Here is a 72,089-nt window from a genome sequence, read left to right as displayed (position 1 = left end):
CCTATTTCATGCCAAAATAAACTTCATTTGGATAAAAAGGTACATAAAGGGATGGAGAGGTGCTCAGTGGTTAAGAACAACTGCCGTGTTGGGCAGGAGTTCCATTGCCAACACTCATGCCAGGCAGTGTAAGACAACACGCAAGTCCAGCTCCAGGGACCTGCTGACCTCTCTGGACTCCATGGACACCTGCATATAAGTGGCATGTAGTCTCCCCCTCCCCCTCCCCCCTTCTCTCTCTCTCTCTCTCTCTCTCTCTCTCTCTCTCTCTCTCACACACACACACACACACACACACACACACACACACACACACACACACCTGGACATACATAGCATATAGTCACACAGATAAACACACAGGTTTTTTTAAAGATAGGTTAAAATGCAATGAAAAGTCTATAATCACTGTTCTTTTTTCTTTTTAAAACATATTGAAATTAAGAATGTCCTTTTAAGCAAAACTAATTTGCCATAACAAAAGGGGAACTAAAGCAGGTTTTTCCCTCCCAGAACTACTTGGTTTTCATTTATTTATTTTTATCATTTTATTGTAATGAACCAACAAATAAAGACATCATGTTGTTCTTTAAGAAAGCACTCAAATACTTTCCTACTACCAAATTCTGAGCATCTCAGAGAACTTCTACATGGTGAGATCAGCCATTCTAAGCCTGGGAGCTTAGCTTGGGGTTTTAAATTTTATCCATTACGTTTTATGGATGTATCTACCATATTAAAAAAAAGAGAAAAAAAATTATGCCAAAGTTCAACTGAAAAACCAAGGGGAATAAAGTTTGTTATATTTAAAAATAACTGAATGCAGATGAAATCTAAGGACAAATGGTGGGCTCTGGGGAATATTTGGAATCTGTAAGGTGAGCAATGGATACAGAGTAGCTGAGGCTATGTCTGGGATGGATACAGAGTAGCTGAGGCTATGTCTGCGATGGATACAGAGTAGCTGAGGCTATGTCTGCGATGGATACAGAGTAGCTGAGGGTAGGTCTCAGAGGAGTCTTTCCGGGCATGTGATGTATAGAGACAGAGTGATTACAGTTATTATACTTAATGTAAGTATAAATATACAAAGTCTGACCTCCTCAAATGATGAAATGACACAAACAGAAAATATAATAAGCTCTGTCACTGTTTAAAGAGTGTTCTTGGGTCAACAAGATGGCTCAGCAAATCAGAGTGTTTGCTACTAAACCTGATGACCCATGTTTGACCCCTAGAACCTAAATGGTGGAAGGAAAGAATCCACTCCTTCAAGTTGTTCTCTGACCTACATACATAGGGATGCGTGGCATGTACGCGCTCCCGTGCATGCACGCGCATGCACGCACATGCACACACATTCACATAAAAGAGGCTATTTCATCTATTAGCAAATAATAAAATGTGTGATTTTTTTTTTAAAAAACTAAGATTGGTAGAACTATGGGAAAACTGCAGTACTTGTTCACAAGTGCTAGACCCATAAACCTTTCACTCTCTGGCAGTAACAAAGCTTGCTACACTAAAATGCAGTTCTCTCTGATGCATCCTAAAACATCAGCAGCAGCCCCTGAAAGCATGGAATGGAAGGGATCCAGAAGCAACAACATCATGTTCTGTGAGTTCACTTACGAGAGCTCCCTGACCTAACCAAATTGAAAGACCTGAGGTTATCAGGAGCTGTTTTGCTTTCTAGTTGGTTGGTTGGTTGGTTGGTTAGTTAGTTAGTTAGTTAGTTAGTTAGTTAGTTAGTTAGTTTATGCTGGAGATTTAATTCAAGGCCTCCTGAGTGCTGGGCATATTTTATTTTTAACTGTTTATCCACCTACAGTTGAATCCTGATACGTTGGAACAGATGGAGAAATAGTTACTATATTTAATAAGACTTTCATCTCTTACTGAAGATGCATGAATTGTTATAGTGATAAATGACCAAGTGCATATTTTACACACACACACATGGCACATGAAAATTGCTCAGGGTAAACACACTAGTTATCTGTGATAAGACATATTTGTATCTTACAGTATTGGCCAATAATCTTTTGTAACAATCTCAGTTGTGTTCTCTTTCCTAATAATGATTACTGTCAGTACAGACATTAGACATTGTGTGCTTTTCATGATACAAAAACTGCATGTTTCTTTTTAGTCAAATCATTGTTTCCTGGGACTTAAGCATACTGTAATTCAGGGAGTACCTTCCTGGGGCAAACACACTGGGTACTTTACCCTAGAACTCACACTCCTGTGACAGTAACACACAAACCTGGAATCTTAGTTCCTGGCAAGCAGGAAGACCTGCTAGTATGGATGTAGTGGGGACCAGGGTGGTTGGGCAGGGTTTGTGTGTGCCTAGGCCACATATCTTCACAGGCCTGGGTCCTGGCACCAGGGGGAAAGGTAGCTGAGCAGGAAGCTAGAGTCAGGGTGGCACAAGTCCAGCTTGAAAGGGCAGCTAGAATTCTCATCCTGGGCTTTCTTGAGACCTGACAAACATTGGCCACAGTTCCTGTCCCGAAGAAGATGCAGTGAGATCTTCAGACATGCTGGCCTGAATCCTAGGCTCCCTTTGCCTCTGCGATAATTTTAGTGCTGGTCCCAAGGTCGGTGTCAAAAATACAAGTCTGGTTATGGAAAGTGTTTATTTTTTTTAATTCAGTTTCCATAGAGACTGTCAAAAATTGCCAATGCCAACTATATTGCAAGTTGTCATGGCGGGGTATTGGGAAAAGTTTTCAATTAGCAATAATCGCACCTCAGATAAACCTCATTGGCTACAATACTGCCACTGCACAAAGCTGTGTTTATTTTTGTTAATGATTTATTTTTACTTTTTAGAGATTTATTTATTTATTTATTTATTTATTTATTTATTTATTTAATATAAGTACACTGTACCTGTCCTCAGACACACCAGAAAAGGACATCAGATCCTATTACAGATGGTTGTGAGCCACCATGTGGTTGCTGGGATTTGACCTCTAAGGACCTCTGGAAGAGCAGTCAATGCTCTTAACCACTGAGCCATCTCTCCAGCCCCCAAAGTGTTCATTTCTAAACACTACGAACTTTTTTTCTAAACCCCAAGGTAATCTCCCAGGCTTAGAATGGCTGATCTTACCATGTAGAAGTTCTCTGAGATGCACAGAATTTGGTAGTAGGAAAGTATTTGAGTGCTTTCTTAAAGAGCCATGTGATGTCTTTATTTGTTGGTTCATTACAATAAAGTGATAAAAATAGATAAATTAAGACCTAGTAGTTCTGAGAGAGAAAAACCTGCTTCAGTTCCCCTTCTGTTATGGCAAATTAGTTTTGCTTAAAGGACATTCTTAATTTCAATATGTTTTAAAAGAAAAAAGAAGAGTGTTTATAGATTTTTTTACCGCATTTTAACCTATCTTTAAAAAAAATCTCTGTGTGTATCTATGTCTGAGTGACTATACACCATGTGTGCTCAGATGTATGTGTATGTATGTGTGTGTTGTGTGTGCAGGTGTGTGTGTGTGTGTGTGTGTGTGTGTGTGTGTGTGATTATACACCATGTGTATGTGTAGGTGTGTGCTTATTGTCCCTGTTTTTGTTAATGTATATGTGCACATGTGTGCATACAGGTACATAGATGGGAACTGAAGGTCAATATGAAGAGTTTTTCCTAATTGCTCCCCACCTTTCTTTTTGAGACCTGTGTCTGACTCTTCCCCAAAGCCCCCAGACTGTCTAGAATTGGTCTGTGTTTCCCGGTTCTGTTACAGTTTCCTCTGAGGTTGAAGCATTCCATCCTGCAGGAAGCTCCTTAAACAGGAATGTAAACAACTCAAAATAGGTTAGGAAGTCCCTGAAACTGACCAAAGTAGGCAGTAAATGTTGAGAGTCCCTCTCAGAGGAGAGGAAGCCGAGTTGCAAAGATGACTCTCAGAAGAAAAGACAGAAAGAAGACTTGAGACCAGACCATCTGCTGGGAGAGGTTTAGACCAACCCAGGCACCTGGAAAGGACACACTCCAGCCTGTTGGGCTGCCTGCAGGCTGCGGAGTGTGCTATGGTTCCCATGTTTGTGAGCTGTCGCCCATGCTGGGCTGGGCCTTGGTGATGCAGCTGTCTTTGAGCCACAGCTGTCCTGTCTGTCATGGGTTCCTGTCTGGGGTGATCAGATGTGTGTGTTGAGTCTTCACAGTGAAAGTTTGTCACACAACACTCCCAACATTACTAGCTCTACATTTGCAGGGGTTCTAGAATATTTATCACAATCTTAGGCATTTAAAGATACATTTTTAACCCTTTTGTATCCCCATGCTCAGGCACTGCTAACGTCTGGTTATTATTTGTAACTGAAGGCAGTACCCTCTTTAACAGTAGGTTAAAAGGCAAAAGAATACATCCTAAAAAAAAAAAAAAAACCTTAGTGATGTTAGTTATGACAGCGGAGATGAAGAAAATGGTGGGCTTTTCCTCTCTGTTGGTGACACAGATATAGACCAGACTAAAAGTGGATAAAGGTAGGTTTCTTAGCAGGCAGCTCTCGAGTGGGTTTACTGACCTCACAGGGGAAGGTCAGTGACATCACACATCCATGCTAACTCAAGGGGTTTTACGGATCTCAGGTACAGGGTGATGATGCATGAGCTACCAGTTGGGATTGTGCCCACATAAAGTAAAGAATGCTGAGTGCTAGGGTGGGCTCTCATGAGTGAGTTGCAGGACATTTAGAGTCAGGGAAAGATGTCGCGTTAGCCGGGAGTTTGTCTGTGGAGGCGAGATTGGTGGAAGGAGGGCAGACGAGGTTTCCCAGCTTGTGCAGGGGACCAGCAGGGGTTCTGGTCTAACAAAGCAATCCAGATGATGTACACACACAGAAGGGAGGAACATGAGCACCCAAACTCTTTTTTCCCCCCATTTACTTATTTTATGTAAGTACACTGTAGCTGTCTCAAGACATACCAGAAGAGGGCATCGGATCCCATTACAGATGGCTGTGAGCCACCATGTGGTTGCTGGGAATTGAACTCAGGACCTCTGGAAGATCAGTCAGTGCTCTTAACCACTGAGCCATCTCTCCAGCCCCTCCCAAACTCTTCTTAAGTGTCTTTCAGACAGTGCCTTTTCCTAGTTGTCTTATTCTCTACAAGGCTCTATCAGTCAAAACCTCTATTCCCCAAGGGTGGTGGCTGCACCTTCCTAGGAATTATCGGATAGTGTCTAGTGGGATGAAGGAGAAGTTTCAGGGAAGGCACCCAAAGCACTGGCCCTGTTCTTTTCACAAGAGCAACCAGAGAATGTTCCCAGAGCCCTTGTTGGTAGCAGCATGGTATTCATTCAAAACACAGATCAAAGAGCTTCCAAGAGACGAGAGATGATACTCCTAGGCCTAGCCCACTTCCCCACTTTAGACCCAGAGGATCTGCTTCCATGAACTTAGAAAACCATATACTCACCTAGACACACACTGTTCTTGGGCGGGGTGGGGCAGCTCCCAGGCAGAGTTGCATAGCCACACCCTATAAAGCCTGTCCTTTCTTTCCCAGGCTCTTCCCTAACAGGAAGTACAGCAGTGGTTGCCATTAATCCTTAATACCAATAGGAACCATTCTTCAGTGTCTCAATCCAACCTAAGTCCCATGACTTTCCTCTAAAAGCACATTGAGACCCTAAGCCTCTAACTGTGGCTGTGCTCATGGTTGGCAGAAGAGCTAGAAAGAGCTGGGATTGGTTTTACATGTATCTGGCGTTGTCATCTAAGTTGGCAGAGGGTAAATGTCTCCATCCTGGTTTGTCTGCCAAGGGGAGTATGTTTGAAGCCACCACATCCCAATATTCTGTGCTTCTGGAGTCAATATGGGGTAAACAGGTTACCCCTAGGACCAACAGCCAACAGCCAAGCTTAGTGCTGAAACAATTTCACGTAGAGTATTCACATATAATACCATGTATTATATTAAAACTGAAATTCACAAACTTTAGAAATCACTTGAGCTGGGCATGGTGGCTCATGCCTGTAATCCCAGCATTCTGGAGGCTGTAGTAGGCAGATGTCTAGTCAGAGGCCTGCCTGAGCTACCTGACAAAACTAACTGTCTCAAAAGAGCAAAAGCAAGATGGGTTTTTAAAACAGGCTTTTAGTCCCAGCACTCAGGAGGCAGGGAAATCTCTGATTTTGAGGCCAGCCTGCTCTACAGTGAGTGAGCTCCAGGACAGTCAAGGGTATGTAGAGAGACTGTCTCAAACAATGACAACAACAACCAAAACACAAAAACACAACCCAGGACCACCTCCAGTAATAGCAGAGAGCCTGAGGCTTAGTAGTTCCCAAAATGGAATCCCCAGGGTCAGTGCACACACCAGCAGCACCCTTCAGTGATGGAGGATGAAGGAGTAGATGCAGAGGGTGGCAGGTGGCATTGTCTCGGTCAGCTCTGACGTCTTGATGATGTCAGGGTGGTACTGAGAGGACCTCGGGTCATGAAAGTGGCACGGGTGGAGACATTTCCAGAGAGAGTGGTTCTCTCACCGCTTGGCACACAGTGTCCATTGCAGAACACTGCGGAAAGTCTTACTAAACCAAAGTGTGGCTGAGAGAACACTTGGGTGGACTCCCAATGCCAGGGTAATGTAAACACCTGAAATTGGACCTCCTGGGACCTAGGATTCAGCATCCCCTTCCTCCATCACCATCACCCCCAAACGAAGGACCTCTGAGTCTCTGTCTCACCAGGATGAAACAAATTTCAATCCTTTCTAAGACATGAGAAAGTTTTAAGAGTCAGGAAAATTCTGGGAACTTGCTGTCCACCACATTTTCTAAGCTCATGTGGCCGCTAGAAGCACTAAGGCTTTCGTGTGGAATGGACTCTGACGTCAGTAGCCCACGGCTCACTCCGGTGACACTTCGTCTCACCGGTCACTCAGGGGACATTTCTTTTGGAGATGAGGAGATTGCCTCCAGACACGGCCGATGATGCCTGACATGACTTCTGTCATCTCCACACTCGTGACCAACGAATAAACTATAACAACAATGAAACCCAGAAAGCCACTCCACAGCTCTGCTGAGAAGAACCAAAATGAAGCCACATGTACAAAAATAGCCCGATATGTCTTGTCAAAACTAAAACTAATACCATGTATTTTAGGGTATCTACATGCTGAATATGTTAGAAATAATATTTCAGATGTAACTGGTGCAAAAAAATTCTTAGCAAGATACTTTGCACTTTTTGCATAGTAATCTTTGGTATTCAGTATTTATCTCCATTTAAAAATGTTTATGTGTATGAGGGCTTTGCCTTCGTGCATGGTGTGCTGTACACTCATGAAGTCCCCACGGAGCCAGAAGAAGACGTCAGGATTCCTAGAACTGGAGCGACAGACTGCTATGAGCTGCTGCATGGGTATTGGGAACTGAACTCCAGCCCTCTGCAGGAACGGAAAATACCCCTAACCACTGAGCCATCTCTCCAGGTCCTCCATGTAGATCTTTTACTTGTAACACATCCCAGTTCAGACTAGGAGAATGTCAAGTGCTCAGGAACCACACTTAGTAGGGCGGCAGCACCAATGTGTGCCAGGGAAATCGAATAAACAGGAGAAGCTGTGGGGTCAGGTCTGACGGCAGCGGGGTTCTGTATACAGGATGTGTAGGATGCAGTAATGTGTTCTGAAGACGAAACAGCACATATAACCATACGCATGTGCACTGCTTACACGGGAGCAGGCACTTTACCAAGGTAGCTAATAAGTCACCTCACTGAAGTGTGTGTATGTGGGCTGTGGTGCACTCCCTTAATCCCAGCACTTGGGAGGCAGAGGCAGGCGGATTCTCTGTGAGTTAAAGGCCAGCCTGGTCTACAGAGTGAGTTCCAGGACAACCAGGGCTGCACAGAGAGACCTTACCATGAAAAACAAAACGAAGTTACCTCGCTGAAGCAGGAATTGAGGGCTGCAGTGCTGTAGCCTTGTTTTACAGGGGAAGCACTCATTCCTAGTCCTCCCGCATCTTCCTTAAGTTCGCAGAGCTTTCAAGCTATGGCAGCGGGGTTCCTTGAGGCAGTGCTGCTGTGTACCATCGCGTCCTCAGCTACAGAATGGAACTATACTCATATACTGAGTTCTCACCGAAGTGTAGACAATACGAAGTTGGCATGTGGTGAAGGGAAGGACACACAGGAAGGGCTCACATGTCTACGAAGGGAGTAAGGGTTGCTTGTGCTCACAGAGGTACCCTGAAGTCCCCAGGAGCTGGTAGCGTGTGACAGTGAGAGAGAGAGAGAGCAGAGTCAAGAGCACGAGAGCAGTGAGCAGGACTCCAGTCCTGGCTCCTCATGGACACGCAGCTGTGCGTCCTACAAACAAAGCATGTCTCTCTCGAATCTGTTGGAGGGCATTTCATACTAGCAGTTTGCCTGGACTTGATATATTAGCAGGACAAAATCCATTACACTGTCATCCCTCGGCCCTGACCAGAACAGTTATATTAATGCCACACACAGGAAAGGCTTGTGGTGAGTTCTGTGGTTATAAATCAGCCGGTTTGTATTCCTTGGCAAATCACTTAACTTCTCTGGGTTGCCCCGGGTATAAAATAAAATGTCTGAATTGAATAATCTCTTAGATTTCTTCTGGTGAGAGAACTATACCTGTGCTTAATGCTTTGTTTAGAGACAAAAGTAGAAAAATGAGCTGCTCTTACGACATCTTTACATGGATTCAGGTCTGGTCCGCCACTGACACCTTCCCGCAGCCCTTCTGGATGGAGAGCATCTTCAGACAGTGCAATGCAGAGGCGCTCACAGCCGCAGGCCTGCTTCCGGACACCGTGGTTCCAGGGAGCACTTCTTCATTCTGCCATGGTGAACTTCCGTCAAAACTGACCAGTGTTTTTATATGGACATTGCTGACTTGAGCACCATTGTTGTAGTGAAAATGAAAATAAATAGACATTTCTACAGATTCTGAGGAGCTCAGATTGTCTCTAAGAAAGACATTTCTACGGTTCTCTCCAAGCTCAACTCTAACTCTGCTTTCTTTTCTAGACAAAATTCTTATAATTTCTACTATTAAAAACCAGGATCATCTCTTGCTCTCTTGCTCTTACCTTCTTCCCTCTTCGTCCCCTCTCTCCCCATTCCCTTCCCCCTTTCTCTCCACATGCTCATGGCCAGTCTCTACTCTACCCCTCTACTTCTTTCTCCTCTCTCTCTCTCTCTCTCTCTCTCTCTCTCTCTCTCTCTCTCTCTCTCTGCCCTACTACCCTCTTAATTCCCCTCCCATGCCCTGAATACACTCTATTCCATACTAAAAAACAGAAAGAAACAAAAACCAAACACACATAATCATTTAGGGCTGGACTGTTTCCCTAATCCTCTTCTTCGCTCTCCCCACTAAATGATGCAGACAATGTTTTTACTAACATGGGGGTCTTTGTTTTTCCCCCTCCCTCCCTCTCTCACTCTCTTCCTTTTCATTTGGTATGCTGAGGCCCTACCTCAGACCTGCTGAGTCCTAGACAACCACTCTTCCGCTAAGCAACACCCTAGCCCACACTCACACTTCAACGGTTACTAGCTGCAAAGCAGCATGTACATACAGAGCTGGTATACAGCACTATCTACAGGCTTCCTCTAGAAGGGGACATTTCGCTTGAGGCAAGGTCAGGAACTCTGGCCAGGTATGATGACACACACACTTACTCTCTGAGCAGCGCTCTCTCTCTCTCTCTCTCTCTCTCTCTCTCTCTCACACACACACACACACACACACACACACACACACACACACAGAGAGAGAGAGAGAGAGAGAGAGAGAGAGAGAGAGAGAGAGAGAGAGAGAGAGAGAGAGCTATGAAGTTAGGCAGCAAATGCTAGCCATGTGACTTTGTCAGGTTCATACTAGACAGCCCCATTTCCCCATCTGTGAAATAGGCAAGAATTAGTTTCCCATGAGGGTGTTGTAAGGGCTGGGCACTCTAGCAGTGATTAGAAGCTGTTGTCAGAAGAAAAATTAAAACCCAGGTTGCCAGGATCTGAGATGCCTAGGATAACTTAATTAGAAGCAAAAGAAGTTGCTTCTAATCTTGGAGTCTGGATAAACAGGTGGGATGGACAGACCGGCAGGAGGGAACAGGAAAGAGGTTACCATGGTGGGAGGGTTGGCTGTTTGATGCATGCATTCGGAGATGACGTGGTATTCCCCATGCCCCTCAAATGAGTTGCTGATAGAGGAAATGGAAGTAGAAAATAAGAATCCAAACTTTGGAAACTTTTTTAAGGAGGCGAAGGAGGGGGTCAAACATGGCCAGCATTTAGAAAGCTCAAAAGAACGATGCATTCAGCGTAATGTCTGAAACGGGGACGGTGGTCGCAGTCAATGTTATAGATGGCGGAAATGTGGTCTGAGCATTCATTCTCCAGCCAAACTGTACTGCATGCCACCAAGTGCAGGCCACGTGCTGGGGCTATAAAGATGAATAGTGGGCACTTTCCGTCTCGCTAGGGCTGGCAACTGAGACGAGTGTACTGGCAGAAAATTACTAACAATGAGATAAACGACCAGCAGAGATGTGACCGCATGCTGGGACAGCAGCTTTCAAAGAGAAGATCCCGGAGTGCAGAGAGACTCTCCTGTTCCCTTTGAAAGCCCACTCAGTCACTGATGAGGAACTCCAGCGAGCCTCTCCATCTGTGGTAGTTATATATCGTCACCGTGTGCACTTGATCCTCGTGTAAGCACCTAAACTGTGGTGGATCGGCCTTACGTCTGCCATCTTTTCTCTAGACCTATCTCTAAGTCCCTGGTGAGTAGACATCATCTTACAACTGCTTAGCTCCAAGGCTTTAGCCCCATGGTGCAGTGCCAGGCTTGCTGGGAACCACACGTTAAATAATTTAGTGGAGGCCCGGGAAGATGGCTCAATGGGTAAGAGCTCTAGGAATCCAAGAACGAGGACTCCAGGTTGGATCCCCAACACCCATGGGAAGGCCAGGCACTGCAGCATGTGTCTGTGACCCCTGGGCTGTAGAGGATGGAGGGTCACTGGGAAGAAGGTGGGGAGTGACAGAAAGGAGACACTTGGCATCCTTCTTTGGATTCCATGCAGGCATGGAACAACAACAACAACAACAACAACAACAACAACAACAACAACTTAACTGGAGGTACAAGCTAACCAAGATACACGCATCTCTCTGTTCAGAAGACCATGCTCTTCATAGACTCACAACCGGAAATTCACTAAAATCGTCACCACTACCCTCACCACTGCCCTCATGACTGCCCTCACCACTGCCCTCATGACTGCCCTCACCACTGCCCTCACCACTGCCCTCATGACTGCCCTCACCACTGCCCTCATGACTGCCCTCACCACTACCCTCACCACTGCCCTCACCATTAACCTCACCACTGCCCTCACCACTGCCCTCATGACTGCCCTCACCACTGCCCTCACCACTGCCCTCACCACTGCCCTCACCACTGCCCTCACCATTAACCTCACCACTGCCCTCACCATTAACCTCACCACTGCCCTCACCACTGCCCTCACCATTAACCTCACCACTGCCCTCACCACTGCCCTCACCACTGCCCTCACCACTAACCTCACCATTAACCTCACCACTGCCCTCACCACTGCCCTCACCATTAACCTCACCACTGCCCTCACCATTAACCTCACCACTGCCCTCACCACTGCCCTCACCACTGCCCTCACCATTAACCTCACCACTGCCCTCACCACTGCCCTCACCACTGCCCTCTAAAATGTCCTGGTTAGGAAACTAAGGAAGAAAAGTTTAACTAACTTGCCTGAAGTCAGGACTAATCAGTTGAGGTCCAGGTTCCTGCAGAGCAATTCCAGGCCATCCCCCTGCCTCTGTGTGGTTCAAATGGTTACTGTGTGATCAAGGAAATAGGTTCTTCAGGGTTTATTAAAGACAGCAGCTCAGTTTCCTGCTTCTCTAACTGTGGCAAAGGTCTGGATAAAACCTGGAACCTTCTTTCACTGGGGACCTGTTATCATCCAGTGAACCAATGGTGAAACATTCCTTCCTAATGAACACATAACTTACACATAACATACAACAGTCACACATGCCTCCCTTTCCCAATCTTCCTTAGGTCATCGGACACTGCATGTGTTTTCCTTTCCTTCCCCCAAGGCTAATTTTCTCAGAGAACAATTTTAAGTGATGAGAATATTTTTCCTTGTCTCTTTGTTGAAGATCAATGCAGCATTTTTATTCATGTATCTAAATGGCATCCACTACTTTCATTCCTTTTATCCTGCAGTTTATTCCCTGAAGCAACAGTAGTCACTGTACATAGACAGTGGACTAGGACTGGGGATGTGACCAGGGGATAGAGTGGGCACTTGGCACACATGAAGCTCTGCATCCAATCTCCAGCAAAGGAAGAAAAAAGAAAAGGAAACAATAGAAAAGAAGACAGACAGTGAGGCTTCCTAACTATCTGGAGTGGGAAAAAAATACATGAGTCCATTCTCTATCTTGCTTAATGGCAGGAAATACCAAACTCTCAAATGTCAAAGTTGGTGTCAGGCTTGTATGTTTGCTTCCTTTAAAATATTTTCAATGCAGGACACATCTGCCTGAAAACCAGGTAGATTGTTTGAAGGCCTTCTCCTCTCTGTTCCCCCAGACCCAATCCCCCAGTCTCCTCCCTTGCACTATGACAGAACACCAGCTGTACCTTCCTTTACCCCTGCCACATCTCTTAAGGATCCTATAAACTGTCTCCTCCTCACATCCCTCCCTCATTGTTCCTTTGTTCCAGACTCCAACACCAACAGGCACCCCTGCTAACCAGAAGGGCTGCTCCTCCAAAGGTGACAAGTGGCTGAAGGCAAACTCACACATCTCCTACTGTTCCTGAGATCCAGTCCCCCCCACCCCGGTCTTATTCCCATTTCTGTAGCTGTAAACCTGCTGTGACACCATCCCCCAGCGGATCACAAAGATCTCTTCCAAGCTTCCTTCTTCCAAGCTTCCTTCCCCAAACTCATCCTAATTATCCAGCTCCCAATACCAGCAGGTATTCTCTGTGAACACAGCAGCTCAGCAGGCAACACACAGCCATCACATTCTGAGAAAAGCCAGAGAGGAAAGGAAACTAAGGAACAAAACACTCACCTAGCAAAGACAAAACCAGAAATGAGCACACAGATCTTATCAATTCCAAACCCAGATGCCAAGGCACCAGCTTAAAAACACAATCAACAATAGCCAGGGTAAGATGTCACCACTAGAAACTAGTATATACCATAATATAGCTGAAGCTCAAACCAATACGATTGTTCAAGACCGGAAAACAGATTACAGATTAGAAGCAGTAAAGGAAACAGGGAGGGCATTGTAGAAATGAAAAATGTAGGTGTTCAGACAGGAACTGCAAGGCAGGCTTCACCAACAGAATATAAGAGATGGGAGAAAGAATCTTGGCATCGAAGATATGATTTTTAAAAATGACATAAGTCAAAGAAAATGTTAAATCCAAAATTTCCTGACACAAAATGTCCAGAAAATCTGGGACTCTGTGAAAAGACCATACTTAAGAATAATAGGTAAAGAAGAATAAAGAAGAATATTTTCTGAGCTAAAATGTTCAGAAAATATTATCAACAAAATCATAGAAGAAAAATTTCCTAACCTAAAGAAGGAGATGCTTATAAATGTACAAGAAGCTTACAAAAATACCAAACAGATTAGACTAAAAAAGAAAGTCTTATTATTGATATTATTATCACATAATAAAGAAAGAAAAAGAAAAAGAAAGAATGTTAAAAAGCTGCAAGGAGAAAAGACCAAATAACATGTAAAGGCAAACTATTACAATTATGTAACTTCTCAATGGAGATTCTAAAAAGGCCTTGACAGATATGCTGCAGACACTAAGAGACCACAGATACCTGCCCAGATTACTATACCCAGCAAAACTTTCAAAACTCTCTCTTCACCAATGGATAGGTCATTCAGACAATTCTAAACAGAAATACTGGAGCTAACAAACTTTATAAACCAAATGAACCTAACAGATATTTATAGAACATTTCACCTGTATTTCATGGAACTTTTTCTAAAATTGACCGCATACCAGAACACAAAACAAGTCTCAAAAGACGCAAGAAAATTGAAGTAACTCCCTGCATCCTATCAGACCACCACAGATTAAAGCTAGATATCAACAACAAGAGAGACAACAGAAAGTTTATAAACTCACAGAAACTGAACAGATCTCTAGTGAATGACAAATGGGTCAAGAAATAAAGAAAGAAATTAAAGACTTTCTAGAAGTCAATGAAAACAAGTACACAGCATACTCAAATGTTCGGAACACAATAAAAGTGGCACTAAGAGAAAAGTTTATGTAGGTATGAAGTGTCTACATTTAAAAAATGGATTTTATACTAGCAATTTTAACAGCACACCAGAAAGCAAGAACAAAAAGAAGTAATCACACCCAAGAGGAGTAGACAGCAAGAAATAGTCAAGCTGAAGAATGAAATCAATAAAATAGAAACAAAGAGAATAAAAAGAATCAATGAAACAGCCTTGGTTCTTTGAGAAAATCAACAAGATAAACAAACCCTTATGCAAACTGCCTGAAAGGCGGAGAGAGCATACCCAAATTAACAGGACCAGAAATGAAAGGGGGATAGTACAACGGACACCAAGGAAAATCCAGAGAATCATAAGGACATACCCTAAAATCTCGTACTCCACTAAAATGGAAAAGTATTTTTTAAATGAATAATTGTCTTAATAGATACCACTTACCAAAGTTAAATCAAGATCAGATAAGCAATTTAAATACACCTATAGTCCCAAGTGAAACAGAAGCAGTCATTGCAAGTCTCCCAGCCAAAAGAAGTCCAGGACCAGACAGTTTTAGCAAGGAATTCTACCAAACCTTCAAAGAAGAGTCAACGCCAACATTCCTTAAATTATTCTACAAAATAGAAGCAGCAGGAACACTACCAAATTCATTTTATGAGGTCACAATTATCCTGATACCCAAACCACATAAAGACTCAGCAAAGGAAGAGAATTATAGACCAATATCCCTTATGAACATAGGTGCAAAAACACTCAATAAAATAATTGCAAGCTGCTTAAAAGAACACATCAAAAAGATCATCAACCATGATCAAGTAGGCTTCATTCCAGAGATACAGGAATGGTTCAACATATAAGAAAAAAATCTCTCAATGTAATCAACCGTATAAACAAACTGGAAAAAATACGATCATCTCATTAGATGCTGAAAAAGCCTTTGACAAAGTCCAGCACTTCTTCACAATAAAATTCTTGAAGTGATCAGGGATACAAGGACCATACCTAAACATAATAGATGCAATTTACAGCAATCTGATAGCCAACATCAAATTAAATGGAGAAAAACTTAAAGCAATTCTACTAAAATCAGGGACAAGACAAAGGTGGGTACTCTCTCCCTATCTCTTCAATATAGTACTTGAAGTTCTAGACAGATCAATAGGATAACTAAAGAATATCAAGGGGATATAGATTGGCAAGAAGTCAAAGTATTGATATTTGCAGCTGATATGATAGTATATGTAAGTGACCCCCATAATTCTACCAGAGAACTCTTACAGCTGTTAAATACTTTGAGCACAGTAGGTGGATAAAGATTAACTTAAAAAAAATCAGTGGCCCTCCTCCTATTATACACAATGACAAATGAACTGAGAAAGAGACCAGGAAACAACACTCTTCACAATAACCTTAAATAATATAAAAATATCTTTGGGAGTAATTCTAACCAAGTAAGTGAAAGACCCATATGATAGAAACTTCAAGTCTTTAAAGAAAGAAATTGAAGAAGCTATCAGAAGATCAAAATATCTTCCACACTCATGGATCAATAGGATTAACATAATAAAAAATGACTATCCTACCAAAAGCAATGCACAGAGTCAATACAATCCCCATCAAAATTCCAACACAATTCTTTACAGATCTTAAAAGGACACTTCTCAACTTCATAAGGAAAGAAAAAACCAGGATAGCTAAAACAATCCTGAACAATAAAACAACTATTAGAGGTCTCACAATTTCTGATTTAAAGTTGTACTACAGAGCAATAGTAATACAAGCTATAAGGTATTGGCATAAAAACAGGAACATGCTGATCAATGGAATCAAGTTGAAGAGCCAGATGTAAAACCACACACCTATGAACATCTGCTTTTGATAAAGAAGTCAAAATTATACATTGGAAAGAAAGCATCTTCAACAAATGGTGCTGGTCAAACTGGGTGTTGGCATGGAAGAGGGCAAATAGATCCATATTTATCACCCTGCACAAAACTCAAGACCAAGTAGATCAAAGACCTCATCATAAGACGAGCTATACAGAACTTAACAAAGAGAAAGTGGGGTTTAGCCTTGAACTCACCGCTAGAGGAGACGACTTTCTGAACAGAGCACTGATAGCACGGGCATTAAGATAAATAATAAATGGGACTTCATTAAAGTGAAAAGCTTCTGTAAGACCAGCGATACTGCCTATAGGACAAAATGGTAGCCCACAGAATAAGAAGAGATGTTTACTTCCACTTCAATTCCACTTCAATTAAAGGACTGATATCCAAAGTATATTAAGAAAAAAACAAGAAAGTAGATAGCAAATCAAAACAAAACAGAACAGACAATTCAATCAAATAATGAGGGAACAGATCTAAACTGAGAATTCTCAACAGAGGCATTTCAAATGGATGAGAAACACTTGCAGAAATGTTCAACATCCTTAGCCATCAGGAAAACACAAATGAAAACTACTTTGGCAGTCCATCTGACACCTGTCAAATGGGTAAGATCACTAACACGAGTAACATCTCATGCTGGTGAGGATGTGGAGAAAGGGGAACACTCCTCCACTGTTGGTGGGAGTGCAAACTTGTACACCCACTATGGAAATTAATACGGCAGTTCCTTAGAAAGATGGGAATCCGTCTACCTCAAGACTCAGCTATACCATTCTTGGGTGTTTCCAAAGGACAGTCCAGCCTATCACAAGGACACCTGCTCAGCTATGTTCATCGTGACATATTGACAATAACCAGAAACTAGAGAGACAACTCAGAGTTCACTCAATATTAGAATGGATAAGGAAAATGTGGTATATTTGCACAATGGAGTATTACTCAGCTGCTAAAAAGTGACATCATGAAATTGGCAGGTAAATAGATGGGACCAGAAAAAAAAATTATCCTGAGTGAAATATCCAAGACCCAGAAAGATAAATATGTATTCACTTATAAGAGGTTATTAACTGTTAAGTAAATGATAACCAAGCTGTAATCTGTAGACCCTGGGAAGTTAGGTAAAGAGGAGGGCCCTGGGGTGTATGTACATGTCTCTCCCTGAGAGATAAAGTATATTTTATGGGTAGACTAGGAGTGGGTGGGGATGTGAGAAGTTGGCAGGGATCAGATGTAGGGAGATGGGTGGAGGGAGAAAGTACAGGGAAAGATAGATGCCTGGAATGGTGTGGAAACCTGGTGCAGTGGAAACTCCCTGGAATCTATGAAGGTGACCCTAGTGAGGACTCCTGGTAATGGGGTACAGAGTCCCAACTGTCTACTGTCATCTCTGTAGCCAGGCAAGGCTCCCAGAGGTGAGAGCAGGGCACACTCAGTTGAGTTGTTGGCCAAGGGGATCCCATGGAAATCCTGAATTGACCCAGGCAATTGATTGCCAAGACAAAGGCCGCTCTCAGCACACTGGGTCCCACTGCAGAAGACGACACCACACAACTCATTGAGCGTGGAGACATCAGGCTGGTGCTTAAGTGGAGCTCTCGTCCCTATGTTTCAGTCTCTCTTTGCAGGATGGTGCTCTGCAGACCACTGAAAGAGAAACACGGACACCAACCCAGCCACAAAACCTTCGACCTACAATCTGTCCTGCCTACAAGATGTGCTGGGGCATTGGTGGCGCAGAATGTGTTTCAGGAGTGGCCAACAAATGTCTGATTTGATCTATGGCCCACTCCACAAGAAGGAACCCATGACTGACACTGCTTGGGCCACCAAGAATGAGAGAGTAGGTATCACAGAAACTCGGGGTAAAACCAAACTCTACTGGTCTAAAAAACAAGAAAGAAAAATCAATAAAATACACTCCAAATGATATCCTGCGCGGAACTCATAAATCAGTGCCTTCTCCAGTCATCGTCAGAAAGCCTTGCTCGGGAATCAGATGAGGGCAGATGCAGAAACACACAACCAGATATTATACAGAGAAAAGGAAAACAAGGAACCATGTTTGTTAGGCAACTCTGAGTAGCAAGTTCCAAACGATTCTCTGGTTCCCTTCCACAGGCTGTTTCCTCGGGACAAATTCCTCCTTTTGTTTTGTTTTGTGACCTAAACTCCGGGCCATAGTGGTCCCAAACCAGCCTCAGGCCTGGTTATTTCACAGCCCTCCACCACACAGACGTTAAAACTGGCAAGCCTCCTTGCTGACGTCCTGTGTCGGGCAGGTGGATTGACCCTCCTGGCAGAGCCTCAGCACCCTGAAATGCACCACCTCACCTCACTGTCAGCGACTCAGATAAGCTCTCGGACAGTGGCTGTGACAGTGAATCCCGTGGGTCCTATGAGCACAACCCTAGCTCATTAGTATGGGCCATCCTCATGAGCTTGCTAAACTTAAAAAGAAAAAAGTAATCATTTGCTCTGAGCCATGACAGCAATCAGGAAACTGGAAGGATAAACTGACTTTTTCAGGCTACCTCCTGAAGTAGGAATTTCTGGTTTCTTTGGAAAACTTAGTTGTGTCAAGTCATATTTCTCTGGAAGCTTTCTTGTGAGAGGACATATTGCTAAAGCAGACAAGTGAGAGGTCACATGATGTTTAGAAAGAACATGATATGACCCCACAAACAGTGAGAGGACTCTTTTGTGCTGCTACACCTTGCAACACTTTGCTGGGCTTTGAGGGGCTTCCCAGGGCTTCAACTTTGTAGAGAGAAATGCACCCGTAGGCTTCTATTTTCAAAGCCTACTTTAATACGTGTGCTTAAATGCTTTAACCTCCCTTCCAGCCCATCACCCACCAGAGGTAGTGGGAAGGAAGGATTTAGAGGACAAAGGAGGATGTGGACCTGTCTAGAAATGGTTCTTTGGGGGGAATCCAGTCTGCATTGTTGGCAGTTAACACGAATTAGTGACAGTAGCTCAAGACACTTGCAAACACCATTCACGAACCAGAAATGGCTGTCCAATCCAGAAGAAACCGTGAGGTTCTGTCAATCAGCCTGAGTCTGCAGAAGCCTCAAAAAGCCACTAGAATACCACCGTAAGTTCTTTGGTGAGTTTCTCTCTATGAAGTGATGACAAACGGTAATCAGCAAAAACCAAGGAAGACCAGCAAGGTGAACCAATATGCCAGCGTAGTCCACTGTCTGTTGGGTTATATTTACACCCTTTCCAAACATCTTGTGTTCTCTCAACCATCTTCTCTAGCAAAACAACACATGCCCCTTTTCCAGGTTGTTTTCAGAAAACACCATGTGTCTGTTACAGCAAAACATCTTCTCATAAGACAGTTTCCAGAAAAACATCACAGGACACAACTGAGTCTCCAAAGAAACCAAAAATTTCCACTTCATGCACTAGAGAACTTCTCGTGGTATTCCGGTTGATTCTTGCTGCTTCCACTGACTCGTGCCAATTTACAGTTTCTGTTGGATCAAACTATGGATTTGTGTTTGGTGTTTGCTATCGGACTAGACTGCTGATATCCTGACATCGAAGATTGGAATCACTCCAAAGAACTACTTCAAAACAGGACCATAACTCCCTTTTCCTGTTAACTTCCTTTCTGTCTAAGCTTCACCCCCACAGTTACCTGTTAACATCCAGGTATGCCTGATGCTATAAAAGGGCTGCTTGGCCCCCTCCTCACTCTCTTGCTCTTGCCCTCTTCCCCCTTTGTCCCTTCTCTTCTGTTCCCCTCCTCCCTTCTCTCCACATGCTCATGGCCAGCCTCCTCCTCCTCCTCCTCCTCCTCCTCCTCCTCCTCCTCCTCCTCCTCTCTCTCTCTCTCTCTCTCTCTCTCTCTCTCTCTCTCTCTCTCTCTCTCTCTCTCTTATCCCTGTCCCTCTCTCTTGTCTCGTCCTTTCATTAGACCTCTCCACATGGAATTGTGTTGGCCTGGTGTGGTTTGTCCGGATGCGAGCCAAGATTTCTACCCTAACACCTTTCTTTCTGGAAGGAAGGTTGAAGTGTTTAAGAACCGTAGTTAAGGTAGGCTTTGAAAAAGATCTAAGACTGCAGCCTCTCTGTTCACATGACAGGGCAACCTTGAGGGCTTAACTAAGTTTTCACAGACCAAGTCAGGAATACAACCTTACTGGTGCCTTTGCACCAAGCCTCCTGATGGTTTGCTCCCTTCCCTCAAGAGGCCAGGGAGCAGCAATATTCCTCAAGGGTGGGGTTCCTCCCATCAGAGCACCTGTATTTCCTTCCAAAGCTTGATTCATGTGTGCACTGAAGGATTTGTAATTAGGCAGAAAAATATTACCCCAAATCCCAATAGGGCTGTGCTAGCATGCTCTGCTTTTCTGTGAGGCATGAAGAAATTAGACTACTTGAAATGAAGAAGGCAGAGAGAGGTCCCAAGTTAAGACTTTGTATACTCAAATTAATTAAAGGTATGCATAGTATAAAAATTATTTTTTCAAATTTCTTGATTTTGTCTTTGATCTATTTATCATTGTTTTTTGAGAGAGGGTCTCACTCACTATGTAGCCCAGGCTGGCCTATATACTATGACCCTCTTGTCTCAGCCTCCCAAATGCTAGGATTATAGACACAGTCCTAAGTTTTTGTTGTTGTTTGCTTAAAGCTTTTTTGAATTTTGTGAATTTACTGTGTCAACCTCACAAACCTTAGGATGGCAGGAGACTGATTAAACATTATTTCTGGGTGTGTCTGAGACAGTGTTATGAGAGAACTGACTTTGAACTGGTGGTTCTAGCAAGCACTTGGCCCACCCTGGTGTAAGTAAGCATCACCCAACCCAGGGTACTGAGGATCTAAGGAGGTAAAGAAGACAGCTGAGTTCTTTGGCTGCTGGGGCACTACTCCACTGTGGGGGATGTCTGTGGGGTGCTACTCCACCGTGGGGTGGGGGAATGATGCACACGCACATGGAGACCAGAGGGGAGGGGTGTGTGTGTGTACATGGAGGCCAGACACGGCATTAAGTGTTCTCTTCTCTCAGTCTCCGCCTTTCCTTTGAGGCGGTGTCTCTCCTTAACTTCAGGCCTTGCATTTTCTCAGCCAGGCTGGAAGCCAGCAAGCCTCAGCAATCCCTCTGGATCTGCCTTCCTTCAAACCAGAATTACAAGCCGTGCTGGATGCCTGGCTCATTGTTATGTGCGTGTTGAGATCTAAACTGTGGTCCTCATAATTAAACATCTGTGATGCTGAGCCATCCCTTGTTTTTATTATATGTAAGACATAATTATATAAATATTCCTACTATATATGTATATATGGGAGCGATCCCTTATTTTATTATATATAATACATAATTATATAAATAATATATGTGCATGTGCGCGCGCGCGCGCACACACACACACACACACACACACACACACACACACACACACACACACACACACACACACACACGGTTGAGATCCATGAAAAATGGAGGATTGGCCCAGGGTCCGAGCTTTCTGGCAGCATAGCAAACTTCACTGGCAGCCTACTTGTCAGTACCTTTAGGGGTCTACAAGGAACAATGGACTAAAAGGATGTCAGGGTAACTGGATAAACTGTGAGCTGACTGGGAGGCCTCTCCAGCAGGATGGTGGCTGTCAGCTTCATCTCATGGCTTGCATGGGGTTCTCTGAAGTCCCTCAGTGAGTAAAGAAGATGTGGCAGGGATGCAGCCTTGGCCTAGCCAGACACTAGGCCGACTAGACGTGTAACTGAGTGACAGATTAATGATAAAAAATGGTCTTGACATACCTGAGCAATGAGCTGAATCTAACAAGATGAAATTAAACAAGGACAAATGTTAAATGCTTTTCTTAGGTCGGGAGGTGGGGGAGAAACTCAAAATGGAGGAGATGGCTTCACCATCAAAGAAGGAAAGAGAAGTGGGGGGGGGAGAGGGAGGGAAGGAGAGGGTGAGTGTGGGAGAAGGAGAGAGACTTTGGTTTTAAGCTGAGAACAGGCTATAAAACAACAAAAACAAACAAAAGTTTTTAAGTGTATTCTTGTCTTCTGAGTAAGAGTCTGTCGTTCCTTTGTGTTCTATCTAGGTCAAGGGTTCGCCCTGGACCTAGATTCTGGACACCATACTTTATTCCCATGTCAGGTGGAGAACTTCACCACTAAAAACCAAAGAGTTTATCAATAAACTCTTCTGCCTAGCACAGCTTCCTTCATTGCTTGCAAGTGATTTCTTATACAGCCCCCTGGAAACGGAGCAGAGTGAGCATGCGCAATCTGCAGGGCATGCGCAAACATGGACCACGTGGTTTACAAACTCCACACTGAGCATTTTGGAAGCGAGTTTGAGGAGTGTCTTCCTGAAGGAAGAATGTTTGTGGCAGTGTCCTCCAAGAACTGAATGCCTGACAGGGAAAAAAAAATTAGGCTTGCCCACAGTAAACGTGGAGATCATAAAGTATAGCATTTGCAAAATCTTCAGAGCTTTTTAAAATTGGTTATTTTATTTATTTACATTTCAAATGTTGTCCCCCTTCTTGGTTTCCCCTTCGCAAACCCCCTATCCTTTCCCACTCCCACCCCCTGCTTCTATGAGGCTGTTCCTCCTCTACCTACCAACCCACTCCCGCCTCACTGCCCTAGCACATGCCTTCTCAAAAAAAAAAAAAAGTGCCTTCTCTCTTTAAAAAATTAAATTATTAAATTACTGGGTTTAGAGTGTATTTGGGGGAGCAAAACATTTGCTTACTTTCTGAAAGGTCCCGGATTCAATCCCTAGTACCACAAAATAAGTAATATTTTATATTTATAATTTTAAATTATGTCGTCTGTGTGTGTGGATCCTGTATGTGTGAGTACATGTGGGTCCTATAGAGGCCAGACATGTCAGATTCACTTGGGGGTGGAATCACAATGGTTGTGAGTCACCTGATGCATATGCTGGGAACCAAACTGAGGTCTTCTCAAACCCAGGCAATCTCTAAGAGTCATCTGTGCTCTTAACCAGCTGCATAAGTAAATAAATGTGAGAAAATAAAATTGGTCTTACAATAATAATATTTGTAAAACATCACTGTCTTATTAATAATATTTCCACTTTTAGAAACAGCCTTTAGATAAAAGACACCCAGTGGGTACTAGAGAGATGGCCCAGCAGTTAAAACACTAGCTATTCTTAAAGAGGTCTGGGATTTGGTTCCTAGCACCCACATGGCAGCATACCCACAGCCTCCTTCCTCAACAGGAGCATGTCTGCTCATGTACACACTCAGATGCTCACGCACGCACACACACACACACACACACACACACACACACACACACACACACACGCAAACTCTTCCAGCTCCAGAGGATCTGATATCCTCTCTGGCCTCCATGGGTACCAGGTATACACATGGCACACATACATATATAGCAGACCAATATTCATACACACAGAATAAAAAATATATTTTAAAAAGTACACAAGTTGACTTGAGCAATGATAATACACCCAGCATGTGTCAGGGCTGAGGCATGACCAATATGTTCAAGCTAGGATCGGATAGATGGAAGTTTAACATTAAAAACATTAAGTTTCCTGGAAGATGGACTGAACAAAGACAAAACAGACACCCCAGGCTTCCTTCCCACAGGGTCTGTTAAGTAAGCAATGGAAAAGCGCAGTGGCTTTCATGTTTTTCAACCACCACAAGAAAACACCAAAAGTTACTCCATTTGACACGGGGCTTTTTTTCTATCGAATCTTTTTAGTACAGACTTTTGCCTACTAGGATGATTGAACTTCCCACACTGTACTACAGGACGACGTACACCAGACTAGGAAACAACCATCCACGCCAAGAGCTCCATCCAGCAGCATAGGAAACAGTTGTGGTTCTCCGAGCAGTATAATGTAGCTTCTTGGAAAACAACCTCCAGACTCGGAATCACAACATTTTGGCTTCAGATTACTGCTTTTGTTCTTATGCTGCCTTCTCTTTTTAGAAGGTTTGTTGATTTTTAATTATGAGTATCTGTGTGGGGATGTGAATGTGAACGGTGGTCCTGCAGAGGTCCGGGAAGGACGTCATGGGTTCCCTGGGGCTGGAGTTACAGGCAGCTGTGAGCTGTCCGGAGACAACAGCGATGCTACACATTAGGCTACCCTCCCACTTAAATGCTCTAGACACTTACCAGGACAAACATTCTGTGGTTTGTCTAAACCTGTCTAAACCCTTTGTGTTAGTCAGTCATGGTGGCACACACCTTTGATCCCAAGCCTTCCCCCCAACCCTCACTTCAGAGCCCATTTCAAGATTTTAACCTCATTTGTGACTGGTCTATTGTTCCCTCATGTCCCCCTCCTCCCCACCCATTCACAGGCTTCTGTGTCACCTGTAGGTTGTTTTATGTGCTAAGCCATCTGTGCCACCAGACCTGAGTTAACCTGGAGAAGTCTGCAGTGAGGCACATTGTTCTTCACCCAGGAATGTTTGGAAGAAAATCAAACACAAGCCCAGCCTTTCCAGTGTCTGTGAGCATCTAGCTAATTTCAGTCACAAAGGCACCTACCTGTCTCCGTTGTCCAGGTTCTGAAAAGCCTCAGCTCACGTTGTACCCACCGGCCTTCTTGGCCCTGAGAGCAGACGGTGTGAATGACCTGCCTTGGTCCTCCCCCGCTGACATGGTATGTAACAAGTTGCTTTCTCCTAGTGTGCATCTTCTCACTCGTAGGACCATAAGAGGCCTATTAGGCTCTTATGCGAAGTAACCAAATTGAACATGTGTACTTCAAAAAATTAAGCAACCAAAAAAATCCCTCCAAGAGTTTTCTCTCTAAAGGCTGTATACAGACAGGATGAGACCTCACAGAACTACTCTTGAGCCTTTTGACACCTGTTTCCATAAGGGCTGTGGTACACACGTGCATGGCTACTTTACATTTATTTTAGCTCTGGTCAGCACACCAAGATGGCAGTTAACTTCCTCTCCCCAATTCCTGTCACTTGCCCACGTACTGTGATGTTACACCCAAGAGAAGGAAGGGTTCCAGTGTGAGAGCCTAGGAAACGTCTTTACCTTCACGGTCTTAGCTTTGTAGCACCACCACTCAGGAAGCAGAGACTGGATATTACCATTCTCCAGGGACCTTCCTACAACCTCTTCAAAGCTAGGGGCCAAGTACTGACATAGACAAGCCCCTCGGGACACTTCTTGCACTGAACTCATTGATGAGATGGCACCCCCCTATCTGCACCCCCAGCCCAGTAGCAGCCATCCTTGGTGTTTCTTCTATTATCTTAGCAGTGCGTCCTCAGCCCTAGATGTAAACTCTGGCATATACACACCTAACAGGAGAGAACACTTCCAGTCACTCTTTAAAGCAGCACCCCCCTTCCCCTGTACCACTCAGTAGCGCTCTGGTGTGGGAACATGTCCTTACCCTCATAGGAAGCTTGAAGAACAGCTAGCCCAATAACACAATACAAGGCTTGGGGGTTTAGCTTGGCAGTAGTGTTTGTACAGCATATGCAAGTCCCTGGGTCCAATCCCTAGTGTTTAAGTAACAGCTAGAAATGACATTCACAACAGAGGCAACCTGGAGAAGGATACGCGATACAGGAAGGGGTGGGGAGAGGTATGGGGACTATGGATTTGGTGTAGGAGCTGGTTATCTGGGCTCGCCCACGAAACAGAGTGGGAAGAGGGAGGACATGGGTTTCCCTAAAGAATAGCTGGCAGTTGCAGGACTCCTATTGATGACTGCACTGGTTTTTAATAAGGGCAGAGCTTGCATCTGACGTCATTATTTCAGCTGGTTTCCTACTGGCTTAAACTAATTCCACTTCTCTGAAGAGACAGATGATGTTTGCTCAGAAAAGCATAGCTCAATTGGGGAGGAGAGTCTCCCGATTTCTTACCTGGTGTGTGTGTTGTTCCTGGGGTCAAACCCATGCTGTTAGCACCCAGCCAACTGAGCTACACCTCCCGCCCTGAACTGTTTCTTCAACTACATGTTTCACTCTTTCTCTTTACATGGAAATTAGTAGGTCACTGGGTCAGGGCTGTTTACACCTTGACATCACAGGATCTTCCTCAGTTTACAAAATGATCAGATTCAATGAACATTTTTTCTTTTCTTTTTTTTTAATTTGTAAAATGGAAGGATTTTATTGTGATATCGTATACGAAACCATATTTATATCTGCTAACCACCTAGAAAACATGAGTCAGGACTGATTCACATACTCATTTTGAATTGAAGGAAGATGGTTTTGACTACATTTTCCAATATAATTTGCAATGATTAGAATTAGCATGTTCTCTTAAATCTCTGTACTGAACCACAAATAAATAGGTATAGTTTGTTCACTGGAACTAGATCTGAAAAAGCTTACAAACTTTCCATTCATCTCCCCTCTTTGCTGTTACTCTGCCTCCCTCCAACACTTTTTCTATTTCAAATGTTTCTTAAATGTGTTGAAAAAATATGAGATCAAATGAGAAACTGTAACTAAAACACAAAATAAGATGTACTGGCAAAACACACAGCATGGCCTGGTTGGAAGTAAATGCACAACTGGAAGCGTGGACACGGGATAAGAGCACACCCCAGCACAGGCATTATGGCAGAGTGGGGGCGGTGGGTAGGGAGGAGGTCACGTGACAGGAGTCAGCTCTTTCTCACATTGACAAAACACTTGAGAAGAATCAACTTAGTAAGATGCCCCATTTTTCTTCTCAGTTTTTCCAGTCCATGATCAGGTGGTTCTATTGCTTTGGGCTTCTGGTGAGGCAAAACATCATAGAAAGCAAAGCCAAGAAGCAAAGAAACACAAGGGAAGGGAAGGAATTTTAACCCACTCTTCAAAACCATGTCCTAATGACTTAAAACCTAATAAGCCCCACCTCCTAAAAAGTCCCAGTACCTCCCAATAGTAAGCTGGTGACCAAGCCTTTCTCACGCGGCCTTTGGTGGCCACTTCGGATTTAGATGAGGCATCTTACCTCTAGTTGCCCTTACACATCTGAACAAAAGTGTCTGTTTTACAGAACAAATGGAGCTAGCGTTGGGCTTGGGGGAAGGAGGCAGGACCCGGCCTGTCTCCGCTCTGCAGTGTACTGCCTCAAGTTGCTCACCCTCTGCTGAGAGAACTGGTGAACAGTAACTGGAACTGGAAGATTCTAGAAAGGAAAAACACTTTAAAAGATGGACATTTCAAAAGCCAACAGTCTGCAAGTAGTGCCTGTAGCCACAAGCTGGGGGGCAGGTTTCTCCTTTGGCCTGGGGTCAAAAGGCTTACTGCTGTTCCTCTGTGAACACCGCAGGAACAGACTGCTGCATCATCTCTCAACGTGAAGGACAGCAGCTTACGTGTACATCTTGGCATTTTTTTCTGCTCCATGAATAGGAGGAAAGAAAATTGATTTATTGATAGAAACGAAGGAACCCAGCATTCAAGTGTGGTTTTTCTGACTGTAGTAACTCCCCAGATTATCCTGACAATTTTTCCTCAAGTTTCTTCATCTGACAAAAGTTCTTAGTGACCATGAAGGGAGGACACAGGATTAGTTCTGCTGGCATCAGAGTGTATGCATGTGTAGAAGTGTTGATCCCCACGCTGCTCCTCTACTGCTCTCTGCTGAGATGCTGGAAAAAACACCTTGCAAGCACCCACGCCCATGCTAGCGATCTGGAGTGAACGGGTGTCACTCTTTGTGGGGTTGTTCTTTCATTCACTCTTCTCCACCCTTTCAAAGCCCTAACTATAGACAGGAGAGAACAAAGAACGGAAAGGAAAGGGGAACATTATCGTTAGAATACTCCTCCTAGCTGGGGAGTTCCTTGGGGCACGTCTGATCTTCACTGTCAGGATATCTAATTTCTTCTTTGGGCACAACCAGTTAACAAACCTCAAGGAACAACCAAGGGCGACCAGCCAACAACAAACCACACCTCTTGATGCCTTAGCATTTATTTGCCCTCGGAAAAATGCCCAGAATTCCACATGTCATACACTTGCAGAAACTATCTGCTGCTGGCAAAATCACACCCCTGCCAGGCACAAGGAAAACTAGTCAGCTGCTACAGACGATCTGAAGCAGCCCCATATCCTACACCTGGGATTAAACCCCAAACATATTCTTATATTTCTGTGTTTCTAAAGGAATCAAAATCCCCTTTACAAGTGGGTCTGAAGCGAGACACCACCAAAGATCTCATAGCCAGAAGGAAACAAGCAAACTGTGAGTCCAGTCCTAATGACTGCACCATTCTGAATGAGCCTGCATATTCATTCTCCGGGTAAAGACACACGCAAGGGGTTTTGGATGCCTAAAAACCAAGCCATAGAAACCCAACGCATAGACTGTTCCGATGTTACACAATCCACACCTTTGAAACACGTTTAACAGTAAGGCAGACTGAAAGTTCCATTACCACCCACCTACACTGTGGGTAGAAGATATATTGGCTTTACCCAATATATTGATGTATTGAAATCTAGAAATGCATTAGCCTGGAATTCTGCAAGCCAACCTGGCATAACCAATCCACCCAGACAGACCCCGCTTCTGAGGCCTTGAAAGAGCCGCCACTATCTGTCGTTGTTCTGATTAAGTAAGACATCAGGGACACGGGTCTCACGAACTCAGTCTTAAAAGATTCCCTTTTCAATGCAATAAAAATCTCACCGACTCTGCTTCTATACGTTTCATAGAGGGCTGCTAAGGACACTGATAAGGCAAAGGATACAGTTAACACATGGCTGATTTTGTGATAAATGGGCTGTGTGGTCAAACACTACCCTGTCTGAGTATTTTCTAAATGAGATTAACACTTTAGTAAAAAGACTGAACTAACAGCCTACATATCTTTCTTTACCTTGCCACTGGGCTTCATCCAACCAGCTGAAGGTTTTAATAATAAGACTGACCTTAGACAAACAGGAGTATCTAACAGAATAACTGCAGGCTCAAACTGCAACCCTGACAGTGCCGGAATGTTACTTCCTTCACACAGCTCTCTGCATATCACCCCGTTTCCACGGAGAAGTATGATTGATACACACACACAGTTTAACCAATCTCTGCTGGGATTTTGGTTTTCTGTGTACATGAAAGGATCCTATTTTTCTGGAAAAACTTAAATCATGACCATGCAACTTGCTTGGCTAATAGGATACAGAAGCAAGTGACATCAAGTCTAAGCAAAATCACAAGAGCTAGGGACTGACTCAACACTCTCGCCGTGTCCACAAGGAGAGCTTTACCTATGGGCTCCTCTGACTTGTTTCAGACTTTTAGGATTTGGAAACTGTCTATGACACCAGTCGGGAGGGGAAGCTGTCCTGTCCTGTTCTGTCCTGCCATCATTTACTCAGCAGTTCACAACACCCTTAGCTTTTCCTCTTCGTTGCAATTTTGATAGGGCTTCGGACAGAAGCACAGAGTAGTGTTTGGACTAACACATGAAGTTTGTGGTAATAAACCCATTTCTCTGAAATTATTTTATGTAGGCTTTCACAAAGTCCTCCTTTAACCCAGGTGTGTGTGTGTGTGTGTGTGTGTGTGTGTGTGTGTGTGTGTGTGTGTGTGTATGTTTTCCAAACACACCAGAATCATTTCCATTAGAAGGCTTGGATTAACTGGAGTCCACATGGACTTGACCAGTTCTGTAAAGCAAGCATTGAAAACTGATCTATCTTAATTGTTCAAATGTTGAATGATTTTTTTAAAGTTCTAAAATGCTTACATTTCTGTATGCTGTACAGACATCAAACTACTACACCAAGAAAATAAAATCCTTCAATGCTGCAGATGATGGCATTCAGACTGGAGAGTAAAAGGGTGGGGTGCAGAGAGCATGGCAATTTAGTTAAATCAGAAAATCTGGCTTTTGCTGGATAGATAAAAATGTGTAAAAACAGGAAGCCAACAGATCCATCAACAAATAGATGGAAATAGTCAGATCTCAAGGTTTTCCAGTTCCAAGTTCATCTGAAATTTTAAGGTATGAACACAGCTGAGACACCAAATGCATTAATAAACTATTTTCAAAATCCTGTCCCATCTAAAGACAGTGTGGCATACTTTCTCCCATAAATAGCCAGACTTGCAAGTGAACCCCATCGTGCATAGTGGGTAGTGTCTCATTTACTAATTAGGGTATCACATAGATCCTGCCCACAGCTGCCATTCAACGGGGGCTGATGTTTCTTCAAATCCCCTCCCTAGTTACCGCCACTAACTTTTCAAGAAAGAAAATGTGGTGGTTTGAATATGTTTGGCCCAGGGAGTGGCACTATTTGTAGGTGTGGCCAGGCTGTGTGTCACTGAGGTTGTGGGCTCTAAGACCCTTGTCCTAGTTGCCAGAAGGTCAGCCTTCAGATGAAGAGGTAGAACTCTCGGCTCTGCCTGCACCATGCCTATCTGGATGCTGCCATGCTCCCACCTTGATAATAGACTGAACCTCTGAAGCTGTAAGCCAGCCCCAAGAAAATGCTGTCCTTTTAAGAGGTGCCTTGGTCATGGTGTCTGTGCACAGCAGTAAAACCCAACTAAGACACTAAGCAAGCGGAGGACAAAGTAAGCATCATTTGGGGCTGTCTCTTGCCCTGTACACAGGGATGCATACGTCCATCCTGACCTTTAGGCAAGACTTCAGTGGAGTCATGGCTGGCTGGTCAACGGACGCCCTCATGGCTGCCTTGCCACATCCAGTAGAAAAGGCAGCAGCTACAGGGATTAAAGCCACTGCTAGATATTCAGATCAGACCACACCTAGCCTTGTAATCTTAGAAGTGGGCTCACTGGTGTCAGAAGCCACCTTATTAGACTAGGGTGGGTTGAAGGTCAGGTGAGGGGAAAGCCAAAGTTTGTCTTCTTTTCACCAATAGTTGTTTTGGGGCAGGAAAAACAAACAAAACTTAGCAACTGTAGACTGGCTGTGAGAATGCCAAGACTACAGCATGGTTGAGATCTTCCCACAACAGCAGCAAGCCAATACTCTGGACCAGCATCTTCTCTCAAAGCAGAAGGCACTTTAAAGGTGGGCATGTCTCCAGTCTCAGTGAGGGGACAGACTGGCTCCTGGAATGCGTCACACGGGAGCCACTGTGAACACCACAGTCTTCCCTGAGCTCGTGTCTAATGAAGTTGGCTGGAGCCTCCAGGGCGATGCTGCTGGTTCGACCTTGAGGAAACCCCTGAAGCACTTGCTATCCGTCGCATCTCGGAATCCTAGCGTGCATTACATATGGCCTCAGACAAGACGCTGAGATGTGAATCCTCCCTGCAGGCTGAAGGAGAACACGGTTCCAACCGCATGGCCGCCATCTGTATTTGTGCTCCTCTACGGCTCTGTTTGGGATAAACACTTTGAAGTAAGAATTGATTCAGCCTGCAAGACTAGCCAAGGAAAAGCTCACAGACCAAAACAAAATGTGAAGGCAGATCGTCTAGAAACCAAGCACAAGTTCTGTTTCCTGTCAGACATTCTGTTTTGTCATAGTCCAGGAGAAAGATGGTGGCAACTATGGTTTGGGAGCATAGGAACAAGGAAAATGTATTTACTCAAGTGAAAAAATTTTCACCCTAGAACAATTGTCTTTGCTACAATCCAACCAAAAACCATTCACAGACCATGAGGAGACTACAGTTAAGGAAAAGTAATTTTAGCATTTACAATTTGTTTCAGAATTCTATCACAAGAAGGTATGCACAGGGGACAACATGTGCTGGTCCAGATGCATATGGTTCTTTATTACCATAAAAACGGTAGCAGTTCCCAAAGTCGGTCTTGATTAAAAGCGGTTCTATGGATGAAAACAACATTCTGCAGTCGAGCTATTAAGCCAGAAATGGCAAGAGGGAAATAAAGGCCCACATGCTGGAGGAGAGGTCAGGGAAGAAATGAGCGAAGACGGGATGCTACAGACTGGTGGGGGATGCTACAACTGCTTTCAGGGGCGGCTGAGTGAGTGAATGAAGGGACACAGTAACCTGGCAGCCTCACACACTCTAAAAACAAATGAGAACATGTGTGCTCCACTCTGAGAGACATCCATTTTCTCCTTTAAAGAAGCCATTTATAAAAGAGCAAATTGGTGATTTGTACTTACACACTGGTCCCTTTTCAAGCCCCTGTCAGGAAGTGATGAATTACTGAAGCTTAGGATAAAGTGTTTTATTTTCAGTGTGCACACCATCAAACCTTACAAAACATTTTTTGTCTTTCCTGAGTTATTAACTGTTTCTGATTACTAGTTAAACGAGACAAATGGCATATATGCACCTCTCCAGAAAGTATGCCCTCCCTCCCTCCCTAGCTTCCCATCTCTCTTACTTCCCTCAGCCAGGCAATTGTTCCAAAACTGTCCCACCTCCTGAGCCAGGGATTCTGTTTAGATTGAAGGAGGGATAAGAAAAGCCCCAGTGTCCATGCAACTGAAGCACCCAAACACAATCTCTACAGACAGCACAACGCACTTAGCAGGAGTCACATGACCTGGAGGCTCTGCCTGTGCCAAGCGACCCTGTTCCGGAATACCACTCTCCAGGACCACCTGCTAAAACAGAAAGCAGCTCAGCACCTGGAAACCGAGGTCGGGGACTCTGCGCTTATACCACCTCAAGCACGGCCAGAGTGACGGAGGGACAGCTGAGCTCCCCTCGATTGGAGTAACCTACCATTGCTGCCAACACTCTTGTCAGGGAGCAAGTTAACATAAAGAGTTGAACTGCACAGGAGGATCGGCAGGACGGCTTGAGGATTCCAAACAACCTTCTCACCTGCTGTGGCCAACCTGTACAAGCCCACAGGGTCTACAGAGCTGCACTCCTTGTGGGGATACCAGCACCAGCGACTAAACCAACAGCTCAACTTCTGACCTCTTGTCTCTCTATAGCACAAGGCTGAAACCACACGACTTCCTAGAAGGTTTTCATCTACCTGCTTTAAATGTTATGGATGGCGAGTGAGCAGGGAAAGAGACAAGGGAAGCCTCCAGACGGCTTGATCACGGAATGTACCGCTTAGTCAGTTGGATGCGTACTCAACCAACAAATGACACTGCTTGCAACCTGAGGTAAAACAATCCTTGAGAAACAAACTGTTTTAATTTTAGCATCTGTACAGGCAGAAATAATAAGCAATGAAACAAATGTGAAAAGCTTAAGATTCAATCTGTAATGTAATACCTCTATCTTATTCTGATGTCAATTAAAAAAACAAAAGAAAACAAAACCCCCACCAGCCACCACAAAAACAGGCCACCAAGATCATAAGAGTGATCATATATCCATCGCTGAAGAGCAGTGCCTCTCTCCTGGCGTCTTCACATCCGCCTCTTCTGTGTACTTATGTACAGCACTGGAAAGACAAGAGAATGAGCTGTCACTCAAGTGGCACAGCCTCAGTTTTAAAGGCTTGTGGGTCCTGGCCTGCACCTCGCACACCTTAAAGGACTTTTATACCATGCAATGAAGGTCACGATAAAATGAGTTTTGAGTTGACACAGAGCTTTGATATCTTACAAAATTGTAACTAGTCGTATCTATGCATGTTGGTGACTTTACAAATTATGACCAAGAATCAGAAAATCAAAAATACCTAAAATTTAAGAATATTTTGTTACTATCACAATTAAGCTTTGAGAAAAGCAAATCAGCTAAATCTTTTAGGCTAGGTCTCGGATTCAGACTGTCTGGGGAGCCGGCTCATCATTTTTTCCCCCTCCATCTTTATTAAATTGGGTATTTCTTATTTACATTTCAATTGTTATTCCCTTTCCCGGTTTCCGGGCCAACATCCCCCTAGCCCCTCCCCCTCCCTTTCTATATGGGTGTCCCCTCCCCATCCTAGACGGCTCATCATTTAAGAGCACTTACAGATGTTACAGAGCAACAATGCTGGGTCCCTAGTACCTACAAAGCAGTTCACAACCAACTGTAACTCTAGTTCCAGGGGGTCCAGTGACCTTGTGTGGCCTTAAGTACCAGGCACACGCGTGATACACTTACATGCATGCAGACAAACATACACATGAAGAAAAAAGTAAAAGAAAGAAATAGTATTATTTTCATTCATCTTCCCAGTGTATAGTTGCTGTTTCCATAGGAGAAAAAAATGAGAAGACACTTTTAAGATAGCAAAGTCCTTACTCTGTGATCAGTATAAACCTTTGGTGTCATCCAACATGTAATTTCGCCAGTCATACTGAGCAGCGACTGTGTGCTGCACGGAGATAGGACAAAAGGGGCCACCTGGCCACTGGTCAGGCTGTTACCTAGGGTGTGCCCTCCTCCCATCCCACACATCTTCAGATACTGACAAGCCTGTCTAAAGTGAACAGTAGATGTCTCCTCAAAGAGCCCAGCACAGACTTCAACCAAGTGAACCAGGATCCTCTTTAAGAGCCACGTATAGGTTGTGGGAATAATGACAACTGTTACTAAGTACAACGTGTATAGTGTAGGGATCATCAGAATGAGAAAAGCCACTGCCAGGGACACTAGACATGCTGGGTGGATGTCACTGTAGGAGTATTCCCTGCTATGGGGTACTATCAGCTGCTTTGAGGGCAGACAAGATCATAATATTTCCAAGCAAAAGGAGGGGGGCAAGTAAGAAGGATATGAAGTAGAAGGAACTACTGAAACATAAACGAGGTAGATACAGGAAGCCAGTATATTTAGTCCCTAACAAGACCCAACCTTTAAGGCTGTTAGAAGATTCTCAATCCTCAGAAATGAAGAAATCAATTCCAGAAGAAAAGAGCTCCTCATGGAAGGAAATGGGACCCACAAGTGGGCTGAGGGTTAATTCCTAGTGATGTCCATGCTTTCCTTAGCCTCCAAGTATTCAAATATGACTCTACTGACAATTTGTACTTTGAAATGAGGTGACTTAAAATGGCCATAGTAAGCAGGGCAGTGGCCAACAGTCACAGAACTTCAAAGCCAGGCTTTCTGACCCACTTCTGACACGGAGAAAGGTACAAAGCCCCACAGAAGGCACCTGAATCTTGACTGGAAAAAGGACAAAGGGCTAAGTGCCAGGGGTGTGCAGGGGCACAGCAGTGGCTTCCATCTCACATATGACCAGGAGAACACAGTACATGGTTATTTAAGGGAACGGACAGACGGTTCTGCTCAGTACACCAACGTCCTCAGCTCTTCATCAACTGACAAAGAGGAGAATTTCTAGTTCCAAAATTCCACGGAGAATTCTCTTTCCACTCACAAACTGATCTGGTGTATACTCAAGACCTAAAATACAAACACAGGAACACTAACATTCTTTAGAAACTCCCCAGTGCTCTCTCCTCTACACAGGAACGGCCTACTCTGAACACAAACTTCGGGGAAGCTATTACCATTGTTTCCGCGGATGAATGCGTCTCCATACTTATTCTTCAGCTGTCCGTTTACATACTCCTCTGTCTGTTCCAATGCTATATTCATGTAGCCATCCAGGCAGGCCAGGACCCCTGGAGCAGAGTAAGACAGAATTTACAATTACAGGGTATGTCTTAGAGCCGACAGTCGCTTTATTCATTGGCTTTCAGACACATCATATAAAAATCCACACTGTAAACAAAACTCAACAGACTTAAACACAAAAGCACCTGTACTCGGTGCCAATGTGAATGAAGGGTGGATGGGCATAGCATGAGAGGAGTCGTGGATCCACTGCTCCAAGACAGGCAGCCAACTGTCACTCCCGCCTGGGATGTGTCACCACAGCAACTTTGAAAGCCTTCACAAAAGTATAAGCATTAGAATATTCCGACCAAATGCCCTTCCTTGGGAGGCAGGGACAGACACGGCAACTATGCAGGGACAAATGAGCCTCCATCGGGGTGACATTTGTTACTTTAGCCGCTCAGTGAAATACAGATCTGGCAGATTTATCTCGGTCTTTCACAACATCTACTGCAGCAGATGAATGGACTCGGGGTGTAGAGGAAGTCTCCACAATCTGTTAAGATAACAGACAGCAGGTGCTCCTGAAAGGACTACTAAAGCTGTGACTGTCAGCAAGCAGCAGCCTGAGAACAGGGAGTACACACTGCATCACAGCACTCTGCGCGCTGTTATGTCGCAGATGGACTATTTTTAAAATCAAAACTAATAGAGAAAAACGGCTACAAACATTCAGGGAGCTTTCAAGGAAAACAGTTCGGGTGAATCACTATTTGTGTTAAGATGGCTTAAATTTCTAAAATCTGACCAGAAGACTTTTTTCAAAAGATGAAACTAGTAGACTTCTAATTCTCAGTGTCTGGGCAAAAATGATATTTTTAAGAAAGAATAAAAACATAATACAGATTCAATTCAACTAACTAAGTCAATGGTCCCATTTAAAATCTTAACTTCATTAACATGCTCCTCGCTCTCTGCTTCTGCCCCCATTATCCTCCAGACAGAGGTTTCTTCTCAAGTCTGTGTGTGTAATCTGAGCACAAGACATTAACCAAACAGAGATGTTAAACTTCCAAAGAATCAGACCGGACTGTCAACTATCAAGAACAATAACTTTCTAGCTAAAGAAAACTTAAGACAGTTTCACAGTTTGCTTCTTCATTTAAAGCATAGACTATTAAGAAACTTCCACGGTATGATATGGAATTAGACAAGAGGATAACTCAAAACACAACATCACTATTATTCACGTTAGTGAGTTGGGACTGGGAGGGAACAAGGCAGAAAGAGAAAGGGCTTGAAAACAGCCGGTGTCATAGGAAGACCCTGACTCAAAAGCAAGCAACCAAACACACATAAAACACTGGCAACAGGCTATTCATGTCAAACAAAACAAAACAAAAACCCAAGATTAAAACAAAATGATTTCCCCTCTATGTTTTTTAAAGATTTCATTTTACTCTTAACGATGTGCGTGTGTGGGTACACACACTCTTAACGATGTGCCTGTGTGGGTACACACACTCTTAGCGATGTGCGTGTGTAGGTGCACACGAGTGTGGGTCCTCAGAGGCAGAGGTGCTGGAGCTGGAATCACAGGAGCTGCCTAACGTGAGCACTGGGAACTGAACTCAGGTCCTCTCCCAGAGCATTATGTCCTCCTGACTGCACAGCTATTTCTCTAGCCCCTTTCCTTCATTTCAGCAGTACTGGGGATGGAACCCTCCTACCTGTGCTGAAACTTAGGGGTTACTGAATACTTATTTTAGTTTTATATGTGTGAGTGCTTCGCCTGCACACACACTGTCTCGGGCCTTCAGAGGCCAAAGAGGCGTCGGATCCCTTGGAACTGGAACTAAAGATGGTTGTGAGATGCCTCCTGGGTGCTGGGAACTGAACCTGGGTCCTCGACAAAGAGCAGCCAGTGCTCTTACCTGCTGAGTCAGTGCTCTAGTCCCTCCAGCAATTTAACAATGTTTTCCAGTCAAGCTTCAGTAAGTCCTAGCTTCTCACTTCCTAGTGAGAATAATCACAAAATCTCAAGAGTTTATGAGAACAAAGTGACAAATGTATTTAAGTACTTAGCACACATGTAAACGTGTGGGGAAAGGAGAAAACCTTAAAGAAATCTAGAAAGGAGACCCAGAAACAGCCACACAACTGCTGAGTCAGTCATCTATGTGATAGAGCCTAAACAGGTTAGCAAATCTCAATTTGAGAGAAGTAGGGCTTTCCTTATTTTAACACGGAATCTGTTATCATTGGCAGAACTGTGTTTGAGTTACTGAGACTCCATCCCCAGGCTCTGAGCTGCCGCTCCAACCCTACCACATACTCGTCCCCCTTCAGTGCCTCTGTCTCGTCTTCAGTATTCTTCATTTCCTTTTTCTCTTTTCTTCATTTTTTCGGTTGTTTTTGTTTTGAGACAGGGTCTTATGTAGCCCAGGACTGCCTCAAAATCAGATGTAGCTGAACCTATCATCAAACTCTGGATCTTCCTGTCTCTTTCCCAGTGCTGGGGTCACAAGACAGCACCCAGAGCTCCTTAGAAAGAATTCTCTACAGGAACAGAGCACTGTTGGATCCTTCACTACACGACCCCTGAAGGTCATGCTGTAAAGTGATTCGGGCTAAATAAGAATGTGCCAGGGGCTGGAGAGATGGCTCAGAGGTTAAGAGCACTGATGCTCTTCCTAGAGATCCTGAGTTCAGTTTCCAGCAACCACATGGTGGCTCACAACCATCTATAATAGGATCTTATGCCTTCACATACATAAATTAATCTTAAAAAAAAAAAGATTAAAAAAAAAGTGTGCCAATCATGAACTCTTCTGCAAATACAAATGCTGCTGGCCCTAGGACCTAGGTGCTCTCTGGTCTGAGCTCTCCCCAGCAGAGTTGACGGGGGTTCCCTTGCTATTACCAGGGAACGTAGGCAGCTGTGATCTCAGAACACACAGCACCGGCAGGCATTTCACTGTAAGAGGAACCACCTCAGAAGATAAAAACAACCTGTGAGTGAGCAACGCTTCTGGTCTACTGAGGACGTTTAAGAGGTTAGTCACATTTTCTTCTTTTACTTATACCAGTTATGATAAAACATGAGAATATTACCTCGGTAATCCACGCCAGAGTTTAATTTCACCACAACTGGGCGCCCGATGATCTGCTTTAAGAAGTCACTAGGGGTTTGCTTCCGCAGACTCATTTTTAACAATCCTGATCAGAAACAGGAAAGAGCAATACATACAGACTAAAGTTAATTATTCACCAAAAAGCAAAACAAAACTCTTGGGCCTTTAACATATCTATAGGGAATCAAGCAGCAAAGCTGTGCAATGTTCTGCTAGACACCACAGCTGACCTGTGCTCACACCCATCACCTCACACAGCCCTAGCCCAGGGCACAGCCTCAGAGCTGTTTACAGAGCAATTATTCCTATCCACTTGTTCTAATGTGTCACACACATGACACCCTTATAGCCACCATCACCTCAGCCCAGTTAATAAATACTTTTCTATGCTGACAACTCTATTAACATCTATAAATGCCACATGTAATCACCAGTATAACTCTGGGAGAAGGTATAACATTCCCATTTTACTGATGAAAACAGAATAGAAACATTAGGGGTTGGGGATTTGGCTCAGTGGTAGAGCGCTTGCCTAGCAAGCACAAGGTCCTGGGTTCGGTCCCCAGCTCCGGAAAAAAAAAAAAAAAAAAAAAAAAGACAGAATAGAAACATTAAATAACTTGAAGCAAATTGCAGTTAGACAGAAATGACAGAATATTTAAGTTTAACTTCAAACCAACACTATACAAAGTAGGCCTCCTCATCAACAACTGACAGCTAAACACTTCCCTGCAAGTCCTGACGGACACCTAACAAGTGAACACAGACATGCAGCAGCTTTCTAAGCACTTTACACGCACTGACTCCCTTAAGCTTCACTCCGAGGCAGTTGCTGGCGTGTGCAACAGTGCCACTTGCATACCTGAGTGTGCAGCCAGAGGCTGATGTTGGGCCTTCCTCAGACTCTAGCTAGCCAACTTTTTTGAGACAGGGTTTTTCACTGAACCTAAAGCTTACCGGTTTGGCGAGACTGGCTGGCCAAGGAGCCACTCCAGCCCCCTCATCTGTCTGTCTCTGTTCTTCTGCGCTAGAATTCTAGGGGCTCTATGATTGTTTGAACAGGTATGGCTCCATAAACGCATGTGTTTGAGTGCTTGGCACTATTAGGACTGTGGCCTTGTTAGAGGAAGTATGCCACTGTGGAGGCAGATTTCGAGGTCTTAAATGCTTAAGCTATGCCCAGTGTGAGACACGTCCAGTGTCTGGCTACCTGCAGCTCACGATGAAGAACTCTGCTGCTCCTGCACTGTATCTGCCTCAGTGCTGCCATGCTTCCTGCCATAAGGGACCAAACCGCCAGCACTGTGAGCCAGCCCCCATTAAATGTTTTCTTTCCTAAGAGTCACCCTGGTCATGGTGTCTCTTCACAGCAGTGAAACCCCAAGACAGGCATGCTGTCACACCAGGCTTTTTACAAGGGTGCAAGGGATCTGAGATCCTTATGCTAGCTCAGCAACCCTTTTCTGACAGCCACCTCCCAAGCCCTAGCAGGTACTGTTTTTATCCTTACTTTATCCAAGACTTGTTGTGCAAGAGCTATCTCTCCAAATATTTCAGTAAATGAAGGAAAATACTAGTCACTTAAGCAGAAGTCAGAGACTAGAAACTGGTTTTTGTTTCAGTGCAGTTCAGCAACAACTCTGTGTACCTGCCATGGATCATGAGACTTAAAAGGTATTTTATGTTATTTTAAAGACTCACTCCTCCCCAATTTTATTTATATATATGTATATATAAATAAAAATATATGTATATATATGTATTAATAAAAACTACATGTTCTTCTATAAATGGCATTGCTGATTTCACTCCAAGTATATCCATCCAATCCACTCAATGCTGTCAGGATGCTCTCTAGGTCTCTGCATGCCAGGGTTAGCTACTTGGTAAACCTGGAAGGCCATGTGGCAGATTTTTCATCAGTTCAACAAAAGTGTAAACATATACTTTGTACAAGGCAATTTAAAAACATATGCCAGAGTTTTACCTTAGGAATTTAGAATCCAGAAGTTAAACACTGTGTGTTAAGAGGCACGAACAAATCAAGGAAAACAATTCTCTTTACCCAAGAAGCCAAGTGCTCAGGTTATATTGGACCATCCACAGTTGCTACCCGCAAAGCTCCAAAGATTATTTAAAAAATTCATCAACTGATTATTTTGCTCAGCAAATTTCAATGTTTCCACTGAGCTGCCAGTTCATTTCTTAGCTCCACGATATTAACTCAGAGCTAAAATTACAACTGCTGTTAACCGAGACTCTGGCCACACAACAATTTTATTTGTGTTGTTTTGAGTCTAAAGAGAAAATGGTAAATATGATAACAGATTCAGTACTTTTTCATGAGTTTAGTAAAAATGAATCTTTCCATCCATCTACAAGCCACACACTTGTATTGTGCATATATACTGTTCTGTAGTTAAACAATGCTAGAGAACCTATTAACTTTGAAGGCCCAGACTCCTCTCTTGAATCTTGGTGACCATCACTTGCAACCAGAGGCCAAATCCCACAGCTCCAGCTCCTTCATGTACAATCTGAAATACGAAAAGCATCTTCTTTGCATTAAAAATCAAAACCCAAAACCTAGTACAAGTGGAAAGCTGGCTCGGTGGGTAAAGGGCTTCAAGCATGAGAACCTGAGTTTGGGTCCACAGTACTATTGGAAGGTAGGTGCGCTGAGACACATCTGTACCTCTGGCGCTAGGGGCAGACAGGAAGCTCCCAGAGGCTTGCTAACCAGCCTTGCCTAGCCAAACCAGTGAGCTCCAGGTTCACTGAGATCATGTGAGGAGCTTTGTGAAGCCCGTTAAAGTCAACCCCTGGCCTACGAATGGAATGTGTACATACACCCCTCACCCCCACACAGACACACACTCTCATAGTCTAACTAAAATCCATCTTCTTGAAAACCAAGTTCATGGTAAATGCGGGAATTTTTATTAGGAAAAAAGGAAACCACTTTTTAAAGGTTAAGTCCCTATAGTATCCTATTCCATAGGGAAAATCAATGTATGAAGATGCAGATTTTACTTATAGTGTTGCTCACATACTTACATAAGGTTAAAAGATGAATGTAAACACACTGGCATTTTAAACTGTATGTCATATCATATGTACACATACTGACTACATGTGGATTAACTGTACATTTCTCTACATTAAAAAGTCTGCAACTGAATCAAGGAGATTGCTCAGTGGTTAATAATATGAACTTCTCTTGCAGAGGACCCAGGTTTGATTCCCAGAAATTACATTAGGTGACATACAACTGCTTGTAACTTCAGTTCCAGGGACTGTAACATCCTTTGAGCTCCATATGTGGGGATTATTAATTTCACCCCTACCAATACCATTTATACTTTAGGACAAAAAAGTTAGTGAAAAAATATAAACCTAGGCTTAACAGTATTCATTACTTTAAAACTGTTAACTTTCTGTACCTTTTTGGAAAGCAGAAATATTCTTCTAAGCTTGCCCAAAACTCTGTTAAGTCTAGTTTTTCAGTTAGCATCAACCTCTTCCTGGGGCAATTCACACTTCATGGAGTACTCACTAAGCCTCAGGTGCAGGCTGGGATGTAGCAGGGAAGATGAGGCCTTGGGTCCTTGGAGTTTACTCTCCAGAGGGATAAACACACGCAGTAGTGGCATATTTCACAAAGGCTGCATGCGTTTGGGTGAATTATATACAGAGGTCTACCACGAGAAGACTGAGCCCACACATGACAGCAGAGGAGGTTTTCTGAACCTGTGAGCCAAGTCTGACATAGTCAGACAGTGGTAGAGAGAAGCCTTGGCAAAGGCACTGGGTCTCTGGGTGTGACAGAACAATCTACCCTGCAGGAGACAGACAGCTGCAGGAGTGCAGTGCCGCCTTCGCTCTTGGGTGAGAGAAGCATGATTTCTGGGATAGCTTCCCTAGGGTCAATCATCCGAACATTAAGAGTTCCAGTCAGCAGGTCTGGGCTGGGACCAGACAATCTGTGTGCATGATCCTAGATCTTTATGAGCTGGCTAGCTGGATACCATGGAAGGAGGGCACAGGAAAATCCCTAGCAGCAACTGCTTGGTTCTGCTTCCTATTTAGCTGGCAGAGTATGCAGCAATAGTCCTGGACTCCTGTTTCCCCGTGGGCCCACTATCTACACTTTATAAAACAATAGGCCCTTTCCTCAGAAGACTTCAAGCCACATGAAAGGATGAGCTAAGAGCAGTCCCTCGTTTGTTCTCTAGAGTACTTTCTGATAGATGGTTTGAAAAGGATGCTTTTGAAGTTATATGGAACAAATATGGTTGCCTCAAACTCAATCTCTCCATCCCCCAGGAAGCCAGACCCTTTGCATTAGTCCTCATTAGGCTTCCTTGGCACACCTTGTTACTTAATGACTTGCCCATAAATCCATTTTGTGCAAGTAAATTGGTCTTGACACCACAATTTTTTCCATCACTTGGCTCAAGTAATTTTAAGTTTTCATCTTTTAAATTGGATAAGGCAGAAGGAATAGTTCTGACAATTTCTGAAGCAAGAGATAAGACTCTTGAACCATAAACACAAGAAAAAGACTTCCTTCTGCCAGGGTCACCTTGGTAAAAGTTCCTCCTTCAAAATTAGATACACTCCCATTACAAGTGCAGTGTCACCCCTTCCTGCTTCCTATGCAGGCTTGTTTAAGTGACCTAATTTCATAATTGGATGGTCATGGCACTCTATTTCCCGTAAGAAGCCACCAAAAGGTCTAGTATGAGAATATCTGCTCTATGGCAATGTTTTCACAGTTAAATAATGGGGTGAAGAGGGGTAGGTGCAGTGTGCGTGCCAAATTGTATTCACCCAGTGATATACAAGCTGTGCTAGACCCAGTCTCATACAGTTTTTAAATTTCAAGGGGACAGGAAACATCTTCTCTAGTAGTCCTGGCACACAAACAGACTAGGTGTGGAAAAAGCACTTAAAGGCAGGGTCACACAAAAGTTCAATCTCTCCCTCACCATCCTCCAACCACAGACACAGCTACTAAAGCATCGTGTATGTACCGCCTCAGCTATGAATGTGCAATTTCGTTATTAACAAGCATTAACTAATACAAGAGAGGAACAGACAGCACGTGGTGCTTAGACGCCCGAGCCTAGGAAGGCGTCTGCTCAGAGGCAGATTCGGAAACGTACCCAGACAGTGATGTCTCCCTGGATTTTTCTCATTTGTTTTCTGTAGCGGGGCAGGGGCAGTAAGCAACTGCTACAACATGCACTGATGTCAGAGGTCACCTTTGGGAGTTGGTGAGTCCAGGAATTAAACTCAGTTTCCAGGTTTGGCCGTAAGCCCTGATAATCAGGTTATTTAGGTTAACTCCTAAAAGCAAGCTGTTCTCAAACAGAGGTGATTTTTGTGCCCCACCCTGGGGACATTTAAAAATGTCTACAGACACTCTATATTGTCACGACAGGAGAATGGTCATAACTAGGACCTAGTGAACAGAGCCCAGGGATGTCCCTCAATAACTTTTCTAATGCGAGACACTTTAATACAGTTCCTCGAGGTGTGGTGGCCCCCAACCACCGTAACTGTAACCTTGCCACTGTTATGAGTCATAATGTAAATATCTGATACGCATATGTGATTCCTGAGGGTTGCTAGACACCCCAGAAGGGGCTGTGACCTTGGGCTGGGAACTGCTGGCGTAGCGGACAGTACTCTACACCAAAGGTGTGGTTCAACACGTCAATGACAGAAACACTGCCGAGGAGACCTAATTACCACCTTGTTCCCTCTTTCTCAAACACTGTTTTCTGTGTATACAACACAGGACTGTGTATACAATACCAAGACTTGAATGAGAACCAGATGATGAGTATACAAACCAATCATCTTTCCGTATCTGTGGGTTTGTTATTTATGAATTCCGCCAACCTTGGCTCACCTGCTAAAATGAAGTTGTAATTACATGTCCAACAGATCTCTCCACTACAGAGACACAGATCTTCCCTTGCCGTCACTCCCTAAGCAATACTCTACTGCAACCACTTCCATTAAATGGCACGTTGTGAGTAATCTAGCCATGGTGTGAAGAACACAGGAAGACCGCACAGGTTATATGCAAACACAGATGAAGCTTGAACATCATGCACTTTTTGGTATTGGGAGGGATAACGGTTGTACCTATCAGAAGTATTTTATCCCAGCAATGAGGAAACTAGAAGCAATCATCAAAATGTTGAAGGGGTTGACATCTAAAAAAATTTTTTTTTCTAGCGCTGGACACAAAAACATGACTTTTCTATTTTCCAGTCCCTCAATCCAAAAGGAGAAAACAAGCCAGGGAGTTAAAAAAAACAAAACAAACAAAACAAAAATCGTTTTTTTTTTTTTTTTTTTGGTTCTTTTTTTTTTTTTTTCGGAGCTGGGGACCGAACCCAGGGCCTTGCGCTTCCTAGGCAAGCGCTCTACCACTGAGCTAAATCCCCAACCCCCAAAAATCGTTTTAAAAAGAAATTCTATTATCTAGTAAGCCACCCTTCAGTGAGAGAAGAGCTGATGTAGTAGTTAAGGGTACTCACTTGGGAGGCAGGAAACCTGAGTTCTAATCTCCTCTGTTACTTAATTAGCATCTCAGGTAACTCATCACCATTTCACTTGTCATGGCCCCAGGCTCATCTGCAAAATAAGGGAGTTAGGCTAGATGGTTACTACTGGCTGTCTCTTCCTGTTCCAGCATTTGACTAATGTGTGCTGTAACATTCGCGTGCACACACACACTGAGCTACATCCGGCAACCTCAAACTCCCAGTAGTTATCAATTCCAAAGAGAGGCTGTGCGTTGCTACTTTAGAAACACAACAGGCACTTTCACGATTTTGAAGAACCAGCGTCATACATACGTGAACCAGATAAATTACCAACACTTAAAAAAAAAAATCAATCTCGCAAAGTGCAAAAACCGTCTATGCTGATGATTGAGGAAAATTCGAGAAATAAAAGTTAAGGCATCACAGTATCGCACGGGATGCGAAAATGAATCAAAAACTCACACCCAAAGGTGTCAGTCAGGGAAACAGCTGAATTATTTGTGAGATCCACGCAATAAAGCAGAGGGCCCAAACAAGACCAAAGAACTTTACAATCACAACTTGTCTCATTTTAATCTAAGTATAGAACTAAGTACTGGTAACTGGTTTAAAAAAGAAATGGTGGTTTTAGCTCAAACAGAAACCGGCCCACACAAGAGAAAGGGAGTTGGTGAGCTGAAGCGTTCAGTAGGGACCATTTCCTCCGCTCGTCCGCGTTTACGACGTTCCGTCGCGCACGGATTCGCGAGTGGAGGAGGCGCCGAAGTCTCGCGCCACGGTAACCTCGGGCGCTCAGTCCAACCGGCGCGAAGCGCGCGCACGACGAGAGCGCGCCCGGCAACGCGAGGCCGCGTGGCCCGGACGAGCGAGCGCCTACTGGGGCGCAGGCCCGGCCACGGCTCGAGCTGCTCCCCGCCAGCCCGGGCCATCCGCGGCCTAGGCTGGCCGCTCCCACCCGGAGCGCTCACCCGCGCCCACCTACCCCTCCCGGGCCGCAAGCTCACCTTACAGCGGGATCCGGAGCCCTCACAGGCCGGGCCTCCGCGGACGCGCGCGCCGAAAACCGAAACCGCCCCCGGCAGCGCATTTTCCCGCCTCACCCAATCAGCGTCCTCCTTGGCTACGGCAACCCGCCGGGATCAAAAAGACTCTATCGCGCTAGCCAGCTTGCGTCTGAGAACCGGCTAGTTTACTGGCATATTTGGCACCTAGAGCTTGAAGTAAACGTCCGATATTCTGATGTTTTCTCTTTTGCCAGAAAATCAAATACTAAAGCAAAACTACCAACCAAAAGCTAGAAGTGATCTTTTGAGGTTTTTTCAAACAGTAAAGAACCTTAAAATCATAGTTGAGTACCCAGAAATAGTCTTAAATAATTTTAAGCAAACAAAAGTTAAAAGCCTCAAACCCTCAAGCTGACTTCTGCATATAAATTAAATGTATGAATAGATTGTTTCCATGGGAATGTTGAAACAAAAATAAATAATAAATAATTCAAAGCGTCTGAATTATAATGGCATCAGTTATAAGAAGACATTACAAATTAGTTTAACTGGAAATTGCATGCAGATACTATTTTAGTGTTGTATGGGAACTTGGTTTGGAATACTGAATGAATTCTTAGTGGATACTTTCTATTTATGGAAGGAAAAGATCACAGGAAGACTTGATTTCTTTTCTTCTACAACCATGATCTCCTTATATTTTAATTTATATCTTAAATTTTAATTCCATTCCCGATGTGTAACCGTCAACAAAGTTAGAATAACTTCAAACAACAGTTACGCATTCCACTAAGTGTTACAGGATCTAGGATGCAGGGCTGTTTTCTGAGACATAAAACGGGTTCCCCCTCTCTAAGTGCCTTTGATTGATATCCCGGAGAGAGAACAACAGCGTGAGACTTGGTAAAGAACAGGAGCATCCTCCCATCTGTCTGTAAAATTCTAGTTGATGTCAAGATGAAACAATTACAGACCTCGATGAAACAGCACTTTAGGCTCTTGAAATATAAAATTAGGAACATAAGTAAAGTTACATTTAAAGAAGGAGTATGCTATGCCCTGTGCCTAAAATAAACTGCTTTATAAGTCAAATTAGGGGCTAAGGATTTAGCTCAGTTGATGCATGTTTAGTGTGCACGGACGTCTCTGGTGCCACAGTGGTAGGCATCCCGGTGCACACCAGTAACCCTAGCACCTAGGCATGAGTGCAGGAAGCTCAGTAATTCAAGGTCATCCTCACTACAAAATGAGTTTGAGATCAGCCTGGACTACTTGAGATCAAATTGTATTACATACTGCATTTCTCAGTGATCGGAATTATGATATGTGTAGTATACAGTAGACTGAGCTAGGTGGGTAGAGACTGATACAAGCATAGCTGCTGTCACCTTGCTGTCACCTTACCACAGAGCTGTGGTGCAGACAGTCTTGCCGGTGACCAGGCAGCGAGAAGAGTTTTGGGGGCCTGGTTCATCTGCAGAATACTTGCTACTGTCTTTTAGGAGACAGGTCTATAAAGTCCCAAGGCAGCAAATGGTTGGCCAACAAGTGAATAAATCTGTGGTTAGTCTAAGAAACTTCCCAGCAGCTTAGAGCTGGTCTTTACCAAAACACCAGACAGCTTTCCACATTCCGCATGTGCACTTGCCAGCAACTTTTACTGTGTTTACAAGAAAAACTTGTGCAAGATGTCTCCCAGATTCCTGTTCAAAAGCCAGTCTTTAAAATCCTGTGCATAACGTTAATTTATTAGGGAGAGTTTTTAACATTGTAAAAATAATTCAGAAAAGCTTACTTCAGTTTACTTAGCTCAATGCTATGATTAATACGCCTGTGTTACCATACAGAGGTTATGTTTGACATTAGGATGTACCCCCGATATACACTGTATGAATTTTGACACATGCATAATATATGTGCCCACATTTACAACATTATAGAGATACTTATTTATGTTGTTGGGAACACTCTCAGGGCTCAGTCATTTTGTCTCTGCCTTCCTCTCAGCCATGTCATGCATTACTTTCCTTTCACAGTGACTTCGTCCTTCATAGAGTGTCACAGACTGTTAACACTGTACACGGCCCTTTCAGATTGGCTTAGATCCCTCCACGCCTTCATAACTCATGCCTTGTAAGTGTTGAGTAGTAACGTTCCACATGGGTCCAGCACAGTCGTTTCCATTCACTCACTGAGGGACAGCCTGGCTGTGTCTGAGCTATGGCCTTTACCAATTAAGGTGTTATAAATATCCCGATTGTAGGTGTTTGTGCAGAATTAAGTTTTGAATGCTTAAACTTTTTTATTTTTAATTTTTAAAAGATTTTATTTACTTTACGTGAATAACTGCTTTCCCTACATAGATGCATATGCGCTAGCTGTGTGCCTGGTGCCTGTGGATGCCAGAAGAGGGTGTCAGATCTCCTGCAACTGTAATTCCTGATGCTTGTGAACAAACATGTGGGTGCTAGGAGCTGAGGTCAGTCCTCTACACGAGCAACAAGAGCTCTTGACTGCTGAACCACTTCTTCAGCTCTGAATTTATTTTATTTTGTAAAGTTATGTGTCTAGAAAGGTACACACATGTGTGCACCTGCATGTGGGCGCCTGTGTTGGGAGAAAGTGATGTACCCCGTCAAGCTGGAGTTGGGGGTGCTAGGGACAGATCTTTGGTCACTCTGAATCACTGAGTTTATCTCCCCAGCTCTGTAATTAAGTTTTAAGTCATTTGGACAAACATCAAGGAACTAGTGATGGGTAGACAGTGTTTCGTTCTGCAAGGACTGCTGTGTCGGCTTAGGCGTGTCTCTCCTTTTCACATGGAGCTGTGGCTTCTGCTGCTCCCCATCCTTGCTAGCACTTCATATCTCCAGCAGTTTAGATTTGGGCCACTCTGAGAAGCACACGATAGACTCTTATTGTTGCCTTAATTTACAGTTTCTTATTGACATGTGTGGTTTCCATTTGTGTGCCCTCTCTAGTTACACATTGCTCCGGTCTTTGGTCTGTTTTTGAATTGTTGTCAAGTTATAGATGTTCTTTTTAGATGTGCACATGTACCAGAGGACAGTGATGAGTGTCATTTCTTGCCCCCCCACACACTTTAAGATTTATTTATTCTGTGTATGTGAGTCCATCTCTTGAGACACAGCAGAAGAGGGCATCAGATCCCCTTACAGAGAGTTGTAAGCCATGAACCTGGGTTGCTGAGAACTGAACCCAGGACGTCTGGAAGAGCAGTCGGTGCTCTTAACTGCTGAGCCATCTCTCTATTTTGAGACAGGGTCTGTCACTGTGATCTAGGGCTTGCTCACTCAGTTAGATGGCTTACCAACAACCCTCTGTCTCGACCTGCCTCTGCCTCCCCGGAACTGGAGTTATAAGCATACCCTATCATGCCTAGCTTTTTATGTGGGTCCTGAGGATAAAACTCAGGCCCTGTGTTTGCCTAGCAAGCACTTTACCGACTGAACCATCTCCTCAGTCTCAGGGCTATTCTTTGTAGTCTTTGAACAGCTATGTTCTTCAGTGTCGTGTTTTTAAAAAAGAAGGTCTAGTGCCCGGCTTATCTCATGGAGCGTTCAACAGCCCCGTGCGTGTATGACTGACTGGATGATAGAAACAGACATTCCATTGGATTGGCCAACATTTTCCAAAGCATAGTTGAATATCGAACATCGGCACTAGATCTTGCTTGAACCCGGCATTAGCTAGTGTGACACACTGGCAGGGACCCAGACTTTTCCTTGACCTTCAGCCTGGATAAGAGAAACATCTAAGTCATGCTACTCTAGGTCCACTCTTTTGCCATTTTCAAGGGATGTAAAAACTTTGTTAAAAACAAATGAGAAGACATTTTTGATTTGACTCCAGAGTTGAATATCTTCTGAGATATTCATATACTAATTAATTGATAGGCATTAGTATCTTGTTACTGTTGTAATAAAACATGACCAGCAGCAGCTACAGAAGAAAGAGTTTACATAGTTCCAGAGAGGGACTCCATAGTGGTTTGGAAGGCAGGGTAGTGGGTGGGCAGAGCAGAAAGCTGAGTGATCACATCTTCACCCATATGCATGAAGCTGGGAGGGGTTATGGGGGAGGGGAAAGAGGTGGGGAAGAAAGGCAGGGCAGAAGAGAGAGAGAGACCAAGACCCCCAGACTCACAGACACCCAAGTACACAGACACACAGACAAACAGTCACAGACACAGAGAGACAGACAGAAGTACCAGAAAGCTGGGGCCAGGCTATAGAACTTCTGACCTCCCCCACCTCAACTCCCACGGACACAGCTGCTGCCACAGTAAGGCACCTTTTCCAGCAAGGCTGCACCTTCCCAAAAGCTCCTTATTCTCCCCAAACAATGCCCCCAACTGGAGGCCAAGTACTTAAATCTTTAAGCTGCCTGTGAGAAATACTTTTCATTTAAACCATCACAAAAGCCAATATATCTTTTGTTTTTACCTAAAAAGAGTTTCCATTCTGCATTGTGAGTGTTGGTTTCAGATATTTGACAAGTTCATACAAGCGTTTGGACTTCATTGACATCATTTTGGTGTAACGTGGATTGCAGTGGATGGACTCTGGGTCTGAACCCCTTAAGCAAGGTTCCCCGAATGCTGTGGTGCTTTACTCTGTGAACTCCAGAAAGCCTCTCCTAGCCGCAGAATGCAGTGAAATCGCCGTAAAGCTGCCCTTGTATTTTAATCAAGATGAACTTGAAAGGTGAACAGTATAAGTGGGGGAAATTATTTATAATTTGGTAATAAAAGTTTATGTCTAACACTCCGAATTTCATACATCTGCTATGTGCTGGCTCTGGGATATGAGACAATCGAAGTTGCCTTTACACTCGGCCTCATATGAAAGGTCATAAATTAGAGCGGTAGCACTCGTCCTCTTCCTGAGCTCAGAAAATTTCCATATTAACATCTTCACCTCAAACATAAATGGTTACCCAGCTCCAAGGAAAAGAAGTGCATCGGCCTTCATGAATTATAGTTTATGTTGGGAGCCTGTGCTACCCACGCCAGCACTCTGGTTTCCAACCTCACTGCATGGACAACGTAAATACGTAAAGAACAGCATAGAAGACGGGAATATTTTAGCCATCAGCAAAAGGTTGCCAGGGTGTGCACTTAGTTTAATGCTTAAAATGCATTCTTATGTCTTCAAGGGTTCTCCCTTCTGCCTGACCCCTTATACCTCTACCAAGCTGCTTAAAATTAAGCTAGCTTTCAGTTTTCAATTGTTCATTTCTAATGTGGTTTTTAACTGACAATGTGACAATTTTGGTTTTTTGTTCCCTACAGAAAAAAAAAAACCCCACAACTCGTTCTATTATAACTTATGACTAAATTTATTCCAAGATATTGATGAATTGGACCCATGCATTATGTTTAGACTTTCAAAAATTGTTTATAGCAAAAAAAAAAAAAAACCAAAATAAAACAAAAACAAAAAAACCCCAACAGACGTCCTTAATTTTCCAGTGTGGAATATCAAATCCATATGCTCTGCTGGTGTGGGCCGCCTCCACCATCGTCCTGTTGGTTGTAAGGTAGAGTGAACTGTAAACAACCAGGATCAAACTCTAGAACAACCACAAGACCCCAGACCTCCACCCACAGAGAACACAGAATTTTAAGACAAATATCAGTTCTCAGGAACCGTTAATATTAGAAGCTGCCTTTCTCATAGAAGACATATAGCTGAAAGTTGTTAATGTGTTCTCGTGGCTTAGCCCACGAGACTGGCTATAGAGCAATCGTAGGCTACCGGGTAGACTAGGAATTACAAATTACAAACAACAAACATGCATTACTCACAGTTTTTAAAGCCAGGAAGCCCAAGATAAAGGTACCAGCAGCTTTGGCATCTGGTAAGAGCTTCTCCTTGTCTTTGATGGAACCTTCTGTATTTGTTTTCATGAGGAGGAAGGCAGCTAGGAAACTCACTGTTAGCATCTTACATAAAGGCACAAATCAAGTCATGAGGGAGAGCCCGTACAACTCCATCGCTTTTCAAAGGCCCAACCTCTTTTTTTCTGTTTTAAAATGTGTCCTTGTGGTTGTTATTGTTGTTGTTATTGTTGTTAACCCCGTGGGTGCTTGCTCTCCTTGGCAGTGGGGGAAGTACACTCCACAACATACAAAAGTCAGAGGGAAACCATGGTTAGCTCTGACCTACCTGGCCTTCAAGCTTGCGGGGTGGTGCTTTTACTTACCGAGCTGTCTAGCTTGACCATTTTTTTTTTTTTTAGGTTTTTGAGACAAGTCCTTACTGCACAGCTCAGCTGGTTGGTTTTTGTCAACTTGACACAAGCTGGAGTCTTCTGGAAAGAGGAAAGCATCATTCAGAAAATGCTTTCATCAGTCTGACCTGTAGGGAGCGAGCGCTCAGCCCACTGTAGGTAGAGCCATGTAGAAAGAGCCTCTTGTGTACTGTATCGGTGCATCACCTGTCAATGAAAATGCTGTTGGCCTATTAGCTTAGGCGGGAACTAGGAATGGGTGTTCCAGCAGAGAGTAAGGAGTTCTAGGATAGGTTTGTCTGAACTCTGAGGAAAATGGTCGACATAAACCTGAGGAGAGGTAACTAAAAGACAGGTTAGTTGAGTTACAAGCTAGAGGGAACAAGCCCAAGCTTCTGGGCTACACATTTATTTATATAGAGTTAAGTCGCAGAGTCATCATTTTGGCGGAAACTTGGGCGTGGGTGGAAAAGCCCTCCGTTACAAATGGCTTCCACTGTTGGGCATAGAATCCAAGCTTAGAAAAGTCCTGGGTAAAAATTGCAAATAAACACTTCTTAGAACAGTTTCCTAGCCGATCAGGAAGCTAAATATCTTTAAGAGAGAGTGAGGAGAGGCCCATGAGTAACCCAGTTGGCTGGAGCTCTCGAGCAGGAGCCTGAGGTCGCAGTACCTGTGGCTTCTCCCAAGCTTGGCACAGTCCATGAAAGACCGAAAAGTGTGCTGGAGAGAGCTGGATGGCCCAGTTCGTGACCCAAGAGTAAAACTGTCCAGAGAAAGGACTGACCAGAGAAAGAAATGAGACGGAACGAGAAGCCAGCGGCCCTGCTACACTGAGTCAAGGGGACAGAGTTAAACGCTGTAAAGACATGCTGGCCTGGGGAGCCCACAGATTTTCCTGGCACTGTGGTGGCTGGACTGAAAAGCCAAACTTATCAACTGGTACAGTATTAAATTTACAAACATTAAAAGAGAAAAGAAACTGGGTATAAATAATCATAAAATAGTTTAAAATGGGTAAAATGAAGGCCTTAAAGAGAGAATTAAATAAATTTAAAGAAATAAGGAAATAAAGACGAGGGACAATGACAGAACTTTCATACTCAATACAATGCAACTCTAAATGTTTTACAGATAGAAACAAACGAGAAAGAGATAAATGACCTAATCACCAATTATGATTACTGACATTGGAACCTCTCATTTCAATCCTGACAGCCCAGATTATGCCATCACAAGAGAAACAGCGTTAGAGAGACAAGAAAAAAGGCGTAATGAAAAATGGAAACTGGCCCTAGAAGATAAATTAAAAAAATATGAATAAAATTGAGGAAGATACTAAGATAGCACAGCTGAGAGAGAGAGAGAGAGAGAGAGAGAGAGAGAGAGAGAGAGAGAGAGAAGAAAGAAGGGAGGAAGGAAGGAAGGAAAGAAGGAAGGAAGAAAGGAAAGAAGGAAGGAAGGAAGATGAAGATAGGCTTTACTTTAAAAGAAAAATTAGACAAAATTATAAATACAATTGTGGAGGATACTAAGACAGAGACAGAGGATATAAGTTCAGAGCATACAGCACCACCATTTAATGAAAATCAGAAAGGTGCCAAAGGTTGTTAGAAATCCAACCTGAGCTTATCTGGTTAGTCTATGACAAGTGACAACAGACAGTGGCTGCCCTCAGGAAGAATTATGATAGCATCCCATAAAATGATAGCTTTAAAAAGTTTAAAGATGCAACGTTAATAGAAAAAAAAAACCCTAAAGGTTTTAAGAAAAGCCAAACTGTCAAATGTTTTATTTGTGACAAGCAAAGTCATTTAAAAGGGGATTATAGGCAAGGTGTCCCTAGAAACAATGTTTTTTCTAGAGGTGACCCAAGAAGGGCCTGGCCTGCAGAATATGCACAAGATGTGGCCGAGGCTGGCACTGGACTAACAAATGTAGATCAACAGGGGACAAACAAGGTAGCTCCCTGTCGGAAATGCCCTACGAGGCCCTCCTATCAAATTCAAGTCAGACATTTTGGGCCAACAGCAGAAAAACTCATCAGCAGAACAGTTAAACAACACTGCTATGGATATAGATCTTAATAACCCAGATATCAAAACTAGAGAGGCTTCAATAGGTAAAACAGAAAACAGCAAACAAACAAACAAACAAACAACAACAACAACAACAAACTCAAATATTTTGGCAAACTGCTATAAATGACCAAAGTTAAAATTACAGTCAGATGGAATTGAAATTGAAGGCTTAGTGGATACAGGAACAAATGTAACCACTTTACAAGATTCCTGGAAGCCAAATTGGCCAATCAAAAACTATCTACATAGCTCCTAGGATGTGAGACATTGTCTCAGGTAAAACAAAGTCTAAAATGAATTAAATGTATAGGAGCAAAAGGTCAAATAGAAAAATTAAGGTCTCAATATAAGCAGTCATAAAAAATTACATTTAAATCAAACCAGACAACATGATTGGCTAATCCCCCGTCATGGGAACAGCTCTGAGACAGGCTGGGACATGAAAATGTCTCTAGCCAGAACTTCAGCTATGCAAAGCCAATAAATCTTGTAGGCTATTGAATCCTCAAGACTTATATTCCCTTTCTTTCAAATAGCATAGATAAAATTTTATATCACAATTTGGTTCTACAATCTGTGGTGGTTTGAATATGCTTGGCCCAGGGAGTGGCACTATTTGGAGGTGTGTCCTTATTGGAGTAGGCCTGGCCTTGGTGGAGGAAGTGTGTCATTGTGGGTATGGGCTTTAAGACCCTTGTCCTAGCTGCCTGGAAGCTAGTTTCTTCCTGTTTGCCTTTGGATCGAGATGTAGAACTATCTGTTCCTTCTCCAGCACCATGCTTGCCAGGATGCTGCCATGCTTCCTACCTTGATGATAATGGCCTGGACCTCTCAACTGTAAGGCAGCCCCAGTGAAATGGTTTCCCTTATAGAGTTCTAGGTCATAGTGTGTGTTCACAGCAATGAACACCCTAAGACACAGTCCAAGCTAACTTATAAAGAAAGTCAGGTGCCTTACCTGCTCAACAGAGAGCAATGAGTCACCTTTACCTGAATTATGTACATTCCATACATACAGTAATGCACGAATCTATATTACCTGGGGAAGTTTACACGTTTACAAACAGCAATGAAATTAAAATGCCCCTGGTAAGATTCACTCTTGGGGATGTTGAGAAGAATTCCAGCATCTTGCTTCCTCCTACCTCTGCCTGCCTCAATGCTATTTCCTCAAAAGTCTATATCCAGGTCAATTCCAGGATGGCTTGCTAGATTGCCAAGCATCATAGACTGTTCCATTCAGGACGTCATTAAGCTCTGAACTTCTCAGCATGTAGAAACAGGATACAGCTAGCCTTTTTTTTTTCCAGACTGGCCAATATACCAATTTTCTTTGTCGACCAGAAAGGGAAAACGATGCCATCAATCAGCAGGTAGCAATTTTAAGAGAGTGACACCCAAAAAAGCAGTTTGGATGATTTCTGGTTGTTCATTGTGTGATGATCATCTTCATTAGAGGGGGTTGTTTACAAGTTGCTAATGGTTTTGGTCAGGGAGGAAACAAAGTGAGCGAAGTTAGACTCAGGGATTTCTTTTTCTTTCCTCTGTCCTCCTTTCTTTCTTATCTAATGTTAGGAAAAGGGGGAGAAGGGATGAGAAGCAAAGAAGGAGGCTATAGGAATAATGAGACTAAAGAGTAGATTATTGATTGTACTCTTAAACTAGAGAGTTACTATTAGCCAAAAATCTTGCACTGGTATAGATCTCTATATACTGATACAAACTTAAGCTTATATTTGGTTACATTGGTATAGATCTCTGTATATTGAAACAAAATTAAGGTTATATTTAGTTACAACAAAACACAATGTTAAGTTCTACTCTTTTTGAAAGCTGCTATAACAGACTGTTTAGGATAATTAAGAAATGCAAGTTAATAGTTAGTCAAGCAAACTTATGGCCATGCTACGTAATAGTCTAATTTATTACTGAAATATGTTTCTAAGGTTGAACAGATAATAGTTAGACACAAGCGACATTTGCCTATTCGGATATATTATAGATAGGTAAATAGATCTTCAAAGAATCTTCCAATACCTCAGAGATCCATAGACGATGGCATTTAAAGATATTTTATCATTAAAGGGCACTGATGACAATGAGACCAGTCTGCTCCTGGCAGCACCTTCATTATGCTTCAGAGAAGATGATGAGCATTGAAAAACCTCCATATGGAGTTTGCTTCAACTGTGGCAAGCTAACCACCGGGCAAGAAACTGATGCTTTGCCACACTGGACAAACAAGATGCAGCAAAGTCGACTGCCGAGCTTTGCCAAAACAGGGTAAGTAGTCCTTCATATTTCCTGCTTCCCAGAAACGTCTGCCGGATATTCTGGGTCAGAAGGCTGAAGGTAGTGCTCTAATGACACAGAGAAATCTTGGGGGACGGGGACATTCAGGCAGCAAACTTTCTCTGCCATTTCTATAGTTTTGGAAGCTGCTTGCCTGTGCTTCCTACATACTCAGGTAATATTTATTCCTTCTCAGGCCTATGATTAGGATGACGAGTAGATAGTTATAGTCTCACATATAAGAGTAAATTGCTTAGGATGTAAGAAATTGTTTTGAAGTCTAAGAAGGTGTTTTAGGATGGCAATGAAAGTTATGATAAAAATTAATTTAGGTACAGAACTCTGAACTCACCAAGACAGGATAGATAGTAGAGTGCTTTCTCCAAGGTTGCCCAATACGTATGGACTAGGCATTGTGAATATATATATATATATATTTGATGTTAAAGAAAGTGCTCTTTATTTAGACAAAAATGGTGAAACACAGCAAGAATCTCCTGTGTACTGTTTGGCTGTATCACCTGTCAATAAAAAAGCTGTTGGCCTATTAGTTTAGGCAGGAAATAGTAGGTGGGGGTTCTGATACAGAGAGAGGAATTCTGGATAGAGTCAGGAGCAAGGGATTTGCCCTGAACTCTGAGGAAGATGGTGGCATGAATCCGAGGAACAGTAACTAACCATGTGGTGGGACTTAGAATAAACAAATGGGTTGGTTGAGTTATGAGCTTGTAGGAAACAGCCAAAGCTTATGGCTGGGGCATTTATTCATATATAATTAAGTCTTAGAGTTGTTATTTCACAAACTTGCATGTGAGTGGAAAAGCCTGCAGTCAAAGTGTCACTCCTGGGCAGGTGGTCCTGGGTTGTGAAAGAAAAATGCAATTAGGCAGCGTTTCTCAATCTTCCTACTGCTGGAACCTTTTAATAGAGTTCCTCGTGTTGTGGTAACCGCACCCATAAAATAATTTGTTGCTACCTAACAGTTGTAATTTTGCTACTGTTATAAATTATAAAGTAAGTATCTGATATGCCACCCCCCAGAAGGGTGGAGAACCACAGAATTAGAGCAAGCCAGTAAGCTTGCTACATTGTCTCTGCCTCAGGTCCTGCCTCCAGGTTCCTGTCTGGAGCTGCTGCCTTGGCTTACCTCAGTGAGGGCCTGTGTGCCAGAAGCATACTTCCCTCCCTAGGTTGCTCTGGCTCATATTTTTCATTACAGCCATAAACATCGAGCTAGGATAACAATCCAGGGTGATTTTCAACCAGCCCAGCCTGGCCACAACAGTACATCTTCAATTCTGGCCCTGCACCCAGGTGTCATCATGCCTAGCAGTTCACCTCTGATATTATATTGTATATTGGATGCCACATACAGATTTTGAGGGATGCCATCTTTCAGACTGTAACAGAGAGCAACCTAACAGCAGCAAATCTGTTCTTCTCTTCAAATCTCAAGAAAAAAAAATGGTACATTGGTTTCTGTTGTGACAAAAGGCGCTTCAATATCTGAACATGTTTCATGCAACTTCCCAAACATAGGGGGCCTCACAAGAGCAACACCATCCGGCTGTCTTCTTTCACTGTGGGATGGGAGCAATGTAGTCCTGAATACCTGTGATGCGGTATAATTAAAAAAGGGCAGCTAGCAAGCGCAAGGCCCTCGGTTCGGTCCCCAGCTCTGAAAAAAAGAAAAGTTAAAAAAAAAAAAAAAAAAAAAAAGGCAGGACCGTTCCCGCTCATCACCACTCCACACTGGGCCCCTGGCGGTCGCTCCCTAGGGTTAGTTCTGGCACCGTAGGGCCATATAGAACTAGCCTTAATTTATCTCAGTGCAGGCTGGTTCCAGTGTGGCACCACGCCACGTTAGCTCTCCACTCCCATTGCTAGTCACCTTGGCCAGCCGGGAACTCTAGTCCCAGCTATCCGGTAACATCAAGACTGAACAAACTGTAATCCAACAACTGGATTTATATGTTAAATACTCAATCCACAATACATCCACAGAATAAGTTCACTGCCAATTAATAAAGACAGAAACCGCTCACCTAGAAAAGATAAAATTGACCCAGACCACTTGGATCGGAATCATCCTCCTCCATCGGCTTCATTTTGACTTCTCTCCTCCCTAGACTTTTCCCCGCCTACCCTCCCTTCTCATCCGATGAATGACCCGCCTTGCTGTATAATGACATCATCCTACACACCTGTAGTTTCAGCTACTTGGGAGCCTAAGGCAAGAAGACACAGTGAAAAACCTCATCTAAATAAATACACGAGTAAACAGTAACATTAAACTGAGAATTGGGGTACAAACAACTTCCCCTATGGACTATAATTAGAGGTAAATAGAAGGCTCTGTACCCTGAAGTCTTCTGTATGCGATCAAATGAGAAGACTGTTGGCTGACTAGGGTGGGAAGGAGCAAGAGCTTCTGCTTCACACTGAAGACCAGAGGCAGCTTATACGGAATGTGGGGAGGACAAACAGCTTCCGGTTTAGTCTGATGCTCCTGGGTTTACTTTCATTTCAGTGGGTGGGTCAGGGACTGAGTGACCGGCCCAGGCATTGGCTAGATTAGGCTTCATCATTTTTAGATTGCTACCTCTTCCTTTTGAAATACATTTGCCTATTTTCTTTCTTCCTGGCAGATAAAAGGTGCTCTTCAGTATGCATAGATGACTAAATGGCTAAATGGATAAGTCCTCAATTGGTCACAGGATGAGACTCTCTGAGTACCACAGACGTAATAGATATTTAATGAAATATGAAGGAAAGTGATGTCCGTCGGGGGTCCTACACGAGTCAGAATGTAAGCGTTCCTTGAACTTTACTCTCTCAGCCCCAAGTGCACACAATTAATTAACAGATCCATCTCCATCGGTGATTAAGTGCCTGACGACTACAGCTCAAGTCTGCCTTCTCCATCTATTGCTGCTCAGGAGCGCAAAGTACATGCGATCCTTCAATGACACATTCACTCCCTAACCAAATGAGTCTCCAGTTCCCGGGTATAAAGTTAACCTCTGAGGTGGAGGGTGGGGTGAGGGAGATAACCCTATCGGTAAAGTGCTTGCTAAAAGCACTAGGACCTGACTTTGGATCCCTAGCGCCTGTGTGAGGAAAGGTCTGGTGTGGCTGTAAGTGCTTGTGAGGCCGAGACAGCATGAATAGGAGCTCTCTGGCTGGCCAGCTTAGCCAACTGTGGACTCCAGGTTCAGTGAGAGACCCTGTCTCAAAGACTTGTGCGCTCTCTCTCTCTCTCTCTCTCTCTCTCTCTCTCTCTCTCTATATATATATATATATATATATATATATGTATGTATGTATGTGTGTGTGTGTGTATACACACATATGTGTATGTATATATATGCACATGCAGGTGTACATATATACAAATATTCATGCACATAATATACATGCACAAAAAGTTAACTATTGATTAGACGTTAGCCAATTAAGGAAGACTAGAGTGTTAGAACAACTACCCACCCCCGAACAAACTACTCTTGTGTAACTTACTGTGAGAACACTTCAATTACATATTTATAAACATTCAAAATTTAAAGAAAATAGACTGAAGCCTCAGTAAGAAAAAGTGACTGCTCCATCACAGAAAGAAGGAAGTGGGTTTGGTTCTCTTGGGGTGTGTCCAGGTACCTTGTTAGGCCTCAGGAGTTGGGGTAGAGGAAGGCTCAGTGCAGTTCTGGGTGTGTCTTTTTACCTTTAGTGTTCCTTCTGTCCTCACCTTCTGCTGAATTGGCCTAGAATATCTAACTTTGGTATTGCCTGGCCAAGCATAAAGCTCTGAAATTCATTCAAAGATAAAAAACAACGCTCACAAGAACCATGAAAAACAGTGGACATTTTTCCAGGACAGAGATGTTGAACAAAACAGGGGCTCAGATAATTTACAGATTTTGACCATTTTCCAGGTTTTTCTGCACAAGCACCAGTGAGTAGATGAAATTTTAAAGTTTTTTTTTTTTTTTTAAAGAGTAAACTCCAACAATGTGATTTGGGGATCATACAAAACAGCTGAGGCCAGACTGTGTGTGAAATGGTTTCTTTCTTGCTTATTGTAGCATAATTTAAAATAGTGAGGACATACAGTCAACCCAAGTGTCCATCGTTATGAGACTAAATCACAAGATGTGGCCCTTATGTACCTGAAATGCTGTTCAGTTTTAAAGAAGAATTTTTTTTTTGTCACAACACAGGTAAGTCTTGTGAAATCAGGCAGTGACAAAGGCTACTGTCCCTTTTGGGTTTTGGTTTTTTGTTTTTCATGTCCCACTTATATACAGCATCAAAAGGAGAGGCAGCCTGCAAGCACAGAGGTGGTTGTCAGGAGTCAGGGAAGGGGGAACAATGGAGTTATAAAGATGACAATGACAGTGAATGGGGCCGCTCTTTAAAAGGGAAGGAAGCACACGGACAATATTGTACTCAGTTCCAATGTTCTTCATATTTATAGCCCAAAATATTCGAGCTACTCATTGCCACCCTTAAGAAATCTCTCTCTCTCTCTCTCTCTCTCTCTCTCTCTCTCTCTCTCTTTCTCACACACACACACACACACACACACACACACACACACACACACACACGCACACGGTGGTCAAGGCCGGGGCCCCAAGGACTGTTGTGATGAACATGCCTGTGATTATTCCTAAGAAAAGAAAACCTGTTGAATCACAGAGATGATTCATCGTCTTTATTAACACTGCTAGCAATACATTTATTTATTTATTCATTCATGCTGAGGTGTGAGGCTAGGCTTTGCATATGCTGTTCAGGCACTCCACTATGAGTTATACTCCCAGCCTCCGGGTCAGCACTTGATCCCACTTTTTGGGATTTTAGTGTGCTTATATCATGCATGGACGAGGATTGAAAGGCGGGCCTTCCGGAGATGCGTGCTCTGGTTCACTCCCTGCTCTTCTCAACAGGCTTGCACACTGCTGCTGTCTCGGCACATCCGAACTCTAGTCAAAAGGTCACGCCTAGGCTGGAAACCGGTGGTCTATTAGTCACAGTTTTAACTGAAGATGGATCGAGAGTAAATGCGAACATTTAATGAGACAGATTTATACCCTTAAGCGATAAGGCAAGTTGTAATGAGATGCGGTCATCGATTTATCATAAAAGTATGTCAGATCTTCCATAAGGAAATTACAAATTTTTATTTAAAAATATTTCAAAATTTGCTTCTTATTTCACCATTCCCAGGAAAACAGTGTGGGAAGGTGGGGGCCACTCCTTTCATGCACCTCTTAACTCTTATACTGCAACTTACACACTGTTGTATAATTTAATTTTTAAATTTCAATTTATGAAAATCCTCACATGTCTGTGACTATGAAATAATTTCGTAGCAGCAAAACCAGCAACTTAACTTTATTATTAAGCAACTATGTGTTTTTATTTATACCATTCACAACAACACAAGTGTCTATGTACATGAGCATTCTACCAAGAGGTATGCACACACATATATGTACACAAATACATATGTACACGCATTTATGTAGACAGGTACGTAAAATTCTTGTCTTAGTATTTGCTTAGATAAGGCTCCCAGTATAGAATCACTATTTCTAGGGATTTGTACATTTTATTGTTAGTGTTATTTTGGGAGGATGGGGCGGATTGTGGAGCCTTAGTTATGCTTGTCTGAAACTCTACCACTGAATTCCACTCTCAGAGATCTGCAGGTTTTAAATCTCGATTACGGTTTAGGTAATGTCCTGGGAAAGTCTATACTTCATTCACGGCCAATGAGAGTGCATGAAGGTCTGCCTTAAGAAACAGTCTTCGTTGTAAATACTTGCTTTCCTGCCTTCCCTTGTGGGGAAACATCTAGGCACAGGCGCAACCACAAACAGTCTACATATTTGTAAATCTGTATATTTGGAATTTTAAAGAATAAATATTTACTTATTCCATGTGCCCATTGTTCGTGTGTGTGTGTGTGTGTGTGTGTGTGTGTGTGTGTGTGTGTGTGTGTGTGTTCACAAAGCCACCCACAGGGGCCCTCTACTGGAGCTAGGAATGCTTTTTCACAGAACAGCTGTCTCAGTAAACAAATAACATGGGGGTTGAAGACCTTCTCAATGAATCTTCCAGCAAACAAATTGGTAGGTAGCCTTCTATGACCCCTAGCCAGAAGCTACCTTCTCTTGGTCAAGATAGTCACAAAGCATCTCCAGTTTCAAGGGGACCTCAATTGGAGGAGAGGCAAAGTCACATTGCAAGACACCTTGTTGCTGCATTGCAAGACTCCTTGTTGCCACCTCCCTTGAGAAGCACAGTCTGCTGCATAACTAATCCCTCAGCCCTGTGAACAGCTTTCAAACTTTTTTTTTTTGAATGCTGAAGTGCTGGTCACGTGTTTGCTGATTCATTCCAGTTTGTCAGCAACCTGCTCCTCTGATTGATAGAGTGTACTTAAGGAATGACACTCTGGAAGCATGTATTACAGGATGGTGCTGTAGTTTATGGCCCTGGGACAAAATGAACAGATCATCTTATATGTAAATGGAACCTGGCCCCTGGCCTCTGTGCTCAAGATTCTACAGTTTCAAAGCATCTCTACTTCTATTATTTTGTCTTTTTTTTTTTTTTTCTGGAGCTGAGGACCGAACCCAGGGCTAAGCAAGCGCTCTACCCCTGAGCTAAATCCCCAACCCCTGCATCTCTACTTCTAAAAAAAATCATCTTCATTGAAAAATTGGTTTTGGTGCCCTCAGGAATTAGAGGCTGTGTTGCTGACTGTGGCAGAGCTGTGATCCATCCCCCTGTTGGCCTACTGCTGTCTAGTCCAATGTCTGTCTCTGACAGCAGGCCAATAGTAAAGGGCTTGACCCACCCTGGGCCATGGATGCCCACTGCAGCAGCCTTCCCCTTGCTGTTGTGATTTCCTTTACTGCAGAAGGCTGACTCATGAAGCGGTTTGGACATTAGCACCCCACTTACTCTTCTAGGTAGAAAAGGTAGCAGTCCCTGCAAAGGGACATCTTGGAGTGATGGAGTGTCTCCTTTGCTGCCCAGGGCATCTTTCTGTTGCTTATGTTTCTTGTGTGAATCTTGTCATTGGTTTGAAATTAGGGGGCATCCCAGGACTCTGCATGCAAAGTAGGTTCTCAGCTTCTGTGATTAAGGCGCAACTGCCTTAGGAGCTAACTGGTCCCAAGTGGGCTGTGGAAGTCAGTGACTCCAGTGTGTGACTTACTACTGCATATCTCAGAGTACCTCCGCACTAGCTTCTTCAGTGTGTAACCGTGGTTATCATGTCGAAAAGAAGTGATGACCAAGGACAGCATCTCCTGCTGCCTCTCTGGGGTCCCCACAGGACAGCCAGACTGAATTGTTTCCCAGCCCCAAGGCCAACTCTGGAGCTCCAGGGACTAGGGCGCCTTTCGGGAGAAGGGTCAGTAAGTCATAGACTCCCTCCCCTAAGTGCTGATCAAATTTGACGCTTAGGATGGGAATTTGATTTGGTTTCAAATTTGTGGTCTACCTGGTCCAGGCTCCCCTTAGGTAATTTTCAGGGTGATGGTGTCTGAACTGCCATTTCCCACCATCAGCTCCCACACAATATCATCGCTTTGATGTCCACTTTTGTAACACGATCCACATTTTCTAGGATGGGGAGATGAAAACTGAAACGTCCTCCTTCGGGACATTCTACTTTTGCTGGGCTAGACAGAGGAGTGTCCCAAATTCCTCACCTTGCAAAGCAAAGGGGGGCAAGAGCAGAGCCTTGCTGACCTGATTTCACCAACTCTGGGTATTCTTGGTCAATGTTGATGGCCAGAGAGAGTTTTGTTCTTGGTAGATATTGGTCGTAGATCCATGCCCTTCTGAACGCCCATAAATGGGACTCTTCTTATCTGAAATGATCTGATAATCCATTTGTGGCTTTCTACCTTCGAATGACTTGTACTAACTAAAGAGCAAATGGCGCCATTCACCTAGCTACTTCAGTTGACTTTGGGAAGGTTATAATGGCTGGCTTACACAGCTCTGCATCCAAGCAGTCTACGAAGCATCGGGCTGCTTTCATTCATTCGCCATTGTGATGCACACAGAGATATTTAGATGTTGGCCCTTTCTGAATGCAGAAGAAATCAATCCCACTCTACAAAAAGTTCTCAGTCCTTAGGTTTAAGAGGTATGGTTATCTGAGGCTTAGGAATCCTTATAGTAGGCTGCGTGCCAAGTACAGCTGGGTTGCTTTGGAGTCTTCGTGAATTAACTTCAATAACTGCCCCATAGATCCTGGTGGCCATTTTCACTGACAAAATAAAAGTACCTGAAATCCGATGTCCCCTTTGAGTGAACATCTGGCATGTCCCTAAAGGCACCGTTGAGGAGTTCTGGCTTCCTTCACAGATGGACGAAAGGCTATTGGAGGGGTTATTTAGGTCTTTGCTTCTGAGACTTCCCAGTTCTAAGGATCCCTGTGCCTGTGTCTGTTTGCCAAGAGTCCCCAAGCTCATGAATGTATTTGGTTACAGGGATGATTCTAAATCCTTCAAATATTTTTCCCTAATAATTTTATGTGGTTAGATAAGACGTTCACCCCTACTTCTCCTGGATCAGACTTGCAATAGTTCATTTCGCTTGATCATTTGTGTGAAACTGGCAGGTCGAACACACTCCGGCCAGTGAGGGTGTGCTACTAGTCTTTAAAAAAAGAAAAAAAGTGACAAGAAAGCTCTGTCCAACACAAGGGCAGCTTCATTTATGAGCTGAAGGTGAGTTGTGGGTTAAGTATCCTTTGCCACTTTTCAGACCGGACAACTCAAAATGGAGGGCTAACAGTGCTGGCCCTGCCTCCTGATTTACTGCAGGTGCAAGTGTGCAGCGCACGCCTTCATAAATCCTCCTCAGGTTCTGGTTCCTTTCTGAGCCCCACCAACCTGCTTTCTTAAAGCCTGGATTTGAAAAAACTTTTTTTTTTTTTTTACAGAGCTATCTTTTCAAAATTTTCTTATGCAACCCTCAGCTAAAGCAACGGGTATTTATTTCTTCAAATAACACCATTACTTGAAGTCTACCTCTTTGCCTTTGACAGTAAGACAGGTCGCTTATCTTCCTATTTTCCTAATGAAAACTCGCCAAGCTCCGGCTACTGTGGCAGATTTACAACCTCTGAGCAGGAGAAGTGACAGGCATTTTAATATGAAAGGAGATATGATGTCCTTAATGTACAGTGATGTCACTTCTAACAGGGGAGCAGCAGCCGGCCACGCTCACAGCCACCGTCAGGACTGCCCTGCCAGGGGTGGAAGAGATCTTGTCACCCCTAGGAAGGACACAGGCAATGAAGAAGAGACCCCACAATTCAGGTGCAAGGTCACCAGCTCACTGTGGACGTACATTCGCTCTAGGAAGTTGATGCTAGAACTGTCCAGACATAGCTGACCTTGAGAAGGGCCAGGGTGAGGCCTGGTACTCTGAATGCCATTAAAGCTCTCCAGGGAGTGTGCAAAGGAAAGCTAGATCGCCTGTTGACTGACATCTGTCCCCTTTATCCTGCCCCAAAGTGGTCTCAGAACTTAATGATCTAGACAGCTACACTCTCATTAGCAGGGAGCCCCCATTGTTATGCCCACAGATGTGACAGTAAGGAAATGCCACACAATCTTGTCTTTTGTTTCAGATGAGGCCTTAAAGGTTTAGCTTTGTATGGAGAAAATGTTGGTTCTGGTTGTGAAAATAAATTCTCAGAGGTTGCTATTCAAATGTCCTTGTCCAGCTCCTACTTAAAAGTGTCACATACTTGTGACAGAGGAGGAAGGGCTGTAAGGAGCATCATTTAAGAAGGCTGCACTATATGGGCCGCCTACCTGGGCATGGCTGGAAAGGGTCTTTGAAGGACAGATAGTAGGAGCGCCTTCCACTCTGAGAGGATGGAGCTTCGCATCCTTCTCAAGGAGTTGATCTGAAAACCTGCCGGAAGTACGAGAGTTAACTTAAGAACCGAGAGGGTTCTGCCAGCTCAGAGGATAGCCAAGCACTTAAAATTTGCCAGCTCCATTAAATGTACTTCTCCTTAATTAAACGTAGACACATTCTGCTATCTACATGCTCAAAATTAAGTATCAAAGATTTATCGTTTAAAGGAGCCAAACAGCAAAGGGTCAGCACTGACCAATATCACAAAGGACTATAATTTTTTTATTATGTTATTATCTAATTAATTTTAATGCACTGAGACAATGGTTATGAGCATGGGCAGGCATTTCAGCTCCGTCTTCTACCCTGCCATTTGCAAGTTACAGGATATGGGAGCCTTAGCTATGTCTTTGGGTCTCAGTTTCACTGTATGTTAAATGGGAAGGTCGGTTTCCTTCTTCCACAGGCTCTCGGTGGGAATGAATTAAACCAATAAACACGAAACTACCCACTATTTTGTTCAAAGCACAATTAAGTGCAAAATTAATGTTAGCAATGTAATGTGTATATTAGATGTTATTAAAAACAGATAAATATTCATTCCGGTCACATTTATTACATGTAAAACTACACGATTTGCCTTGGTGTACAGATAATAACAGAGATTATTCTCATACACCATAATAGGAGAAAGCATTAATTTGGGCATATAGTTCCGGCATGGTGGAGTCCAGTGTGGGGGAAAGCATGAGAGCAAGCAGTCAGAGCAGGAGGCCGTGAGTTTCCACCTTCAAATGTGAGCACAAAGCAAACAGGGATGCCGGCCCTGGAAATGGCACCAGGCATTTACTCTTAGTGCCCTGCCCACGGCAATGTACTTCCTGGAGCAGGGCTGCACCTCCTCACCCTCCCTCCCAACAACTGAGGACCAAGCGGTCACATCCAAAGCTCCAAACACAGACATTTGTCATTCAAACTGCCACACCTTCCACAGGGAACACAGACTAATAGCACACGAACCTGTGTGGACACACATGCACATGCATTTGCGTACACACACATGCATACGCAGAAAGATCAGACCAGAGCCGACCAGAGCCTTCAGATCATGTGCTTCCTTGCCTGCTGCATTTGATTTGTGTGGCTATGAAAGTGGATTCAGAGCTCGATGGCACCCACCGCCTCCCAGGTCCTCTTTCCAGGCCCCAAGAGAGTCCAGCTCAGTGACTATAGAACACCAGTCTGATTACTCTAATTTCACTGGCATGGTGAATTTGGACAGGGGTCCAGGCATCTGTAGACTTAGTAGATACCTCGGTGATGCTGGTGGAGGTGTTATGCAGAGCTAATCCCACGCTGGAGCCCTAGTGTTACCCCTTCCTGCTTTGTCACAGATGAGAGGGTAACCCCTGGGGAAACTTTCAGCTCCTTTCTGCTTTACCTGAAACATGGATTACCTTCCGCCTAGGAGGTATATTTAGGTTAGAAATGATCCAAATTAAGAGAAAGGGAAGGTTTTTTTTCTTCTTTTAGAACTTTGTCTTGTTTTTTTTCTTAAACTAACTTCCTTCCTTCCTTTTTTTTTTTTAAATATTTGGGTGTTTTGTCTGCATATATGTCTGTAACATGCTTCAACAAAGAAGACTGTTGGATACTCTGGAACGACTTTGTTAGCTGCCTTGAGGGTGCTGGGAGTCAAACCTAGGTTGACTGAAAGCATCCAGTGCTCTTAACCAACAAGCCGTCTCTCCAGACCTGCATTTTTTTTAAATTACATGTTGTGTGGTGGGGATTGGTGCCGTGGCATGCATGTGGAGGTCAGAGAGGAGCCTTCAGGAACGATTCCCTCCTTCCATTATCTGGATCCCAGGATCCAGACAGGCTTGGCAGAAAGCACCTCTCACTGCTGATCCATCTTCTGGCTCACGTCAGCTTTTTTACTCGTCTCTTTCCTAGGTTCTCAGAAAAGAAAAGAAGAAGGGAAACTTCAGTGAGACCATTAGAACGCACAGACAAGCAAATAAACAAAAGCGTACAACGATGTGCCTACGATCTTGGCCCAATCTGTGTACTGTGGGGATCTTGGGGAGTGGGTAGGGGTTTCCATGGTGCATTGTTAGCTGGGGCTGAGGTGCAGGAAGAGAAACTCCAAGAACCTGATGGGCGGGTTCTTTTTCTGTATGGAGAGAGGACGTTGAACTCGCAATCTACCCATAGGTTTTGGGGTTATTGGAGGGAAGGGCTGGTTGGTCATAACACAGTACCTGATTATCATATGCTGGAAGGGCTGAGGGTGGAGTCTTGCAGAATTGACAAATGGGACCTCATAAAATTGAAAAGCTTCTGTAAAGCAAAGGACATTGTCAATAGGACAAAACGGCAACCCACAGATGGGGAGAAGATCTTTACCAATCCTACATCCAATAGAGAGCTAACATTCCACATATGCAAAGAACTCAGGAAGTTAGACTACGGAGAACCAAATAACCCTATTAAAAATGGGGTACAGAACTAAACAGAATTCTCAATTGTGGGAATCTCGAATGGAGGAGAAACACCTAAAGAAATGTTCGACATCCTTAGTCATCAGGGAAATGCAAATCAAAATGACCCTGAGATCCTACCTCACACCAGTCAGAACGGTGATCAAAAACTCAGGTGACTGCAGATGCTGGCGAGGATGTGGAGAAGGAGGAACACTCCTCCATTGTTGGTGGGATTGCAAACTAGTATAACCACTCTGGAAATCAGTCTGGTGGTTCCTCAGAAAACTGGACATTGTACTACCTGAGGACCCAGCCATACCACTCCTGGACAGATACCCAAATGATGCTCCAACATATAACAAGGACACGTGCTCCACTATGTTCATAGCAGCCTTATTTATAATAGCCAGAAGCTGGAAAGAACCCATATGTCCCTCAACAGAGGAATGGATACAGAAAATGTGATAATAAAAACAGCTAATAAAAACAATGATTTCATGAAATTCTTAGGCAAATGGATGGAACTAGAAAATATCATCCTGAGTGAGGTAACCCAATCACAATAGAACACACATGGTATGTACGCACTGACAAGTGGATATTAGCCCAAAAGTTTGGAATACCCAAGATACAATTCACAGACCACATGAAGCTCAGGAAGAAGGATGACCAAAGTGTGGATGCTTCAGTCCTTCTTACAAGAGGGAGCAAAACACTCACAGGTGGTAGAGGGTTGGAGAGACTTGGAGGAAGAGAGGACAGGGAGGGGAAAAAAGGGAGGGCAGGATCAGGAATGAGAGGAGACTGGGATGATATACAGAGGGTGAGGAAACTGAACAGAGGTGTGTAGCAATGGGGGATGAGGAACTGGGGGTAGCTTCCAGAAAGTCCCAGATGCCAGGAAAGCAAGAGGCTCCCAGGACCCAACAGGGATGAGGGGAGAGAGAACCTGTAGAGATCATATCCAGAGGTTAGGCAAGGCTAACCTTGGGGGATGGGGTTAGTCACTCATCTCTATGGAGGGACCCATGGCTCCAGCTGCACTTGTAGCAGAGGATAGCCTTATCTGGCATTAATGGGAGGGGAGCGCCTTGGTCCTGTGAAGGCTCGATGCCCCAGAGTAGGGAAATACAGAGGTGAGAAGGTGGGAGTGGGTGGTGGGTGGGGGAGCACCCTCATAGTAGCAGGAGGAGTGGGGATGGGATAGGGGGTTTGTGGAGAGGAAACCCGGAAAGGGGATAACATTTGAAATGTAAATAAATAAAATACCTAATTAAAAAATAAAAAACATGGTGGACCGCAAACTTAATGGCAGGGTCTTACAACAGAAGGTAGCAGGTTACCTCCTGCTGCTGGAACAAAACACCTGACGGAAGCAACCTAGGGAAGGTAGGGTGTGGTCTGTTTTAGCCCACAGTTCAGAGGTACAGTCTACCAGGGCAGGTCGCAGTAGCCTGACTCAGCTGTCATTTTGTGGCTGCATTTGGGAAGCAAGGAGAGGTGAAAGAAAGCACTTAGTGCATTTTCTTCAGTTTACTGAGGTGGGACCATGGAAGCTGCCCCATCTGACTGAGGTACTGCCTCAGTGAATCTGTGTAGATGATCCCTGACAGATCTGTTCAGAGCCATCTTTCCTCAGGTGTTCCTGGACCCTGTCAAGTTGTCAAAATCAGCCATCACTGGTGGCGAGGTCACAAGGGGCTAGCATGGCCTCTGACTTTTATTAAGGCATTCAGGCAGGCAGGCACTGGAAGACTTTATGGCCCACGTTTCAAGCTTTTTCTTGCCATTCAGTTTTTCTGTTCTTATCACTTGTATTTGGTCACATTTGCACATTTGCACAGAAGAAATTGACACAATTGTAGGCAGTCTTACTAACTAAACACTGATCAAAGCTTTCACAAAATTTTAGTTTATAGAAATGAGTAAAAGATCCCCTTTCTCATTTCTGCTAATGTGCAAGGATGAAGAGGGCCTTAGTCCCATCTGCCTTAGTCAGTGTTGTATGGCTGGGAAGAGACACCATGACCATGGCAACTGTTATAAAGGACAACATTTAACTGGGCTGGCTTACGGTTCCGAGGTTCAGTCTGTTATCATCATGGCGGGAGCATGGCAGCATCCAGGCAGACGTGGTGCAGGAGGAGCTGAGAGTCGTACATCCAGAAGCACAGGCAGTGGGAACTGGACCTGGCAAAGGCTTTTGAAACCTCAAAGCCACACCCACTGACACAGTGGCTCCAACCAGGCCACGCCTCCTAATCCCTGTCAAGTAGCGCCTCTCCCGAATAAATCATTCAAATCTATGGGACAGCAGGGCCATTCCCATACAAACCACCACACGCCGCCATAGTTATAAGAAAGAAGCAACACAGTTTGAAAATTAGACACTCTTCTTAAACCTAACAGATGATTGAAATCACAGGTTGAACTGCCGCCATCGCAGTTGGAAGGGGAAGGGGAGTCCAATCAGAACGTGTAAATTTTCCTGTCAAGCCTTCCAATCGAGAGCTTGTACAATTCATATGCAGTTCATAAAAGATTTGGCAACCGTAAAAGTCTTCTGAACATGCACAGCACATCTCAATTTGGACTCAAAGGTATTTCTGGCGGCCTTTGCTTCTGTCTTATCACACGTCACTTCGGCCTCGTTTCTGAGTGCACACACGTGCACTTGGCCCCTCCTGTGCTTTCACACCATGCAGGGCCAATGACTACAGTCTGTGAT

General features: G+C 43.7%; 2 protein-coding genes and 1 pseudogene across 6 annotated transcripts in view; all 3 read right to left on the bottom strand.

The window, feature by feature from the left end:
* Reeld1 (reeler domain containing 1) overlaps positions 1-2,513 on the bottom strand; it is a 15,507-nt gene extending 12,994 nt beyond the window's left edge. Inside the window, 1 exon segment of the mRNA XM_087596694.1 lies at positions 2,270-2,513. Coding sequence (XP_087452820.1) covers positions 2,270-2,471 — 202 coding nt within the window. The 5' untranslated portion in view covers positions 2,472-2,513.
* Positions 2,514-2,662: 149 nt separating this feature from the next.
* Positions 2,663-2,803, bottom strand: Rnu4-27-ps1 (RNA, U4 small nuclear 27, pseudogene 1; annotated as a pseudogene).
* A 29,071-nt stretch (positions 2,804-31,874) lies between these two features.
* Positions 31,875-46,435, bottom strand: Lsm6 (LSM6 homolog, U6 small nuclear RNA and mRNA degradation associated). Of its 5 annotated transcripts, none has more exons than NM_001126085.1 (5): positions 46,345-46,435; positions 45,332-45,428; positions 38,755-38,859; positions 35,592-35,705; positions 31,875-33,586 (listed from the first exon to the last, which is right to left on the bottom strand). In NM_001126085.1, exons 3-5 carry the CDS (start codon positions 38,846-38,848, stop codon positions 33,552-33,554), a joined length of 243 nt encoding a protein of 80 aa, NP_001119557.1. In that variant the 5' UTR covers positions 38,849-38,859; positions 45,332-45,428; positions 46,345-46,435; the 3' UTR covers positions 31,875-33,551. The 5 variants fall into 5 exon arrangements, 4 of the variants coding, with proteins under 4 accessions (NP_001119557.1, NP_001421517.1, XP_087451125.1 ...); XM_087594999.1 differs by lacking the exon at positions 46,345-46,435 and adding an exon at positions 45,803-46,167 and having other exon boundaries at positions 33,304-33,586; XM_087595000.1 differs by lacking the exon at positions 46,345-46,435 and adding an exon at positions 45,995-46,167 and having other exon boundaries at positions 33,304-33,586.
* Positions 46,436-72,089: the final 25,654 nt, after the last annotated feature.

This window comes from Rattus norvegicus, chromosome 19, assembly GCF_021556685.1.
Source record: "Rattus norvegicus strain SHRSP/BbbUtx chromosome 19, alternate assembly SHRSP_T2T, whole genome shotgun sequence".
NCBI lineage: Eukaryota > Metazoa > Chordata > Mammalia > Rodentia > Muridae > Rattus > Rattus norvegicus.
This window is presented reverse-complemented; position numbering and strand designations above follow the sequence as displayed.

Coding starts and splice junctions, on each gene's coding strand:
- Lsm6 (NM_001126085.1), bottom strand. CDS start 38,848: ATGAGTCTGCGGAAGCAAACCCCTAGTGACTTCTTAAAGCAGATCATC. Junction 35,706..38,754: donor CTCTGGCGTGGATTACCGAG/GTAATATTCTCA, acceptor ACTCTGCTCCAG/GGGTCCTGGCCTGCCTGGAT. Junction 33,587..35,591: donor ATTCATCCGCGGAAACAATG/GTAATAGCTTCC, acceptor TTGTCTTTCCAG/TGCTGTACATAAGTACACAG.